Here is a 72,089-nt window from a genome sequence, read left to right on the forward strand (position 1 = left end):
TGTGTGTGGACTTGTTGAAAATGTGATAAAATGTATATTATGCAAACAAGTCTGAATATTGAAACAGCACAGTAAAAAAATAGCTTGTTTTTCCCTTTCCTTTTGACCTAAACTGAACATCTCAGGTCAAAAGTCAAACTCCAAACCCAAAGCAAAGATGATCTCTAGCCCTAAGCTCAATCCTAAAAGTAACCCCTAGGTTGACCCCTAAACATTCATCTAATTTTGTAACCTATAACCCTAATCTCTATAATAATTAACACACTCAGTATTTAAAAATGGAATGAGTAAGAAATAGAATTCATAGCCCCGGGGATAAATATAATGCACTTGATGTGTGTGGACTTGTTTAAAATGTTACAAAATGTGTAGCATGCAAACAAGTCTTAATATTGAAGGATGAATGTATGGTTAACCGAAACCTTGTTCCAAAATAGGAGGAATTGATACAAATGCTCAATATAAGGGTTATTTATTATCTCAGCAGACTACATTGCATTTTTATTAGCAGGTTTCATCATTTATATTATGAAAAAAAAAAGATGTTTTGTCACCTTCGCTGGGTCGGAGGTCACAGAGTGGCATCTGATGTAATTTATGTGTATCTGAGTGGTTCCTGACGGACCAAGATGGCAACCATGGGTTGGCCTGCAGTGTAGGGATGGGGACCTGACAGGCCCACCCCACACACATGATGCCGGATGTGACCTGAGATCACAGCACAGTCAACTCTACAGCCTTTCACACTTTGACCTGGACAAACAGCAGACATCTTTTCAACAAGCTTAGACTGAAGAAGACTCATTTAGATTTGTAGCGTTAAGTCCGATCTATTTATAAGATCATCAAATTGACCCACCACCAAAATAATGTGTCGCCTAGAGGAGGAATCAAACACAATTCTTAAAATACAGAATCATCTCTCTACCATCATTAAACCTGCATACCCTACAGAAGACACAGAGTCTCTCCTTAAAGGTAACGCTGGTAACTGGGCGTACACCACAATGCTCATTTTGAGAGACCATTATGAGTCTAGTTTGGCAATAGAACTCGCTAAATGAATGTGTTTTATCCTGCTATGACTGGGTAGATCCATGGCTGATTGCGCTGAAATGGGCACGTCGCAGTCTTGGAAAAAGACTGCTCTCAGACACGTTAGATCATGGGGAGGGGCTCCTCCACACAAGTCTGAGAGATCCACAGGATGCCATTGCATCACAAGAGATCCAAAATAGTCCCCCAACGCCGTTAGATGGCACAGTTATAAGCACAAGTGTGCAGATCCACACAGCCGCTGATGGTGAAGGTTTCATCATTTATATTATGAAAAAAAAAAGATGTTTTGTCACCTTCGCTGGGTCGGAGGTCACAGAGTGGCATCTGATGTAATTTATGTGTATCTGAGTGGTTCCTGACGGACCAAGATGGCAACCATGGGTTGGCCTGCAGTGTAGGGATGGGGACCTGACAGGCCCACCCCACACACATGATGCCGGATGTGACCTGAGATCACAGCATAGTCAACTCTACAGCCTTTCACACTTTGACCTGGAAAAACAGCAGACATCTTTTCAACAAGCTTAGACTGAAGAAGACTCATTTAGATTTGTAGCGTTAAGTCCGATCTATTTATAAGATCATCAAATTGACCCACCACCAAAATAATGTGTCGCCTAGAGGAGGAATCAAACACAATTCTGAAAATACAGAATCATCTCTCTACCATCATTAAACCTGCATACCCTACAGAAGACACAGAGTCTCTCCTTAAAGGTAACGCTGGTAACTGGGCGTACACCACAATGCTCATTTTGAGAGACCATTATGAGTCTAGTTTGGCAATAGAACTCGCTAAATGAATGTGTTTTATCCTCCTATGACTGGGTAGATCCATGGCTGATTGCGCTGAAATGGGCACGTCGCAGTCTTGGAAAAAGACTGCTCTCAGACACGTTAGATCATGGGGAGGGGCTCCTCCACACAAGTCTGAGAGATCCACAGGATGCCATTGCATCACAAGAGATCCAAAATAGTCCCCCAACGCCGTTAGATGGCACAGTTATAAGCACAAGTGTGCAGATCCACACAGCCGCTGATGGTGAATCTCAATCCAGATCACTGTCGCCCTCCGGTGGCCAGACTCAGGAACTGAACATGGAGATGGAAGAGCATGATGCTATATTCTCCACCACTCCTCCTCCTACTCTCCTGCCCAAAAAGTGGCGGGAGAGGTCAAGAACGTCTCTCCTCCCTCCTCCCCTCCTCCTCACTTAAAATGTAGATGTTTGTGTACCAGAGACACAGACTGAGGGAGTTGCAGAGACAGTAGATCTCCTGTTATTGGGAGATGAGTTAGATGTCACCCCCTCTGTTTTATCACCCCAGAGGGTGGAATAAATGCCTCCAACAAATCCTGAAGACACATTAATTTGCTGGGAGCAGCCACACACTCTATGTTTCAGACGGAGCAAACTGCTGAGCCTCTGGGTGATAGCACATTAGATGACCTTTTCCATCTGGGACATGACTTGGACATCACGACTTCCTCCTCTTCAGTGAGGAATCCAACCTTAACATCTCAGGTGAAAGGTCAAAATTTCAAACCCTAAGTAAAGATCACCTTTGACCCTTACCTTTATTCTAACCCTGACCCCTAGGGGGGCTTTTAAACGTATATCTTATTATATAATTCATAAACCTAATCTCTTTTGTAAGAAACACATTCTGTATTTAAAAAGGGATTTTAATGAATAAGAAACAGAATCCATAGCTTTGGGGATCAATGTAATGCACTTGATGTGTGTGGACTTGTTGAAAATGTGATAAAATGTATATTATGCAAACAAGTCTGAATATTGAAACAGCACAGTAAAAAAATAGCTTGTTTTTCCCTTTCCTTTTGACCTAAACTGAACATCTCAGGTCAAAAGTCAAACTCCAATCCCAAAGCAAAGATGATCTCTAACCCTAACCTCAATCCTAAAAGTAACCCCTAGGTTGACCCCTAAACATTCATCTAATTTTGTAACCTATAACCCTAATCTCTATAATAATTAACACACTCAGTATTTAAAAATGGAATGAGTAAGAAATAGAATTCATAGCCCCGGGGATAAATATTATGCACTTGATGTGTGTGGACTTGTTTAAAATGTTACAAAATGTGTAGCATGCAAACAAGTCTTAATATTGAAGGATGAATGTATGGTTAACCGAAACCTTGTTCCAAAATAGGAGGAATTGATACAAATGCTCAATATAAGGGTTATTTATTATCTCAGCAGACTACATTGCATTTTTATTAGCAGGTTTCATCATTTATATTATGAAAAAAAAAAGATGTTTTGTCACCTTCGCTGGGTCGGAGGTCACAGAGTGGCATCTGATGTAATTTATGTGTATCTGAGTGGTTCCTGACGGACCAAGATGGCAACCATGGGTTGGCCTGCAGTGTAGGGATGGGGACCTGACAGGCCCACCCCACACACATGATGCCGGATGTGACCTGAGATCACAGCATAGTCAACTCTACAGCCTTTCACACTTTGACCTGGAAAAACAGCAGACATCTTTTCAACAAGCTTAGACTGAAGAAGACTCATTTAGATTTGTAGCGTTAAGTCCGATCTATTTATAAGATCATCAAATTGACCCACCACCAAAATAATGTGTCGCCTAGAGGAGGAATCAAACACAATTCTTAAAATACAGAATCATCTCTCTACCATCATTAAACCTGCATACCCTACAGAAGACACAGAGTCTCTCCTTAAAGGTAACGCTGGTAACTGGGCGTACACCACAATGCTCATTTTGAGAGACCATTATGAGTCTAGTTTGGCAATAGAACTCGCTAAATGAATGTGTTTTATCCTCCTATGACTGGGTAGATCCATGGCTGATTGCGCTGAAATGGGCACGTCGCAGTCTTGGAAAAAGACTGCTCTCAGACACGTTAGATCATGGGGAGGGGCTCCTCCACACAAGTCTGAGAGATCCACAGGATGCCATTGCATCACAAGAGATCCAAAATAGTCCCCCAACGCCGTTAGATGGCACAGTTATAAGCACAAGTGTGCAGATCCACACAGCCGCTGATGGTGAATCTCAATCCAGATCACTGTCGCCCTCCGGTGGCCAGACTCAGGAACTGAACATGGAGATGGACGAGCATGATGCTATATTCTCCACCACTCCTCCTCCTACTCTCCTGCCCAAAAAGTGGCGGGAGAGGTCAAGAACATCTCTCCTCCCTCCTCCCCTCCTCCTCACTTAAATGGTAGATGTTTGTGTACCAGAGACACAGACTGAGGGAGTTGCAGAGACAGTAGATCTCCTGTTATTGGGAGATGAGTTAGATGTCACCCCCTCTGTTTTATCACCCCAGAGGGTGGAATAAATGCCTCCAACAAATCCTGAAGACACATTAATTTGCTGGGAGCAGCCACACACTCTATGTTTCAGACGGAGCAAACTGCTGAGCCTCTGGGTGATAGCACATTAGATGACCTTTTCCATCTGGGACATGACTTGGACATCACGACTTCCTCCTCTTCAGTGAGGAATCCAACCTTAACATCTCAGGTGAAAGGTCAAAATTTCAAACCCTAAGTAAAGATCACCTTTGACCCTTACCTTTATTCTAACCCTGACCCCTAGGGGGGCTTTTAAACGCATATCTTATTATATAATTCATAAACCTAATCTCTTTTGTAAGAAACACATTCTGTATTCAAAAAGGGATTTTAATGAATAAGAAACAGAATCCATAGCTTTGGGGATCAATGTAATGCACTTGATGTGTGTGGACTTGTTGAAAATGTGATAAAATGTATATTATGCAAACAAGTCTGAATATTGAAACAGCACAGTAAAAAAATAGCTTGTTTTTCCCTTTCCTTTTGACCTAAACTGAACATCTCAGGTCAAAAGTCAAACTCCAAACCCAAAGCAAAGATGATCTCTAGCCCTAAGCTCAATCCTAAAAGTAACCCCTAGGTTGACCCCTAAACATTCATCTAATTTTGTAACCTATAACCCTAATCTCTATAATAATTAACACACTCAGTATTTAAAAATGGAATGAGTAAGAAATAGAATTCATAGCCCCGGGGATAAATATAATGCACTTGATGTGTGTGGACTTGTTTAAAATGTTACAAAATGTGTAGCATGCAAACAAGTCTTAATATTGAAGGATGAATGTATGGTTAACCGAAACCTTGTTCCAAAATAGGAGGAATTGATACAAATGCTCAATATAAGGGTTATTTATTATCTCAGCAGACTACATTGCATTTTTATTAGCAGGTTTCATCATTTATATTATGAAAAAAAAAAGATGTTTTGTCACCTTCGCTGGGTCGGAGGTCACAGAGTGGCATCTGATGTAATTTATGTGTATCTGAGTGGTTCCTGACGGACCAAGATGGCAACCATGGGTTGGCCTGCAGTGTAGGGATGGGGACCTGACAGGCCCACCCCACACACATGATGCCGGATGTGACCTGAGATCACAGCACAGTCAACTCTACAGCCTTTCACACTTTGACCTGGACAAACAGCAGACATCTTTTCAACAAGCTTAGACTGAAGAAGACTCATTTAGATTTGTAGCGTTAAGTCCGATCTATTTATAAGATCATCAAATTGACCCACCACCAAAATAATGTGTCGCCTAGAGGAGGAATCAAACACAATTCTTAAAATACAGAATCATCTCTCTACCATCATTAAACCTGCATACCCTACAGAAGACACAGAGTCTCTCCTTAAAGGTAACGCTGGTAACTGGGCGTACACCACAATGCTCATTTTGAGAGACCATTATGAGTCTAGTTTGGCAATAGAACTCGCTAAATGAATGTGTTTTATCCTGCTATGACTGGGTAGATCCATGGCTGATTGCGCTGAAATGGGCACGTCGCAGTCTTGGAAAAAGACTGCTCTCAGACACGTTAGATCATGGGGAGGGGCTCCTCCACACAAGTCTGAGAGATCCACAGGATGCCATTGCATCACAAGAGATCCAAAATAGTCCCCCAACGCCGTTAGATGGCACAGTTATAAGCACAAGTGTGCAGATCCACACAGCCACTGATGGTGAATCTCAATCCAGATCACTGTCGCCCTCCGGTGGCCAGACTCAGGAACTGAACATGGAGATGGACGAGCATGATGCTATATTCTCCACCACTCCTCCTCCTACTCTCCTGCCCAAAAAGTGTCGGGAGAGGTCAAGAACGTCTCTCCTCCCTCCTCCCCTCCTCCTCACTTAAAATGTAGATGTTTGTGTACCAGAGACACAGACTGAGGGAGTTGCAGAGACAGTAGATCTCCTGTTATTGGGAGATGAGTTAGATGTCACCCCCTCTGTTTTATCACCCCAGAGGGTGGAATAAATGCCTCCAACAAATCCTGAAGACACATTAATTAGGCTGGGAGCAGCCACACACTCTATGTTTCAGACGGAGCAAACTGCTGAGCCTCTGGGTGATAGCACATTAGATGACCTTTTCCATCTGGGACATGACTTGGACATCACGACTTCCTCCTCTTCAGTGAGGAATCCAACCTTAACATCTCAGGTGAAAGGTCAAAATTTCAAACCCTAAGTAAAGATCACCTTTGACCCTTACCTTTATTCTAACCCTGACCCCTAGGGGGGCTTTTAAACGTATATCTTATTATATAATTCATAAACCTAATCTCTTTTGTAAGAAACACATTCTGTATTTAAAAAGGGATTTTAATGAATAAGAAACAGAATCCATAGCTTTGGGGATCAATGTAATGCACTTGATGTGTGTGGACTTGTTGAAAATGTGATAAAATGTATATTATGCAAACAAGTCTGAATATTGAAACAGCACAGTAAAAAAATAGCTTGTTTTTCCCTTTCCTTTTGACCTAAACTGAACATCTCAGGTCAAAAGTCAAACTCCAAACCCAAAGCAAAGATGATCTCTAACCCTAACCTCAATCCTAAAAGTAACCCCTAGGTTGACCCCTAAACATTCATCTAATTTTGTAACCTATAACCCTAATCTCTATAATAATTAACACACTCAGTATTTAAAAATGGAATGAGTAAGAAATAGAATTCATAGCCCCGGGGATAAATATAATGCACTTGATGTGTGTGGACTTGTTTAAAATGTTACAAAATGTGTAGCATGCAAACAAGTCTTAATATTGAAGGATGAATGTATGGTTAACCGAAACCTTGTTCCAAAATAGGAGGAATTGATACAAATGCTCAATATAAGGGTTATTTATTATCTCAGCAGACTACATTGCATTTTTATTAGCAGGTTTCCTCATTTATATTATGAAAAAAAAAGATGTTTTGTCACCTTCGCTGGGTCGGAGGTCACAGAGTGGCATCTGATGTAATTTATGTGTATCTGAGTGGTTCCTGACGGACCAAGATGGCAACCATGGGTTGGCCTGCAGTGTAGGGATGGGGACCTGACAGGCCCACCCCACACACATGATGCCGGATGTGACCTGAGATCACAGCATAGTCAACTCTACAGCCTTTCACACTTTGACCTGGAAAAACAGCAGACATCTTTTCAACAAGCTTAGACTGAAGAAGACTCATTTAGATTTGTAGCGTTAAGTCCGATCTATTTATAAGATCATCAAATTGACCCACCACCAAAATAATGTGTCGCCTAGAGGAGGAATCAAACACAATTCTTAAAATACAGAATCATCTCTCTACCATCATTAAACCTGCATACCCTACAGAAGACACAGAGTCTCTCCTTAAAGGTAACGCTGGTAACTGGGCGTACACCACAATGCTCATTTTGAGAGACCATTATGAGTCTAGTTTGGCAATAGAACTTGCTAAATGAATGTGTTTTGTCCTCCTATGACTGGGTAGATCCATGGCTGATTGCGCTGAAATGGGCACGTCGCAGTCTTGGAAAAAGACTGCTCTCAGACACGTTAGATCATGGGGAGGGGCTCCTCCACACAAGTCTGAGAGATCCACAGGATGCCATTGCATCACAAGAGATCCAAAATAGTCCCCCAAAGCCGTTAGATGGCACAGTTATAAGCACAAGTGTGCAGATCCACACAGCCACTGATGGTGAATCTCAATCCAGATCACTGTCGCCCTCCGGTGGCCAGACTCAGGAACTGAACATGGAGATGGACGAGCATGATGCTATATTCTCCACCACTCCTCCTCCTACTCTCCTGCCCAAAAAGTGGCGGGAGAGGTCAAGAACGTCTCTCCTCCCTCCTCCCCTCCTCCTCACTTAAATGGTAGATGTTTGTGTACCAGAGACACAGACTGAGGGAGTTGCAGAGACAGTAGATCTCCTGTTATTGGGAGATGAGTTAGATGTCACCCCCTCTGTTTTATCACCCCAGAGGGTGGAATAAATGCCTCCAACAAATCCTGAAGACACATTAATTAGGCTGGGAGCAGCCACACACTCTATGTTTCAGACGGAGCAAACTGCTGAGCCTCTGGGTGATAGCACATTAGATGACCTTTTCCATCTGGGACATGACTTGGACATCACGACTTCCTCCTCTTCAGTGAGGAATCCAACCTTAACATCTCAGGTGAAAGGTCAAAATTTCAAACCCTAAGTAAAGATCACCTTTGACCCTTACCTTTATTCTAACCCTGACCCCTAGGGGGGCTTTTAAACGTATATCTTATTATATAATTCATAAACCTAATCTCTTTTGTAAGAAACACATTCTGTATTTAAAAAGGGATTTTAATGAATAAGAAACAGAATCCATAGCTTTGGGGATCAATGTAATGCACTTGATGTGTGTGGACTTGTTGAAAATGTGATAAAATGTATATTATGCAAACAAGTCTGAATATTGAAACAGCACAGTAAAAAAATAGCTTGTTTTTCCCTTTCCTTTTGACCTAAACTGAACATCTCAGGTCAAAAGTCAAACTCCAAACCCAAAGCAAAGATGATCTCTAACCCTAAGCTCAATCCTAAAAGTAACCCCTAGGTTGACCCCTAAACATTCATCTAATTTTGTAACCTATAACCCTAATCTCTATAATAATTAACACACTCAGTATTTAAAAATGGAATGAGTAAGAAATAGAATTCATAGCCCCGGGGATAAATATAATGCACTTGATGTGTGTGGACTTGTTTAAAATGTTACAAAATGTGTAGCATGCAAACAAGTCTTAATATTGAAGGATGAATGTATGGTTAACCGAAACCTCGTTCCAAAATAGGAGGAATTGATACAAATGCTCAATATAAGGGTTATTTATTATCTCAGCAGACTACATTGCATTTTTATTAGCAGGTTTAATCATTTATATTATGAAAAAAAAAAGATGTTTTGTCACCTTCGCTGGGTCGGAGGTCACAGAGTGGCATCTGATGTAATTTATGTGTATCTGAGTGGTTCCTGACGGACCAAGATGGCAACCATGGGTTGGCCTGCAGTGTAGGGATGGGGACCTGACAGGCCCACCCCACACACATGATGCCGGATGTGACCTGAGATCACAGCATAGTCAACTCTACAGCCTTTCACACTTTGACCTGGAAAAACAGCAGACATCTTTTCAACAAGCTTAGACTGAAGAAGACTCATTTAGATTTGTAGCGTTAAGTCCGATCTATTTATAAGATCATCAAATTGACCCACCACCAAAATAATGTGTCGCCTAGAGGAGGAATCAAACACAATTCTTAAAATACAGAATCATCTCTCTACCATCATTAAACCTGCATACCCTACAGAAGACACAGAGTCTCTCCTTAAAGGTAACGCTGGTAACTGGGCGTACACCACAATGCTCATTTTGAGAGACCATTATGAGTCTAGTTTGGCAATAGAACTCGCTAAATGAATGTGTTTTATCCTCCTATGACTGGGTAGATCCATGGCTGATTGCGCTGAAATGGGCACGTCGCAGTCTTGGAAAAAGACTGCTCTCAGACACGTTAGATCATGGGGAGGGGCTCCTCCACACAAGTCTGAGAGATCCACAGGATGCCATTGCATCACAAAAGATCCAAAATAGTCCCCCAACGCCATTAGATGGCACAGTTATAAGCACAAGTGTGCAGATCCACACAGCCGCTGATGGTGAATCTCAATCCAGATCACTGTCGCCCTCCGGTGGCCAGACTCAGGAACTGAACAGGGAGATGGACGAGCATGATGCTATATTCTCCACCACTCCTCCTCCTACTCTCCTGCCAAAAAAGTGGCGGGAGAGGTCAAGAACGTCTCTCCTCCCTCCTCCCCTCCTCCTCACTTAAATGGTAGATGTTTGTGTACCAGAGACACAGACTGAGGGAGTTGCAGAGACAGTAGATCTCCTGTTATTGGGAGATGAGTTAGATGTCACCCCCTCTGTTTTATCACCCCAGAGGGTGGAATAAATGCCTCCAACAAATCCTGAAGACACATTAATTAGGCTGGGAGCAGCCACACACTCTATGTTTCAGACGGAGCAAACTGCTGAGCCTCTGGGTGATAGCACATTAGATGACCTTTTCCATCTGGGACATGACTTGGACATCACGACTTCCTCCTCTTCAGTGAGGAATCCAACCTTAACATCTCAGGTGAAAGGTCAAAATTTCAAACCCTAAGTAAAGATCACCTTTGACCCTTACCTTTATTCTAACCCTGACCCCTAGGGGGGCTTTTAAACGTATATCTTATTATATTATTCATAAACCTAATCTCTTTTGTAAGAAACACATTCTGTATTTAAAAAGGGATTTTAATGAATAAGAAACAGAATCCATAGCTTTGGGGATCAATGTAATGCACTTGATGTGTGTGGACTTGTTGAAAATGTGATAAAATGTATATTATGCAAAAAAGTCTGAATATTGAAACAGCACAGTAAAAAAATAGCTTGTTTTTCCCTTTCCTTTTGACCTAAACTGAACATCTCAGGTCAAAAGTCAAACTCCAAACCCAAAGCAAAGATGATCTCTAACCCTAACCGCAATCCTAAAAGTAACCCCTAGGTTGACCCCTAAACATTCATCTAATTTTGTAACCTATAACCCTAATCTCTATGATAATTAACACACTCAGTATTTAAAAATGGAATGAGTAAGAAATAGAATTCATAGCCCCGGGGATAAATATAATGCACTTGATGTGTGTGGACTTGTTTAAAATGTTACAAAATGTGTAGCATGCAAACAAGTCTTAATATTGAAGGATGAATGTATGGTTAACCGAAACCTTGTTCCAAAATAGGAGGAATTGATACAAATGCTCAATATAAGGGTTATTTATTATCTCAGCAGACTACATTGCATTTTTATTAGCAGGTTTCATCATTTATATTATGAAAAAAAAAAATGTTTTGTCACCTTCGCTGGGTCGGAGGTCACAGAGTGGCATCTGATGTAATTTATGTGTATCTGAGTGGTTCCTGACGGACCAAGATGGCAACCATGGGTTGGCCTGCAGTGTAGGGATGGGGACCTGACAGGCCCACCCCACACACATGATGCCGGATGTGACCTGAGATCACAGCATAGTCAACTCTACAGCCTTTCACACTTTGACCTGGAAAAACAGCAGACATCTTTTCAACAAGCTTAGACTGAAGAAGACTCATTTAGATTTGTAGCGTTAAGTCCGATCTATTTATAAGATCATCAAATTGACCCACCACCAAAATAATGTGTCGCCTAGAGGAGGAATCAAACACAATTCTTAAAATACAGAATCATCTCTCTACCATCATTAAACCTGCATACCCTACAGAAGACACAGAGTCTCTCCTTAAAGGTAACGCTGGTAACTGGGCGTACACCACAATGCTCATTTTGAGAGACCATTATGAGTCTAGTTTGGCAATACAACTCGCTAAATGAATGTGTTTTATCCTCCTATGACTGGGTAGATCCATGGCTGATTGCGCTGAAATGGGCACGTCGCAGTCTTGGAAAAAGACTGCTCTCAGACACGTTAGATCATGGGGAGGGGCTCCTCCACACAAGTCTGAGAGATCCACAGGATGCCATTGCATCACAAGAGATCCAAAATAGTCCCCCAACGCCGTTAGATGGCACAGTTATAAGCACAAGTGTGCAGATCCACACAGCCGCTGATGGTGAATCTCAATCCAGATCACTGTCGCCCTCCGGTGGCCAGACTCAGGAACTGAACATGGAGATGGACGAGCATGATGCTATATTCTCCACCACTCCTCCTCCTACTCTCCTGCCCAAAAAGTGGCGGGAGAGGTCAAGAATGTCTCTCCTCCCTCCTCCCCTCCTCCTCACTTAAATGGTAGATGTTTGTGTACCAGAGACACAGACTGAGGGAGTTGCAGAGACAGTAGATCTCCTGTTATTGGGAGATGAGTTAGATGTCACCCCCTCTGTTTTATCACCGCAGAGGGTGGAATAAATGCCTCCAACAAATCCTGAAGACACATTAATTAGGCTGGGAGCAGCCACACACTCTATGTTTCAGACGGAGCAAACTGCTGAGCCTCTGGGTGATAGCACATTAGATGACCTTTTCCATCTGGGACATGACTTGGACATCACGACTTCCTCCTCTTCAGTGAGGAATCCAACCTTAACATCTCAGGTGAAAGGTCAAAATTTCAAACCCTAAGTAAAGATCACCTTTGACCCTTACCTTTATTCTAACCCTGACCCCTAGGGGGGCTTTTAAACGTATATCTTATTATATAATTCATAAACCTAATCTCTTTTGTAAGAAACACATTCTGTATTTAAAAAGGGATTTTAATGAATAAGAAACAGAATCCATAGCCGTGGGGATCAATGTAATGCACTTGATGTGTGTGGACTTGTTGAAAATGTGATAAAATGTATATTATGCAAACAAGTCTGAATATTGAAACAGCACAGTAAAAAAATAGCTTGTTTTTCCCTTTCTTTTTAACCTAAACTGAACATCTCAGGTCAAAAGTCAAACTCCAAACCCAAAGCAAAGATGATCTCTAACCCTAACCTCAATCCTAAAAGTAACCCCTAGGTTGACCCCTAAACATTCATCTAATTTTGTAACCTATAACCCTAATCTCTATAATAATTAACACACTCAGTATTTAAAAATGGAATGAGTAAGAAATAGAATTCATAGCCCCGGGGATAAATATAATGCACTTGATGTGTGTGGACTTGTTTAAAATGTTACAAAATGTGTAGCATGCAAACAAGTCTTAATATTGAAGGATGAATGTATGGTTAACCGAAACCTTGTTCCAAAATAGGAGGAATTGATACAAATGCTCAATATAAGGGTTATTTATTATCTCAGCAGACTACATTGCATTTTTATTAGCAGGTTTCATCATTTATATTATGAAAAAAAAAGATGTTTTGTCACCTTCGCTGGGTCGGAGGTCACAGAGTGGCATCTGATGTAATTTATGTGTATCTGAGTGGTTCCTGACGGACCAAGATGGCAACCATGGGTTGGCCTGCAGTGTAGGGATGGGGACCTGACAGGCCCACCCCACACACATGATGCCGGATGTGACCTGAGATCACAGCATAGTCAACTCTACAGCCTTTCACACTTTGACCTGGACAAACAGCAGACATCTTTTCAACAAGCTTAGACTGAAGAAGACTCATTTAGATTTGTAGCGTTAAGTCCGATCTATTTATAAGATCATCAAATTGACCCACCACCAAAATAATGTGTCGCCTAGAGGAGGAATCAAACACAATTCTTAAAATACAGAATCATCTCTCTACCATCATTAAACCTGCATACCCTACAGAAGACACAGAGTCTCTCCTTAAAGGTAACGCTGGTAACTGGGCGTACACCACAATGCTCATTTTGAGAGACCATTATGAGTCTAGTTTGGCAATAGAACTCGCTAAATGAATGTGTTTTATCCTCCTATGACTGGGTAGATCCATGGCTGATTGCGCTGAAATGGGCACGTCGCAGTCTTGGAAAAAGACTGCTCTCAGACACGTTAGATCATGGGGAGGGGCTCCTCCACACAAGTCTGAGAGATCCACAGGATGCCATTGCATCACAAGAGATCCAAAATAGTCCCCCAACGCCGTTAGATGGCACAGTTATAAGCACAAGTGTGCAGATCCACACAGCCACTGATGGTGAATCTCAATCCAGATCACTGTCGCCCTCCGGTGGCCAGACTCAGGAACTGAACATGGAGATGGACGAGCATGATGCTATATTCTCCACCACTCCTCCTCCTACTCTCCTGCCCCAAAAGTGTCGGGAGAGGTCAAGAACGTCTCTCCTCCCTCCTCCCCTCCTCCTCACTTAAAATGTAGATGTTTGTTTACCAGAGACACAGACTGAGGGAGTTGCAGAGACAGTAGATCTCCTGTTATTGGGAGATGAGTTAGATGTCACCCCCTCTGTTTCATCACCCCAGAGGGTGGAATAAATGCCTCCAACAAATCCTGAAGACACATTAATTAGGCTGGGAGCAGCCACACACTCTATGTTTCAGACGGAGCAAACTGCTGAGCCTCTGGGTGATAGCACATTAGATGACCTTTTCCATCTGGGACATGACTTGGACATTACGACTTCCTCCTCTTCAGTGAGGAATCCAACCTTAACATCTCAGGTGAAAGGTCAAAATTTCAAACCCTAAGTAAAGATCACCTTTGACCCTTACCTTTATTCTAACCCTGACCCCTAGGGGGGCTTTTAAACGTATATCTTATTATATAATTCATAAACCTAATCTCTTTTGTAAGAAACACATTCTGTATTTAAAAAGGGATTTTAATGAATAAGAAACAGAATCCATAGCTTTGGGGATCAATGTAATGCACTTGATGTGTGTGGACTTGTTGAAAATGTGATAAAATGTATATTATGCAAACAAGTCTGAATATTGAAACAGCACAGTAAAAAAATAGCTTGTTTTTCCCTTTCCTTTTGACCTAAACTGAACATCTCAGGTCAAAAGTCAAACTCCAAACCCAAAGCAAAGATGATCTCTAACCCTAACCTCAATCCTAAAAGTAACCCCTAGGTTGACCCCTAAACATTCATCTAATTTTGTAACCTATAACCCTAATCTCTATAATAATTAACACACTCAGTATTTAAAAATGGAATGAGTAAGAAATAGAATTCATAGCCCCGGGGATAAATATAATGCACTTGATGTGTGTGGACTTGTTTAAAATGTTACAAAATGTGTAGCATGCAAACAAGTCTTAATATTGAGGGATGAATGTATGGTTAATTGAAACCTTGTTCCAAAATAGGAGGAATTGATACAAATGCTCAATATAAGGGTTATTTATTATCTCAGCAGACTACATTGCATTTTTATTAGCAGGTTTCATCATTTATATTATGAAAAAAAAAGATGTTTTGTCACCTTCGCTGGGTCGGAGGTCACAGAGTGGCATCTGATGTAATTTATGTGTATCTGAGTGGTTCCTGACGGACCAAGATGGCAACCATGGGTTGGCCTGCAGTGTAGGGATGGGGACCTGACAGGCCCACCCCAAACACATGATGCCGGATGTGACCTGAGATCACAGCATAGTCAACTCTACAGCCTTTCACACTTTGACCTGGACAAACAGCAGACATCTTTTCAACAAGCTTAGACTGAAGAAGACTCATTTAGATTTGTAGCGTTAAGTCCGATCTATTTATAAGATCATCAAATTGACCCACCACCAAAATAATGTGTCGCCTAGAGAAGGAATCAAACACAATTCTTTAAATACAGAATCATCTCTCTACCATCATTAAACCTGCATACCCTACAGAAGACACAGAGTCTCTCCTTAAAGGTAACGCTGGTAACTGGGCGTACACCACAATGCTCATTTTGAGAGACCATTATGAGTCTAGTTTGGCAATAGAACTCGCTAAATGAATGTGTTTTATCCTGCTATGACTGGGTAGATCCATGGCTGATTGCGCTGAAATGGGCACGTCGCAGTCTTGGAAAAAGACTGCTCTCAGACACGTTAGATCATGGGGAGGGGCTCCTCCACACAAGTCTGAGAGATCCACAGGATGCCATTGCATCACAAAAGATCCAAAATAGTCCCCCAACGCCGTTAGATGGCACAGTTATAAGCACAAGTGTGCAGATCCACACAGCCGCTGATGGTGAATCTCAATCCAGATCACTGTCGCCCTCCGGTGGCCAGACTCAGGAACTGAACATGGAGATGGATGAGCATGATGCTATATTCTCCACCACTCCTCCTCCTACTCTCCTGCCCAAAAAGTGGCGGGAGAGGTCAAGAACGTCTCTCCTCCCTCCTCCCCTCCTCCTCACTTAAATGGTAGATGTTTGTGTACCAGAGACACAGACTGAGGGAGTTGCAGAGACAGTAGATCTCCTGTTATTGGGAGATGAGTTAGATGTCACCCCCTCTGTTTTATCACCCCAGAGGGTGGAATAAATGCCTCCAACAAATCCTGAAGACACATTAATTAGGCTGGGAGCAGCCACACACTCTATGTTTCAGACGGAGCAAACTGCTGAGCCTCTGGGTGATAGCACATTAGATGACCTTTTCCATCTGGGACATGACTTGGACATCACGACTTCCTCCTCTTCAGTGAGGAATCCAACCTTAACATCTCAGGTGAAAGGTCAAAATTTCAAACCCTAAGTAAAGATCACCTTTGACCCTTACCTTTATTCTAACCCTGACCCCTAGGGGGGCTTTTAAACGTATATCTTATTATATAATTCATAAACCTAATCTCTTTTGTAAGAAACACATTCTGTATTTAAAAAGGGATTTTAATGAATAAGAAACAGAATCCATAGCTTTGGGGATCAATGTAATGCACTTGATGTGTGTGGACTTGTTGAAAATGTGATAAAATGTATACTATGCAAACAAGTCTGAATATTGAAACAGCACAGTAAAAAAATAGCTTGTTTTTCCCTTTCCTTTTGACCTAAACTGAACATCTCAGGTCAAAAGTCAAACTCCAAACCCAAAGCAAAGATGATCTCTAACCCTAAGCTCAATCCTAAAAGTAACCCCTAGGTTGACCCCTAAACATTCATCTAATTTTGTAACCTATAACCCTAATCTCTATAATAATTAACACACTCAGTATTTAAAAATGGAATGAGTAAGAAATAGAATTCATAGCCCCGGGGATAAATATAATGCACTTGATGTGTGTGGACTTGTTTAAAATGTTACAAAATGTGTAGCATGCAAACAAGTCTTAATATTGAAGGATGAATGTATGGTTAACCGAAACCTTGTTCCAAAATAGGAGGAATTGATACAAATGCTCAATATAAGGGTTATTTATTATCTCAGCAGACTACATTGCATTTTTATTAGCAGGTTTCATCATTTATATTATGAAAAAAAAAGATGTTTTGTCACCTTTGCTGGGTCGGAGGTCACAGAGTGGCATCTGATGTAATTTATGTGTATCTGAGTGGTTCCTGACGGACCAAGATGGCAACCATGGGTTGGCCTGCAGTGTAGGGATGGGGACCTGACAGGCCCACCCCACACACATGATGCCGGATGTGACCTGAGATCACAGCATAGTCAACTCTACAGCCTTTCACACTTTGACCTGGACAAACAGCAGACATCTTTTCAACAAGCTTAGACTTGAAGAAGACTCATTTAGATTTGTAGCGTTAAGTCCGATCTATTTATAAGATCATCAAATTGACCCACCACCAAAATAATGTGTCGCCTAGAGAAGGAATCAAACACAATTCTTTAAATACAGAATCATCTCTCTACCATCATTAAACCTGCATACCCTACAGAAGACACAGAGTCTCTCCTTAAAGGTAACGCTGGTAACTGGGCGTACACCACAATGCTCATTTTGAGAGACCATTATGAGTCTAGTTTGGCAATAGAACTCGCTAAATGAATGTGTTTTATCCTCCTATGACTGGGTAGATCCATGGCTGATTGCGCTGAAATGGGCACGTCGCAGTCTTGGAAAAAGACTGCTCTCAGACACGTTAGATCATGGGGAGGGGCTCCTCCACACAAGTCTGAGAGATCCACAGGATGCCATTGCATCACAAAAGATCCAAAATAGTCCCCCAACGCCGTTAGATGGCACAGTTATAAGCACAAGTGTGCAGATCCACACAGCCGCTGATGGTGAATCTCAATCCAGATCACTGTCGCCCTCCGGTGGCCAGACTCAGGAACTGAACATGGAGATGGATGAGCATGATGCTATATTCTCCACCACTCCTCCTCCTACTCTCCTGCCCAAAAAGTGGCGGGAGAGGTCAAGAACGTCTCTCCTCCCTCCTCCCCTCCTCCTCACTTAAATGGTAGATGTTTGTGTACCAGAGACACAGACTGAGGGAGTTGCAGAGACAGTAGATCTCCTGTTATTGGGAGATGAGTTAGATGTCACCCCCTCTGTTTTATCACCCCAGAGGGTGGAATAAATGCCTCCAACAAATCCTGAAGACACATTAATTAGGCTGGGAGCAGCCACACACTCTATGTTTCAGACGGAGCAAACTGCTGAGCCTCTGGGTGATAGCACATTAGATGACCTTTTCCATCTGGGACATGACTTGGACATCACGACTTCCTCCTCTTCAGTGAGGAATCCAACCTTAACATCTCAGGTGAAAGGTCAAAATTTCAAACCCTAAGTAAAGATCACCTTTGACCCTTACCTTTATTCTAACCCTGACCCCTAGGGGGGCTTTTAAACGTATATCTTATTATATAATTCATAAACCTAATCTCTTTTGTAAGAAACACATTCTGTATTTAAAAAGGGATTTTAATGAATAAGAAACAGAATCCATAGCTTTGGGGATCAATGTAATGCACTTGATGTGTGTGGACTTGTTGAAAATGTGATAAAATGTATACTATGCAAACAAGTCTGAATATTGAAACAGCACAGTAAAAAAATTGCTTGTTTTTCCCTTTCCTTTTGACCTAAACTGAACATCTCAGGTCAAAAGTCAAACTCCAAACCCAAAGCAAAGATGATCTCTAACCCTAAACTCAATCCTAAAAGTAACCCCTAGGTTGACCCCTAAACATTCATCTAATTTTGTAACCTATAACCCTAATCTCTATAATAATTAACACACTCAGTATTTAAAAATGGAATGAGTAAGAAATAGAATTCATAGCCCCGGGGATAAATATAATGCACTTGATGTGTGTGGACTTGTTTAAAATGTTACAAAATGTGTAGCATGCAAACAAGTCTTAATATTGAAGGATGAATGTATGGTTAACCGAAACCTTGTTCCAAAATAGGAGGAATTGATACAAATGCTCAATATAAGGGTTATTTATTATCTCAGCAGACTACATTGCATTTTTATTAGCAGGTTTCATCATTTATATTATGAAAAAAAAAGATGTTTTGTCACCTTCGCTGGGTCGGAGGTCACAGAGTGGCATCTGATGTAATTTATGTGTATCTGAGTGGTTCCTGACGGACCAAGATGGCAACCATGGGTTGGCCTGCAGTGTAGGGATGGGGACCTGACAGGCCCACCCCACACACATGATGCTGGATGTGACCTGAGATCACAGCATAGTCAACTCTACAGCCTTTCACACTTTGACCTGGAAAAACAGCAGACATCTTTTCAACAAGCTTAGACTTGAAGAAGACTCATTTAGATTTGTAGCGTTAAGTCCGATCTATTTATAAGATCATCAAATTGACCCACCACCAAAATAATGTGTCGCCTAGAGGAGGAATCAAACACAATTCTTAAAATACAGAATCATCTCTCTACCATCATTAAACCTGCATACCCTACAGAAGACACAGAGTCTCTCCTTAAAGGTAACGCTGGTAACTGGGCGTACACCACAATGCTCATTTTGAGAGACCATTATGAGTCTAGTTTGGCAATAGAACACGCTAAATGAATGTGTTTTATCCTCCTATGACTGGGTAGATCCATGGCTGATTGCGCTGAAATGGGCACGTCGCAGTCTTGGAAAAAGTCTGCTCTCAGACACGTTAGATCATGGGGAGGGGCTCCTCCACACAAGTCTGAGAGATCCACAGGATGCCATTGCATCACAAGAGATCCAAAATAGTCCCCCAACGCCGTTAGATGGCACAGTTATAAGCACAAGTGTGCAGATCCACACAGCCGCTGATGGTGAATCTCAATCCAGATCACTGTCGCCCTCCGGTGGCCAGACTCAGGAACTGAACATGGAGATGGATGAGCATGATGCTATATTCTCCACCACTCCTCCTCCTACTCTCCTGCCCAAAAAGTGGCGGGAGAGGTCAAGAACGTCTCTCCTCCCTCCTCCCCTCCTCCTCACTTAAATGGTAGATGTTTGTGTACCAGAGACACAGACTGAGGGAGTTGCAGAGACAGTAGATCTCCTGTTATTGGGAGATGAGTTAGATGTCACCCCCTCTGTTTTATCACCCCAGAGGGTGGAATAAATGCCTCCAACAAATCCTGAAGACACATTAATTAGGCTGGGAGCAGCCACACACTCTATGTTTCAGACGGAGCAAACTGCTGAGCCTCTGGGTGATAGCACATTAGATGACCTTTTCCATCTGGGACATGACTTGGACATCACGACTTCCTCCTCTTCAGTGAGGAATCCAACCTTAACATCTCAGGTGAAAGGTCAAAATTTCAAACCCTAAGTAAAGATCACCTTTGACCCTTACCTTTATTCTAACCCTGACCCCTAGGGGGGCTTTTAAACGTATATCTTATTATATAATTCATAAACCTAATCTCTTTTGTAAGAAACACATTCTGTATTTAAAAAGGGATTTTAATGAATAAGAAACAGAATCCATAGCTTTGGGGATCAATGTAATGCACTTGATGTGTGTGGACTTGTTGAAAATGTGATAAAATGTATATTATGCAAAAAAGTCTGAATATTGAAACAGCACAGTAAAAAAATAGCTTGTTTTTCCCTTTCCTTTTGACCTAAACTGAACATCTCAGGTCAAAAGTCAAACTCCAAACCCAAAGCAAAGATGATCTCTAACCCTAACCGCAATCCTAAAAGTAACCCCTAGGTTGACCCCTAAACATTCATCTAATTTTGTAACCTATAACCCTAATCTCTATGATAATTAACACACTCAGTATTTAAAAATGGAATGAGTAAGAAATAGAATTCATAGCCCCGGGGATAAATATAATGCACTTGATGTGTGTGGACTTGTTTAAAATGTTACAAAATGTGTAGCATGCAAACAAGTCTTAATATTGAAGGATGAATGTATGGTTAACCGAAACCTTGTTCCAAAATAGGAGGAATTGATACAAATGCTCAATATAAGGGTTATTTATTATCTCAGCAGACTACATTGCATTTTTATGAGCAGGTTTCATCATTTATATTATGAAAAAAAAAAATGTTTTGTCACCTTCGCTGGGTCGGAGGTCACAGAGTGGCATCTGATGTAATTTATGTGTATCTGAGTGGTTCCTGACGGACCAAGATGGCAACCATGGGTTGGCCTGCAGTGTAGGGATGGGGACCTGACAGGCCCACCCCACACACATGATGCCGGATGTGACCTGAGATCACAGCATAGTCAACTCTACAGCCTTTCACACTTTGACCTGGAAAAACAGCAGACATCTTTTCAACAAGCTTAGACTGAAGAAGACTCATTTAGATTTGTAGCGTTAAGTCCGATCTATTTATAAGATCATCAAATTGACCCACCACCAAAATAATGTGTCGCCTAGAGGAGGAATCAAACACAATTCTTAAAATACAGAATCATCTCTCTACCATCATTAAACCTGCATACCCTACAGAAGACACAGAGTCTCTCCTTAAAGGTAACGCTGGTAACTGGGCGTACACCACAATGCTCATTTTGAGAGACCATTATGAGTCTAGTTTGGCAATAGAACTCGCTAAATGAATGTGTTTTATCCTCCTATGACTGGGTAGATCCATGGCTGATTGCGCTGAAATGGGCACGTCGCAGTCTTGGAAAAAGACTGCTCTCAGACACGTTAGATCATGGGGAGGGGCTCCTCCACACAAGTCTGAGAGATCCACAGGATGCCATTGCATCACAAGAGATCCAAAATAGTCCCCCAACGCCGTTAGATGGCACAGTTATAAGCACAAGTGTGCAGATCCACACAGCCGCTGATGGTGAATCTCAATCCAGATCACTGTCGCCCTCCGGTGGCCAGACTCAGGAACTGAACATGGAGATGGACGAGCATGATGCTATATTCTCCACCACTCCTCCTCCTACTCTCCTGCCCAAAAAGTGGCGGGAGAGGTCAAGAACGTCTCTCCTCCCTCCTCCCCTCCTCCTCACTTAAATGGTAGATGTTTGTGTACCAGAGACACAGACTGAGGGAGTTGCAGAGACAGTAGATCTCCTGTTATTGGGAGATGAGTTAGATGTCACCCCCTCTGTTTTATCACCGCAGAGGGTGGAATAAATGCCTCCAACAAATCCTGAAGACACATTAATTAGGCTGGGAGCAGCCACACACTCTATGTTTCAGACGGAGCAAACTGCTGAGCCTCTGGGTGATAGCACATTAGATGACCTTTTCCATCTGGGACACGACTTGGACATCACGACTTCCTCCTCTTCAGTGAGGAATCCAACCTTAACATCTCAGGTGAAAGGTCAAAATTTCAAACCCTAAGTAAAGATCACCTTTGACCCTTACCTTTATTCTAACCCTGACCCCTAGGGGGGCTTTTAAACGTATATCTTATTATATAATTCATAAACCTAATCTCTTTTGTAAGAAACACATTCTGTATTTAAAAAGGGATTTTAATGAATAAGGAACAGAATCCATAGCCGTGGGGATCAATGTAATGCACTTGATGTGTGTGGACTTGTTGAAAATGTGATAAAATGTATATTATGCAAACAAGTCTGAATATTGAAACAGCACAGTAAAAAAATAGCTTGTTTTTCCCTTTCCTTTTGACCTAAACTGAACATCTCAGGTCAAAAGTCAAACTCCAAACCCAAAGCAAAGATGATCTCTAACCCTAACCTCAATCCTAAAAGTAACCCCTAGGTTGACCCCTAAACATTCATCTAATTTTGTAACCTATAACCCTAATCTCTATAATAATTAACACACTCAGTATTTAAAAATGGAATGAGTAAGAAATAGAATTCATAGCCCCGGGGATAAATATAATGCACTTGATGTGTGTGGACTTGTTTAAAATGTTACAAAATGTGTAGCATGCAAACAAGTCTTAATATTGAAGGATGAATGTATGGTTAACCGAAACCTTGTTCCAAAATAGGAGGAATTGATACAAATGCTCAATATAAGGGTTATTTATTATCTCAGCAGACTACATTGCATTTTTATGAGCAGGTTTCATCATTTATATTATGAAAAAAAAAAATGTTTTGTCACCTTCGCTGGGTCGGAGGTCACAGAGTGGCATCTGATGTAATTTATGTGTATCTGAGTGGTTCCTGACGGACCAAGATGGCAACCATGGGTTGGCCTGCAGTGTAGGGATGGGGACCTGACAGGCCCACCCCACACACATGATGCCGGATGTGACCTGAGATCACAGCATAGTCAACTCTACAGCCTTTCACACTTTGACCTGGAAAAACAGCAGACATCTTTTCAACAAGCTTAGACTGAAGAAGACTCATTTAGATTTGTAGCGTTAAGTCCGATCTATTTATAAGATCATCAAATTGACCCACCACCAAAATAATGTGTCGCCTAGAGGAGGAATCAAACACAATTCTTAAAATACAGAATCATCTCTCTACCATCATTAAACCTGCATACCCTACAGAAGACACAGAGTCTCTCCTTAAAGGTAACGCTGGTAACTGGGCGTACACCACAATGCTCATTTTGAGAGACCATTATGAGTCTAGTTTGGCAATAGAACTCGCTAAATGAATGTGTTTTATCCTCCTATGACTGGGTAGATCCATGGCTGATTGCGCTGAAATGGGCACGTCGCAGTCTTGGAAAAAGACTGCTCTCAGACACGTTAGATCATGGGGAGGGGCTCCTCCACACAAGTCTGAGAGATCCACAGGATGCCATTGCATCACAAGAGATCCAAAATAGTCCCCCAACGCCGTTAGATGGCACAGTTATAAGCACAAGTGTGCAGATCCACACAGCCGCTGATGGTGAATCTCAATCCAGATCACTGTCGCCCTCCGGTGGCCAGACTCAGGAACTGAACATGGAGATGGACGAGCATGATGCTATATTCTCCACCACTCCTCCTCCTACTCTCCTGCCCAAAAAGTGGCGGGAGAGGTCAAGAACGTCTCTCCTCCCTCCTCCCCTCCTCCTCACTTAAATGGTAGATGTTTGTGTACCAGAGACACAGACTGAGGGAGTTGCAGAGACAGTAGATCTCCTGTTATTGGGAGATGAGTTAGATGTCACCCCCTCTGTTTTATCACCGCAGAGGGTGGAATAAATGCCTCCAACAAATCCTGAAGACACATTAATTAGGCTGGGAGCAGCCACACACTCTATGTTTCAGACGGAGCAAACTGCTGAGCCTCTGGGTGATAGCACATTAGATGACCTTTTCCATCTGGGACACGACTTGGACATCACGACTTCCTCCTCTTCAGTGAGGAATCCAACCTTAACATCTCAGGTGAAAGGTCAAAATTTCAAACCCTAAGTAAAGATCACCTTTGACCCTTACCTTTATTCTAACCCTGACCCCTAGGGGGGCTTTTAAACGTATATCTTATTATATAATTCATAAACCTAATCTCTTTTGTAAGAAACACATTCTGTATTTAAAAAGGGATTTTAATGAATAAGGAACAGAATCCATAGCCGTGGGGATCAATGTAATGCACTTGATGTGTGTGGACTTGTTGAAAATGTGATAAAATGTATATTATGCAAACAAGTCTGAATATTGAAACAGCACAGTAAAAAAATAGCTTGTTTTTCCCTTTCCTTTTGACCTAAACTGAACATCTCAGGTCAAAAGTCAAACTCCAAACCCAAAGCAAAGATGATCTCTAACCCTAACCTCAATCCTAAAAGTAACCCCTAGGTTGACCCCTAAACATTCATCTAATTTTGTAACCTATAACCCTAATCTCTATAATAATTAACACACTCAGTATTTAAAAATGGAATGAGTAAGAAATAGAATTCATAGCCCCGGGGATAAATATAATGCACTTGATGTGTGTGGACTTGTTTAAAATGTTACAAAATGTGTAGCATGCAAACAAGTCTTAATATTGAAGGATGAATGTATGGTTAACCGAAACCTTGTTCCAAAATAGGAGGAATTGATACAAATGCTCAATATAAGGGTTATTTATTATCTCAGCAGACTACATTGCATTTTTATGAGCAGGTTTCATCATTTATATTATGAAAAAAAAAAATGTTTTGTCACCTTCGCTGGGTCGGAGGTCACAGAGTGGCATCTGATGTAATTTATGTGTATCTGAGTGGTTCCTGACGGACCAAGATGGCAACCATGGGTTGGCCTGCAGTGTAGGGATGGGGACCTGACAGGCCCACCCCACACACATGATGCCGGATGTGACCTGAGATCACAGCATAGTCAACTCTACAGCCTTTCACACTTTGACCTGGACAAACAGCAGACATCTTTTCAACAAGCTTAGACTGAAGAAGACTCATTTAGATTTGTAGCGTTAAGTCCGATCTATTTATAAGATCATCAAATTGACCCACCACCAAAATAATGTGTCGCCTAGAGGAGGAATCAAACACAATTCTTAAAATACAGAATCATCTCTCTACCATCATTAAACCTGCATACCCTACAGAAGACACAGAGTCTCTCCTTAAAGGTAACGCTGGTAACTGGGCGTACACCACAATGCTCATTTTGAGAGACCATTATGAGTCTAGTTTGGCAATACAACTCGCTAAATGAATGTGTTTTATCCTCCTATGACTGGGTAGATCCATGGCTGATTGCGCTGAAATGGGCACGTCGCAGTCTTGGAAAAAGACTGCTCTCAGACACGTTAGATCATGGGGAGGGGCTCCTCCACACAAGTCTGAGAGATCCACAGGATGCCATTGCATCACAAGAGATCCAAAATAGTCCCCCAACGCCGTTAGATGGCACAGTTATAAGCACAAGTGTGCAGATCCACACAGCCGCTGATGGTGAATCTCAATCCAGATCACTGTCGCCCTCCGGTGGCCAGACTCAGGAACTGAACATGGAGATGGACGAGCATGATGCTATATTCTCCACCACTCCTCCTCCTACTCTCCTGCCCAAAAAGTGGCGGGAGAGGTCAAGAATGTCTCTCCTCCCTCCTCCCCTCCTCCTCACTTAAATGGTAGATGTTTGTGTACCAGAGACACAGACTGAGGGAGTTGCAGAGACAGTAGATCTCCTGTTATTGGGAGATGAGTTAGATGTCACCCCCTCTGTTTTATCACCCCAGAGGGTGGAATAAATGCCTCCAACAAATCCTGAAGACACATTAATTAGGCTGGGAGCAGCCACACACTCTATGTTTCAGACGGAGCAAACTGCTGAGCCTCTGGGTGATAGCACATTAGATGACCTTTTCCATCTGGGACATGACTTGGACATCACGACTTCCTCCTCTTCAGTGAGGAATCCAACCTTAACATCTCAGGTGAAAGGTCAAAATTTCAAACCCTAAGTAAAGATCACCTTTGACCCTTACCTTTATTCTAACCCTGACCCCTAGGGGGGCTTTTAAACGTATATCTTATTATATAATTCATAAACCTAATCTCTTTTGTAAGAAACACATTCTGTATTTAAAAAGGGATTTTAATGAATAAGAAACAGAATCCATAGCCGTGGGGATCAATGTAATGCACTTGATGTGTGTGGACTTGTTGAAAATGTGATAAAATGTATATTATGCAAACAAGTCTGAATATTGAAACAGCACAGTAAAAAAATAGCTTGTTTTTCCCTTTCTTTTTAACCTAAACTGAACATCTCAGGTCAAAAGTCAAACTCCAAACCCAAAGCAAAGATGATCTCTAACCCTAACCTCAATCCTAAAAGTAACCCCTAGGTTGACCCCTAAACATTCATCTAATTTTGTAACCTATAACCCTAATCTCTATAATAATTAACACACTCAGTATTTAAAAATGGAATGAGTAAGAAATAGAATTCATAGCCCCGGGGATAAATATAATGCACTTGATGTGTGTGGACTTGTTTAAAATGTTACAAAATGTGTAGCATGCAAACAAGTCTTAATATTGAAGGATGAATGTATGGTTAACCGAAACCTTGTTCCAAAATAGGAGGAATTGATACAAATGCTCAATATAAGGGTTATTTATTATCTCAGCAGACTACATTGCATTTTTATTAGCAGGTTTCATCATTTATATTATGAAAAAAAAAGATGTTTTGTCACCTTCGCTGGGTCGGAGGTCACAGAGTGGCATCTGATGTAATTTATGTGTATCTGAGTGGTTCCTGACGGACCAAGATGGCAACCATGGGTTGGCCTGCAGTGTAGGGATGGGGACCTGACAGGCCCACCCCACACACATGATGCCGGATGTGACCTGAGATCACAGCATAGTCAACTCTACAGCCTTTCACACTTTGACCTGGACAAACAGCAGACATCTTTTCAACAAGCTTAGACTGAAGAAGACTCATTTAGATTTGTAGCGTTAAGTCCGATCTATTTATAAGATCATCAAATTGACCCACCACCAAAATAATGTGTCGCCTAGAGGAGGAATCAAACACAATTCTTAAAATACAGAATCATCTCTCTACCATCATTAAACCTGCATACCCTACAGAAGACACAGAGTCTCTCCTTAAAGGTAACGCTGGTAACTGGGCGTACACCACAATGCTCATTTTGAGAGACCATTATGAGTCTAGTTTGGCAATAGAACACGCTAAATGAATGTGTTTTATCCTCCTATGACTGGGTAGATCCATGGCTGATTGCGCTGAAATGGGCACGTCGCAGTCTTGGAAAAAGACTGCTCTCAGACACGTTAGATCATGGGGAGGGGCTCCTCCACACAAGTCTGAGAGATCCACAGGATGCCATTGCATCACAAGAGATCCAAAATAGTCCCCCAACGCCGTTAGATGGCACAGTTATAAGCACAAGTGTGCAGATCCACACAGCCGCTGATGGTGAATCTCAATCCAGATCACTGTCGCCCTCCGGTGGCCAGACTCAGGAACTGAACATGGAGATGGACGAGCATGATGCTATATTCTCCACCACTCCTCCTCCTACTCTCCTGCCCAAAAAGTGGCGGGAGAGGTCAAGAACGTCTCTCCTCCCTCCTCCCCTCCTCCTCACTTAAATGGTAGATGTTTGTGTACCAGAGACACAGACTGAGGGAGTTGCAGAGACAGTAGATCTCCTGTTATTGGGAGATGAGTTAGATGTCACCCCCTCTGTTTTATCACCGCAGAGGGTGGAATAAATGCCTCCAACAAATCCTGAAGACACATTAATTAGGCTGGGAGCAGCCACACACTCTATGTTTCAGACGGAGCAAACTGCTGAGCCTCTGGGTGATAGCACATTAGATGACCTTTTCCATCTGGGACACGACTTGGACATCACGACTTCCTCCTCTTCAGTGAGGAATCCAACCTTAACATCTCAGGTGAAAGGTCAAAATTTCAAACCCTAAGTAAAGATCACCTTTGACCCTTACCTTTATTCTAACCCTGACCCCTAGGGGGGCTTTTAAACGTATATCTTATTATATAATTCATAAACCTAATCTCTTTTGTAAGAAACACATTCTGTATTTAAAAAGGGATTTTAATGAATAAGGAACAGAATCCATAGCCGTGGGGATCAATGTAATGCACTTGATGTGTGTGGACTTGTTGAAAATGTGATAAAATGTATATTATGCAAACAAGTCTGAATATTGAAACAGCACAGTAAAAAAATAGCTTGTTTTTCCCTTTCCTTTTGACCTAAACTGAACATCTCAGGTCAAAAGTCAAACTCCAAACCCAAAGCAAAGATGATCTCTAACCCTAACCTCAATCCTAAAAGTAACCCCTAGGTTGACCCCTAAACATTCATCTAATTTTGTAACCTATAACCCTAATCTCTATAATAATTAACACACTCAGTATTTAAAAATGGAATGAGTAAGAAATAGAATTCATAGCCCCGGGGATAAATATAATGCACTTGATGTGTGTGGACTTGTTTAAAATGTTACAAAATGTGTAGCATGCAAACAAGTCTTAATATTGAAGGATGAATGTATGGTTAACCGAAACCTTGTTCCAAAATAGGAGGAATTGATACAAATGCTCAATATAAGGGTTATTTATTATCTCAGCAGACTACATTGCATTTTTATGAGCAGGTTTCATCATTTATATTATGAAAAAAAAAAATGTTTTGTCACCTTCGCTGGGTCGGAGGTCACAGAGTGGCATCTGATGTAATTTATGTGTATCTGAGTGGTTCCTGACGGACCAAGATGGCAACCATGGGTTGGCCTGCAGTGTAGGGATGGGGACCTGACAGGCCCACCCCACACACATGATGCCGGATGTGACCTGAGATCACAGCATAGTCAACTCTACAGCCTTTCACACTTTGACCTGGACAAACAGCAGACATCTTTTCAACAAGCTTAGACTGAAGAAGACTCATTTAGATTTGTAGCGTTAAGTCCGATCTATTTATAAGATCATCAAATTGACCCACCACCAAAATAATGTGTCGCCTAGAGGAGGAATCAAACACAATTCTTAAAATACAGAATCATCTCTCTACCATCATTAAACCTGCATACCCTACAGAAGACACAGAGTCTCTCCTTAAAGGTAACGCTGGTAACTGGGCGTACACCACAATGCTCATTTTGAGAGACCATTATGAGTCTAGTTTGGCAATACAACTCGCTAAATGAATGTGTTTTATCCTCCTATGACTGGGTAGATCCATGGCTGATTGCGCTGAAATGGGCACGTCGCAGTCTTGGAAAAAGACTGCTCTCAGACACGTTAGATCATGGGGAGGGGCTCCTCCACACAAGTCTGAGAGATCCACAGGATGCCATTGCATCACAAGAGATCCAAAATAGTCCCCCAACGCCGTTAGATGGCACAGTTATAAGCACAAGTGTGCAGATCCACACAGCCGCTGATGGTGAATCTCAATCCAGATCACTGTCGCCCTCCGGTGGCCAGACTCAGGAACTGAACATGGAGATGGACGAGCATGATGCTATATTCTCCACCACTCCTCCTCCTACTCTCCTGCCCAAAAAGTGTCGGGAGAGGTCAAGAATGTCTCTCCTCCCTCCTCCCCTCCTCCTCACTTAAATGGTAGATGTTTGTGTACCAGAGACACAGACTGAGGGAGTTGCAGAGACAGTAGATCTCCTGTTATTGGGAGATGAGTTAGATGTCACCCCCTCTGTTTTATCACCGCAGAGGGTGGAATAAATGCCTCCAACAAATCCTGAAGACACATTAATTAGGCTGGGAGCAGCCACACACTCTATGTTTCAGACGGAGCAAACTGCTGAGCCTCTGGGTGATAGCACATTAGATGACCTTTTCCATCTGGGACATGACTTGGACATCACGACTTCCTCCTCTTCAGTGAGGAATCCAACCTTAACATCTCAGGTGAAAGGTCAAAATTTCAAACCCTAAGTAAAGATCACCTTTGACCCTTACCTTTATTCTAACCCTGACCCCTAGGGGGGCTTTTAAACGTATATCTTATTATATAATTCATAAACCTAATCTCTTTTGTAAGAAACACATTCTGTATTTAAAAAGGGATTTTAATGAATAAGAAACAGAATCCATAGCCGTGGGGATCAATGTAATGCACTTGATGTGTGTGGACTTGTTGAAAATGTGATAAAATGTATATTATGCAAACAAGTCTGAATATTGAAACAGCACAGTAAAAAAATAGCTTGTTTTTCCCTTTCTTTTTAACCTAAACTGAACATCTCAGGTCAAAAGTCAAACTCCAAACCCAAAGCAAAGATGATCTCTAACCCTAACCTCAATCCTAAAAGTAACCCCTAGGTTGACCCCTAAACATTCATCTAATTTTGTAACCTATAACCCTAATCTCTATAATAATTAACACACTCAGTATTTAAAAATGGAATGAGTAAGAAATAGAATTCATAGCCCCGGGGATAAATATAATGCACTTGATGTGTGTGGACTTGTTTAAAATGTTACAAAATGTGTAGCATGCAAACAAGTCTTAATATTGAGGGATGAATGTATGGTTAATTGAAACCTTGTTCCAAAATAGGAGGAATTGATACAAATGCTCAATATAAGGGTTATTTATTATCTCAGCAGACTACATTGCATTTTTATTAGCAGGTTTCATCATTTATATTATGAAAAAAAAAGATGTTTTGTCACCTTCGCTGGGTCGGAGGTCACAGAGTGGCATCTGATGTAATTTATGTGTATCTGAGTGGTTCCTGACGGACCAAGATGGCAACCATGGGTTGGCCTGCAGTGTAGGGATGGGGACCTGACAGGCCCACCCCAAACACATGATGCCGGATGTGACCTGAGATCACAGCATAGTCAACTCTACAGCCTTTCACACTTTGACCTGGACAAACAGCAGACATCTTTTCAACAAGCTTAGACTGAAGAAGACTCATTTAGATTTGTAGCGTTAAGTCCGATCTATTTATAAGATCATCAAATTGACCCACCACCAAAATAATGTGTCGCCTAGAGAAGGAATCAAACACAATTCTTTAAATACAGAATCATCTCTCTACCATCATTAAACCTGCATACCCTACAGAAGACACAGAGTCTCTCCTTAAAGGTAACGCTGGTAACTGGGCGTACACCACAATGCTCATTTTGAGAGACCATTATGAGTCTAGTTTGGCAATAGAACTCGCTAAATGAATGTGTTTTATCCTCCTATGACTGGGTAGATCCATGGCTGATTGCGCTGAAATGGGCACGTCGCAGTCTTGGAAAAAGACTGCTCTCAGACACGTTAGATCATGGGGAGGGGCTCCTCCACACAAGTCTGAGAGATCCACAGGATGCCATTGCATCACAAAAGATCCAAAATAGTCCCCCAACGCCGTTAGATGGCACAGTTATAAGCACAAGTGTGCAGATCCACACAGCCGCTGATGGTGAATCTCAATCCAGATCACTGTCGCCCTCCGGTGGCCAGACTCAGGAACTGAACATGGAGATGGATGAGCATGATGCTATATTCTCCACCACTCCTCCTCCTACTCTCCTGCCCAAAAAGTGGCGGGAGAGGTCAAGAACGTCTCTCCTCCCTCCTCCCCTCCTCCTCACTTAAATGGTAGATGTTTGTGTACCAGAGACACAGACTGAGGGAGTTGCAGAGACAGTAGATCTCCTGTTATTGGGAGATGAGTTGATGTCACCCCCTCTGTTTTATCACCCCAGAGGGTGGAATAAATGCCTCCAACAAATCCTGAAGACACATTAATTAGGCTGGGAGCAGCCACACACTCTATGTTTCAGACGGAGCAAACTGCTGAGCCTCTGGGTGATAGCACATTAGATGACCTTTTCCATCTGGGACATGACTTGGACATCACGACTTCCTCCTCTTCAGTGAGGAATCCAACCTTAACATCTCAGGTGAAAGGTCAAAATTTCAAACCCTAAGTAAAGATCACCTTTGACCCTTACCTTTATTCTAACCCTGACCCCTAGGGGGGCTTTTAAACGTATATCTTATTATATAATTCATAAACCTAATCTCTTTTGTAAGAAACACATTCTGTATTTAAAAAGGGATTTTAATGAATAAGAAACAGAATCCATAGCTTTGGGGATCAATGTAATGCACTTGATGTGTGTGGACTTGTTGAAAATGTGATAAAATGTATACTATGCAAACAAGTCTGAATATTGAAACAGCACAGTAAAAAAATAGCTTGTTTTTCCCTTTCCTCTTGACCTAAACTGAACATCTCAGGTCAAAAGTCAAACTCCAAACCCAAAGCAAAGATGATCTCTAACCCTAAGCTCAATCCTAAAAGTAACCCCTAGGTTGACCCCTAAACATTCATCTAATTTTGTAACCTATAACCCTAATCTCTATAATAATTAACACACTCAGTATTTAAAAATGGAATGAGTAAGAAATAGAATTCATAGCCCCGGGGATAAATATAATGCACTTGATGTGTGTGGACTTGTTTAAAATGTTACAAAATGTGTAGCATGCAAACAAGTCTTAATATTGAAGGATGAATGTATGGTTAACCGAAACCTTGTTCCAAAATAGGAGGAATTGATACAAATGCTCAATATAAGGGTTATTTATTATCTCAGCAGACTACATTGCATTTTTATTAGCAGGTTTCATCATTTATATTATGAAAAAAAAAGATGTTTTGTCACCTTTGCTGGGTCGGAGGTCACAGAGTGGCATCTGATGTAATTTATGTGTATCTGAGTGGTTCCTGACGGACCAAGATGGCAACCATGGGTTGGCCTGCAGTGTAGGGATGGGGACCTGACAGGCCCACCCCACACACATGATGCCGGATGTGACCTGAGATCACAGCATAGTCAACTCTACAGCCTTTCACACTTTGACCTGGACAAACAGCAGACATCTTTTCAACAAGCTTAGACTTGAAGAAGACTCATTTAGATTTGTAGCGTTAAGTCCGATCTATTTATAAGATCATCAAATTGACCCACCACCAAAATAATGTGTCGCCTAGAGAAGGAATCAAACACAATTCTTTAAATACAGAATCATCTCTCTACCATCATTAAACCTGCATACCCTACAGAAGACACAGAGTCTCTCCTTAAAGGTAACGCTGGTAACTGGGCGTACACCACAATGCTCATTTTGAGAGACCATTATGAGTCTAGTTTGGCAATAGAACTCGCTAAATGAATGTGTTTTATCCTCCTATGACTGGGTAGATCCATGGCTGATTGCGCTGAAATGGGCACGTCGCAGTCTTGGAAAAAGACTGCTCTCAGACACGTTAGATCATGGGGAGGGGCTCCTCCACACAAGTCTGAGAGATCCACAGGATGCCATTGCATCACAAAAGATCCAAAATAGTCCCCCAACGCCGTTAGATGGCACAGTTATAAGCACAAGTGTGCAGATCCACACAGCCGCTGATGGTGAATCTCAATCCAGATCACTGTCGCCCTCCGGTGGCCAGACTCAGGAACTGAACATGGAGATGGATGAGCATGATGCTATATTCTCCACCACTCCTCCTCCTACTCTCCTGCCCAAAAAGTGGCGGGAGAGGTCAAGAACGTCTCTCCTCCCTCCTCCCCTCCTCCTCACTTAAATGGTAGATGTTTGTGTACCAGAGACACAGACTGAGGGAGTTGCAGAGACAGTAGATCTCCTGTTATTGGGAGATGAGTTAGATGTCACCCCCTCTGTTTTATCACCCCAGAGGGTGGAATAAATGCCTCCAACAAATCCTGAAGACACATTAATTAGGCTGGGAGCAGCCACACACTCTATGTTTCAGACGGAGCAAACTGCTGAGCCTCTGGGTGATAGCACATTAGATGACCTTTTCCATCTGGGACATGACTTGGACATCACGACTTCCTCCTCTTCAGTGAGGAATCCAACCTTAACATCTCAGGTGAAAGGTCAAAATTTCAAACCCTAAGTAAAGATCACCTTTGACCCTTACCTTTATTCTAACCCTGACCCCTAGGGGGGCTTTTAAACGTATATCTTATTATATAATTCATAAACCTAATCTCTTTTGTAAGAAACACATTCTGTATTTAAAAAGGGATTTTAATGAATAAGAAACAGAATCCATAGCTTTGGGGATCAATGTAATGCACTTGATGTGTGTGGACTTGTTGAAAATGTGATAAAATGTATACTATGCAAACAAGTCTGAATATTGAAACAGCACAGTAAAAAAATAGCTTGTTTTTCCCTTTCCTTTTGACCTAAACTGAACATCTCAGGTCAAAAGTCAAACTCCAAACCCAAAGCAAAGATGATCTCTAACCCTAAGCTCAATCCTAAAAGTAACCCCTAGGTTGACCCCTAAACATTCATCTAATTTTGTAACCTATAACCCTAATCTCTATAATAATTAACACACTCAGTATTTAAAAATGGAATGAGTAAGAAATAGAATTCATAGCCCCGGGGATAAATATAATGCACTTGATGTGTGTGGACTTGTTTAAAATGTTACAAAATGTGTAGCATGCAAACAAGTCTTAATATTGAAGGATGAATGTATGGTTAACCGAAACCTTGTTCCAAAATAGGAGGAATTGATACAAATGCTCAATATAAGGGTTATTTATTATCTCAGCAGACTACATTGCATTTTTATTAGCAGGTTTCATCATTTATATTATGAAAAAAAAAGATGTTTTGTCACCTTTGCTGGGTCGGAGGTCACAGAGTGGCATCTGATGTAATTTATGTGTATCTGAGTGGTTCCTGACGGACCAAGATGGCAACCATGGGTTGGCCTGCAGTGTAGGGATGGGGACCTGACAGGCCCACCCCACACACATGATGCCGGATGTGACCTGAGATCACAGCATAGTCAACTCTACAGCCTTTCACACTTTGACCTGGACAAACAGCAGACATCTTTTCAACAAGCTTAGACTGAAGAAGACTCATTTAGATTTGTAGCGTTAAGTCCGATCTATTTATAAGATCATCAAATTGACCCACCACCAAAATAATGTGTCGCCTAGAGAAGGAATCAAACACAATTCTTTAAATACAGAATCATCTCTCTACCATCATTAAACCTGCATACCCTACAGAAGACACAGAGTCTCTCCTTAAAGGTAACGCTGGTAACTGGGCGTACACCACAATGCTCATTTTGAGAGACCATTATGAGTCTAGTTTGGCAATAGAACTCGCTAAATGAATGTGTTTTATCCTCCTATGACTGGGTAGATCCATGGCTGATTGCGCTGAAATGGGCACGTCGCAGTCTTGGAAAAAGACTGCTCTCAGACACGTTAGATCATGGGGAGGGGCTCCTCCACACAAGTCTGAGAGATCCACAGGATGCCATTGCATCACAAAAGATCCAAAATAGTCCCCCAACGCCGTTAGATGGCACAGTTATAAGCACAAGTGTGCAGATCCACACAGCCGCTGATGGTGAATCTCAATCCAGATCACTGTCGCCCTCCGGTGGCCAGACTCAGGAACTGAACATGGAGATGGATGAGCATGATGCTATATTCTCCACCACTCCTCCTCCTACTCTCCTGCCCAAAAAGTGGCGGGAGAGGTCAAGAACGTCTCTCCTCCCTCCTCCCCTCCTCCTCACTTAAATGGTAGATGTTTGTGTACCAGAGACACAGACTGAGGGAGTTGCAGAGACAGTAGATCTCCTGTTATTGGGAGATGAGTTAGATGTCACCCCCTCTGTTTTATCACCCCAGAGGGTGGAATAAATGCCTCCAACAAATCCTGAAGACACATTAATTAGGCTGGGAGCAGCCACACACTCTATGTTTCAGACGGAGCAAACTGCTGAGCCTCTGGGTGATAGCACATTAGATGACCTTTTCCATCTGGGACATGACTTGGACATCACGACTTCCTCCTCTTCAGTGAGGAATCCAACCTTAACATCTCAGGTGAAAGGTCAAAATTTCAAACCCTAAGTAAAGATCACCTTTGACCCTTACCTTTATTCTAACCCTGACCCCTAGGGGGGCTTTTAAACGTATATCTTATTATATAATTCATAAACCTAATCTCTTTTGTAAGAAACACATTCTGTATTTAAAAAGGGATTTTAATGAATAAGAAACAGAATCCATAGCTTTGGGGATCAATGTAATGCACTTGATGTGTGTGGACTTGTTGAAAATGTGATAAAATGTATACTATGCAAACAAGTCTGAATATTGAAACAGCACAGTAAAAAAATTGCTTGTTTTTCCCTTTCCTTTTGACCTAAACTGAACATCTCAGGTCAAAAGTCAAACTCCAAACCCAAAGCAAAGATGATCTCTAACCCTAAACTCAATCCTAAAAGTAACCCCTAGGTTGACCCCTAAACATTCATCTAATTTTGTAACCTATAACCCTAATCTCTATAATAATTAACACACTCAGTATTTAAAAATGGAATGAGTAAGAAATAGAATTCATAGCCCCGGGGATAAATATAATGCACTTGATGTGTGTGGACTTGTTTAAAATGTTACAAAATGTGTAGCATGCAAACAAGTCTTAATATTGAAGGATGAATGTATGGTTAACCGAAACCTTGTTCCAAAATAGGAGGAATTGATACAAATGCTCAATATAAGGGTTATTTATTATCTCAGCAGACTACATTGCATTTTTATTAGCAGGTTTCATCATTTATATTATGAAAAAAAAAGATGTTTTGTCACCTTCGCTGGGTCGGAGGTCACAGAGTGGCATCTGATGTAATTTATGTGTATCTGAGTGGTTCCTGACGGACCAAGATGGCAACCATGGGTTGGCCTGCAGTGTAGGGATGGGGACCTGACAGGCCCACCCCACACACATGATGCTGGATGTGACCTGAGATCACAGCATAGTCAACTCTACAGCCTTTCACACTTTGACCTGGAAAAACAGCAGACATCTTTTCAACAAGCTTAGACTTGAAGAAGACTCATTTAGATTTGTAGCGTTAAGTCCGATCTATTTATAAGATCATCAAATTGACCCACCACCAAAATAATGTGTCGCCTAGAGGAGGAATCAAACACAATTCTTAAAATACAGAATCATCTCTCTACCATCATTAAACCTGCATACCCTACAGAAGACACAGAGTCTCTCCTTAAAGGTAACGCTGGTAACTGGGCGTACACCACAATGCTCATTTTGAGAGACCATTATGAGTCTAGTTTGGCAATAGAACACGCTAAATGAATGTGTTTTATCCTCCTATGACTGGGTAGATCCATGGCTGATTGCGCTGAAATGGGCACGTCGCAGTCTTGGAAAAAGTCTGCTCTCAGACACGTTAGATCATGGGGAGGGGCTCCTCCACACAAGTCTGAGAGATCCACAGGATGCCATTGCATCACAAGAGATCCAAAATAGTCCCCCAACGCCGTTAGATGGCACAGTTATAAGCACAAGTGTGCAGATCCACACAGCCGCTGATGGTGAATCTCAATCCAGATCACTGTCGCCCTCCGGTGGCCAGACTCAGGAACTGAACATGGAGATGGATGAGCATGATGCTATATTCTCCACCACTCCTCCTCCTACTCTCCTGCCCAAAAAGTGGCGGGAGAGGTCAAGAACATCTCTCCTCCCTCCTCCCCTCCTCCTCACTTAAATGGTAGATGTTTGTGTACCAGAGACACAGACTGAGGGAGTTGCAGAGACAGTAGATCTCCTGTTATTGGGAGATGAGTTAGATGTCACCCCCTCTGTTTTATCACCCCAGAGGGTGGAATAAATGCCTCCAACAAATCCTGAAGACACATTAATTTGCTGGGAGCAGCCACACACTCTATGTTTCAGACGGAGCAAACTGCTGAGCCTCTGGGTGATAGCACATTAGATGACCTTTTCCATCTGGGACATGACTTGGACATCACGACTTCCTCCTCTTCAGTGAGGAATCCAACCTTAACATCTCAGGTGAAAGGTCAAAATTTCAAACCCTAAGTAAAGATCACCTTTGACCCTTACCTTTATTCTAACCCTGACCCCTAGGGGGGCTTTTAAACGCATATCTTATTATATAATTCATAAACCTAATCTCTTTTGTAAGAAACACATTCTGTATTCAAAAAGGGATTTTAATGAATAAGAAACAGAATCCATAGCTTTGGGGATCAATGTAATGCACTTGATGTGTGTGGACTTGTTGAAAATGTGATAAAATGTATATTATGCAAACAAGTCTGAATATTGAAACAGCACAGTAAAAAAATAGCTTGTTTTTCCCTTTCCTTTTGACCTAAACTGAACATCTCAGGTCAAAAGTCAAACTCCAAACCCAAAGCAAAGATGATCTCTAGCCCTAAGCTCAATCCTAAAAGTAACCCCTAGGTTGACCCCTAAACATTCATCTAATTTTGTAACCTATAACCCTAATCTCTATAATAATTAACACACTCAGTATTTAAAAATGGAATGAGTAAGAAATAGAATTCATAGCCCCGGGGATAAATATAATGCACTTGATGTGTGTGGACTTGTTTAAAATGTTACAAAATGTGTAGCATGCAAACAAGTCTTAATATTGAAGGATGAATGTATGGTTAACCGAAACCTTGTTCCAAAATAGGAGGAATTGATACAAATGCTCAATATAAGGGTTATTTATTATCTCAGCAGACTACATTGCATTTTTATTAGCAGGTTTCATCATTTATATTATGAAAAAAAAAAGATGTTTTGTCACCTTCGCTGGGTCGGAGGTCACAGAGTGGCATCTGATGTAATTTATGTGTATCTGAGTGGTTCCTGACGGACCAAGATGGCAACCATGGGTTGGCCTGCAGTGTAGGGATGGGGACCTGACAGGCCCACCCCACACACATGATGCCGGATGTGACCTGAGATCACAGCACAGTCAACTCTACAGCCTTTCACACTTTGACCTGGACAAACAGCAGACATCTTTTCAACAAGCTTAGACTGAAGAAGACTCATTTAGATTTGTAGCGTTAAGTCCGATCTATTTATAAGATCATCAAATTGACCCACCACCAAAATAATGTGTCGCCTAGAGGAGGAATCAAACACAATTCTTAAAATACAGAATCATCTCTCTACCATCATTAAACCTGCATACCCTACAGAAGACACAGAGTCTCTCCTTAAAGGTAACGCTGGTAACTGGGCGTACACCACAATGCTCATTTTGAGAGACCATTATGAGTCTAGTTTGGCAATAGAACTCGCTAAATGAATGTGTTTTATCCTGCTATGACTGGGTAGATCCATGGCTGATTGCGCTGAAATGGGCACGTCGCAGTCTTGGAAAAAGACTGCTCTCAGACACGTTAGATCATGGGGAGGGGCTCCTCCACACAAGTCTGAGAGATCCACAGGATGCCATTGCATCACAAGAGATCCAAAATAGTCCCCCAACGCCGTTAGATGGCACAGTTATAAGCACAAGTGTGCAGATCCACACAGCCACTGATGGTGAATCTCAATCCAGATCACTGTCGCCCTCCGGTGGCCAGACTCAGGAACTGAACATGGAGATGGACGAGCATGATGCTATATTCTCCACCACTCCTCCTCCTACTCTCCTGCCCAAAAAGTGTCGGGAGAGGTCAAGAACGTCTCTCCTCCCTCCTCCCCTCCTCCTCACTTAAAATGTAGATGTTTGTGTACCAGAGACACAGACTGAGGGAGTTGCAGAGACAGTAGATCTCCTGTTATTGGGAGATGAGTTAGATGTCACCCCCTCTGTTTTATCACCCCAGAGGGTGGAATAAATGCCTCCAACAAATCCTGAAGACACATTAATTAGGCTGGGAGCAGCCACACACTCTATGTTTCAGACGGAGCAAACTGCTGAGCCTCTGGGTGATAGCACATTAGATGACCTTTTCCATCTGGGACATGACTTGGACATCACGACTTCCTCCTCTTCAGTGAGGAATCCAACCTTAACATCTCAGGTGAAAGGTCAAAATTTCAAACCCTAAGTAAAGATCACCTTTGACCCTTACCTTTATTCTAACCCTGACCCCTAGGGGGGCTTTTAAACGTATATCTTATTATATAATTCATAAACCTAATCTCTTTTGTAAGAAACACATTCTGTATTTAAAAAGGGATTTTAATGAATAAGAAACAGAATCCATAGCTTTGGGGATCAATGTAATGCACTTGATGTGTGTGGACTTGTTGAAAATGTGATAAAATGTATATTATGCAAACAAGTCTGAATATTGAAACAGCACAGTAAAAAAATAGCTTGTTTTTCCCTTTCCTTTTGACCTAAACTGAACATCTCAGGTCAAAAGTCAAACTCCAAACCCAAAGCAAAGATGATCTCTAACCCTAACCTCAATCCTAAAAGTAACCCCTAGGTTGACCCCTAAACATTCATCTAATTTTGTAACCTATAACCCTAATCTCTATAATAATTAACACACTCAGTATTTAAAAATGGAATGAGTAAGAAATAGAATTCATAGCCCCGGGGATAAATATAATGCACTTGATGTGTGTGGACTTGTTTAAAATGTTACAAAATGTGTAGCATGCAAACAAGTCTTAATATTGAAGGATGAATGTATGGTTAACCGAAACCTTGTTCCAAAATAGGAGGAATTGATACAAATGCTCAATATAAGGGTTATTTATTATCTCAGCAGACTACATTGCATTTTTATTAGCAGGTTTCCTCATTTATATTATGAAAAAAAAAGATGTTTTGTCACCTTCGCTGGGTCGGAGGTCACAGAGTGGCATCTGATGTAATTTATGTGTATCTGAGTGGTTCCTGACGGACCAAGATGGCAACCATGGGTTGGCCTGCAGTGTAGGGATGGGGACCTGACAGGCCCACCCCACACACATGATGCCGGATGTGACCTGAGATCACAGCATAGTCAACTCTACAGCCTTTCACACTTTGACCTGGAAAAACAGCAGACATCTTTTCAACAAGCTTAGACTGAAGAAGACTCATTTAGATTTGTAGCGTTAAGTCCGATCTATTTATAAGATCATCAAATTGACCCACCACCAAAATAATGTGTCGCCTAGAGGAGGAATCAAACACAATTCTTAAAATACAGAATCATCTCTCTACCATCATTAAACCTGCATACCCTACAGAAGACACAGAGTCTCTCCTTAAAGGTAACGCTGGTAACTGGGCGTACACCACAATGCTCATTTTGAGAGACCATTATGAGTCTAGTTTGGCAATAGAACTTGCTAAATGAATGTGTTTTGTCCTCCTATGACTGGGTAGATCCATGGCTGATTGCGCTGAAATGGGCACGTCGCAGTCTTGGAAAAAGACTGCTCTCAGACACGTTAGATCATGGGGAGGGGCTCCTCCACACAAGTCTGAGAGATCCACAGGATGCCATTGCATCACAAGAGATCCAAAATAGTCCCCCAAAGCCGTTAGATGGCACAGTTATAAGCACAAGTGTGCAGATCCACACAGCCACTGATGGTGAATCTCAATCCAGATCACTGTCGCCCTCCGGTGGCCAGACTCAGGAACTGAACATGGAGATGGACGAGCATGATGCTATATTCTCCACCACTCCTCCTCCTACTCTCCTGCCCAAAAAGTGGCGGGAGAGGTCAAGAACGTCTCTCCTCCCTCCTCCCCTCCTCCTCACTTAAATGGTAGATGTTTGTGTACCAGAGACACAGACTGAGGGAGTTGCAGAGACAGTAGATCTCCTGTTATTGGGAGATGAGTTAGATGTCACCCCCTCTGTTTTATCACCCCAGAGGGTGGAATAAATGCCTCCAACAAATCCTGAAGACACATTAATTAGGCTGGGAGCAGCCACACACTCTATGTTTCAGACGGAGCAAACTGCTGAGCCTCTGGGTGATAGCACATTAGATGACCTTTTCCATCTGGGACATGACTTGGACATCACGACTTCCTCCTCTTCAGTGAGGAATCCAACCTTAACATCTCAGGTGAAAGGTCAAAATTTCAAACCCTAAGTAAAGATCACCTTTGACCCTTACCTTTATTCTAACCCTGACCCCTAGGGGGGCTTTTAAACGTATATCTTATTATATAATTCATAAACCTAATCTCTTTTGTAAGAAACACATTCTGTATTTAAAAAGGGATTTTAATGAATAAGAAACAGAATCCATAGCTTTGGGGATCAATGTAATGCACTTGATGTGTGTGGACTTGTTGAAAATGTGATAAAATGTATATTATGCAAACAAGTCTGAATATTGAAACAGCACAGTAAAAAAATAGCTTGTTTTTCCCTTTCCTTTTGACCTAAACTGAACATCTCAGGTCAAAAGTCAAACTCCAAACCCAAAGCAAAGATGATCTCTAACCCTAAGCTCAATCCTAAAAGTAACCCCTAGGTTGACCCCTAAACATTCATCTAATTTTGTAACCTATAACCCTAATCTCTATAATAATTAACACACTCAGTATTTAAAAATGGAATGAGTAAGAAATAGAATTCATAGCCCCGGGGATAAATATAATGCACTTGATGTGTGTGGACTTGTTTAAAATGTTACAAAATGTGTAGCATGCAAACAAGTCTTAATATTGAAGGATGAATGTATGGTTAACCGAAACCTCGTTCCAAAATAGGAGGAATTGATACAAATGCTCAATATAAGGGTTATTTATTATCTCAGCAGACTACATTGCATTTTTATTAGCAGGTTTAATCATTTATATTATGAAAAAAAAAAGATGTTTTGTCACCTTCGCTGGGTCGGAGGTCACAGAGTGGCATCTGATGTAATTTATGTGTATCTGAGTGGTTCCTGACGGACCAAGATGGCAACCATGGGTTGGCCTGCAGTGTAGGGATGGGGACCTGACAGGCCCACCCCACACACATGATGCCGGATGTGACCTGAGATCACAGCATAGTCAACTCTACAGCCTTTCACACTTTGACCTGGAAAAACAGCAGACATCTTTTCAACAAGCTTAGACTGAAGAAGACTCATTTAGATTTGTAGCGTTAAGTCCGATCTATTTATAAGATCATCAAATTGACCCACCACCAAAATAATGTGTCGCCTAGAGGAGGAATCAAACACAATTCTTAAAATACAGAATCATCTCTCTACCATCATTAAACCTGCATACCCTACAGAAGACACAGAGTCTCTCCTTAAAGGTAACGCTGGTAACTGGGCGTACACCACAATGCTCATTTTGAGAGACCATTATGAGTCTAGTTTGGCAATAGAACTCGCTAAATGAATGTGTTTTATCCTCCTATGACTGGGTAGATCCATGGCTGATTGCGCTGAAATGGGCACGTCGCAGTCTTGGAAAAAGACTGCTCTCAGACACGTTAGATCATGGGGAGGGGCTCCTCCACACAAGTCTGAGAGATCCACAGGATGCCATTGCATCACAAAAGATCCAAAATAGTCCCCCAACGCCATTAGATGGCACAGTTATAAGCACAAGTGTGCAGATCCACACAGCCGCTGATGGTGAATCTCAATCCAGATCACTGTCGCCCTCCGGTGGCCAGACTCAGGAACTGAACAGGGAGATGGACGAGCATGATGCTATATTCTCCACCACTCCTCCTCCTACTCTCCTGCCAAAAAAGTGGCGGGAGAGGTCAAGAACGTCTCTCCTCCCTCCTCCCCTCCTCCTCACTTAAATGGTAGATGTTTGTGTACCAGAGACACAGACTGAGGGAGTTGCAGAGACAGTAGATCTCCTGTTATTGGGAGATGAGTTAGATGTCACCCCCTCTGTTTTATCACCCCAGAGGGTGGAATAAATGCCTCCAACAAATCCTGAAGACACATTAATTAGGCTGGGAGCAGCCACACACTCTATGTTTCAGACGGAGCAAACTGCTGAGCCTCTGGGTGATAGCACATTAGATGACCTTTTCCATCTGGGACATGACTTGGACATCACGACTTCCTCCTCTTCAGTGAGGAATCCAACCTTAACATCTCAGGTGAAAGGTCAAAATTTCAAACCCTAAGTAAAGATCACCTTTGACCCTTACCTTTATTCTAACCCTGACCCCTAGGGGGGCTTTTAAACGTATATCTTATTATATTATTCATAAACCTAATCTCTTTTGTAAGAAACACATTCTGTATTTAAAAAGGGATTTTAATGAATAAGAAACAGAATCCATAGCTTTGGGGATCAATGTAATGCACTTGATGTGTGTGGACTTGTTGAAAATGTGATAAAATGTATATTATGCAAAAAAGTCTGAATATTGAAACAGCACAGTAAAAAAATAGCTTGTTTTTCCCTTTCCTTTTGACCTAAACTGAACATCTCAGGTCAAAAGTCAAACTCCAAACCCAAAGCAAAGATGATCTCTAACCCTAACCGCAATCCTAAAAGTAACCCCTAGGTTGACCCCTAAACATTCATCTAATTTTGTAACCTATAACCCTAATCTCTATGATAATTAACACACTCAGTATTTAAAAATGGAATGAGTAAGAAATAGAATTCATAGCCCCGGGGATAAATATAATGCACTTGATGTGTGTGGACTTGTTTAAAATGTTACAAAATGTGTAGCATGCAAACAAGTCTTAATATTGAAGGATGAATGTATGGTTAACCGAAACCTTGTTCCAAAATAGGAGGAATTGATACAAATGCTCAATATAAGGGTTATTTATTATCTCAGCAGACTACATTGCATTTTTATTAGCAGGTTTCATCATTTATATTATGAAAAAAAAAAATGTTTTGTCACCTTCGCTGGGTCGGAGGTCACAGAGTGGCATCTGATGTAATTTATGTGTATCTGAGTGGTTCCTGACGGACCAAGATGGCAACCATGGGTTGGCCTGCAGTGTAGGGATGGGGACCTGACAGGCCCACCCCACACACATGATGCCGGATGTGACCTGAGATCACAGCATAGTCAACTCTACAGCCTTTCACACTTTGACCTGGAAAAACAGCAGACATCTTTTCAACAAGCTTAGACTGAAGAAGACTCATTTAGATTTGTAGCGTTAAGTCCGATCTATTTATAAGATCATCAAATTGACCCACCACCAAAATAATGTGTCGCCTAGAGGAGGAATCAAACACAATTCTTAAAATACAGAATCATCTCTCTACCATCATTAAACCTGCATACCCTACAGAAGACACAGAGTCTCTCCTTAAAGGTAACGCTGGTAACTGGGCGTACACCACAATGCTCATTTTGAGAGACCATTATGAGTCTAGTTTGGCAATACAACTCGCTAAATGAATGTGTTTTATCCTCCTATGACTGGGTAGATCCATGGCTGATTGCGCTGAAATGGGCACGTCGCAGTCTTGGAAAAAGACTGCTCTCAGACACGTTAGATCATGGGGAGGGGCTCCTCCACACAAGTCTGAGAGATCCACAGGATGCCATTGCATCACAAGAGATCCAAAATAGTCCCCCAACGCCGTTAGATGGCACAGTTATAAGCACAAGTGTGCAGATCCACACAGCCGCTGATGGTGAATCTCAATCCAGATCACTGTCGCCCTCCGGTGGCCAGACTCAGGAACTGAACATGGAGATGGACGAGCATGATGCTATATTCTCCACCACTCCTCCTCCTACTCTCCTGCCCAAAAAGTGGCGGGAGAGGTCAAGAATGTCTCTCCTCCCTCCTCCCCTCCTCCTCACTTAAATGGTAGATGTTTGTGTACCAGAGACACAGACTGAGGGAGTTGCAGAGACAGTAGATCTCCTGTTATTGGGAGATGAGTTAGATGTCACCCCCTCTGTTTTATCACCGCAGAGGGTGGAATAAATGCCTCCAACAAATCCTGAAGACACATTAATTAGGCTGGGAGCAGCCACACACTCTATGTTTCAGACGGAGCAAACTGCTGAGCCTCTGGGTGATAGCACATTAGATGACCTTTTCCATCTGGGACATGACTTGGACATCACGACTTCCTCCTCTTCAGTGAGGAATCCAACCTTAACATCTCAGGTGAAAGGTCAAAATTTCAAACCCTAAGTAAAGATCACCTTTGACCCTTACCTTTATTCTAACCCTGACCCCTAGGGGGGCTTTTAAACGTATATCTTATTATATAATTCATAAACCTAATCTCTTTTGTAAGAAACACATTCTGTATTTAAAAAGGGATTTTAATGAATAAGAAACAGAATCCATAGCCGTGGGGATCAATGTAATGCACTTGATGTGTGTGGACTTGTTGAAAATGTGATAAAATGTATATTATGCAAACAAGTCTGAATATTGAAACAGCACAGTAAAAAAATAGCTTGTTTTTCCCTTTCTTTTTAACCTAAACTGAACATCTCAGGTCAAAAGTCAAACTCCAAACCCAAAGCAAAGATGATCTCTAACCCTAACCTCAATCCTAAAAGTAACCCCTAGGTTGACCCCTAAACATTCATCTAATTTTGTAACCTATAACCCTAATCTCTATAATAATTAACACACTCAGTATTTAAAAATGGAATGAGTAAGAAATAGAATTCATAGCCCCGGGGATAAATATAATGCACTTGATGTGTGTGGACTTGTTTAAAATGTTACAAAATGTGTAGCATGCAAACAAGTCTTAATATTGAAGGATGAATGTATGGTTAACCGAAACCTTGTTCCAAAATAGGAGGAATTGATACAAATGCTCAATATAAGGGTTATTTATTATCTCAGCAGACTACATTGCATTTTTATTAGCAGGTTTCATCATTTATATTATGAAAAAAAAAGATGTTTTGTCACCTTCGCTGGGTCGGAGGTCACAGAGTGGCATCTGATGTAATTTATGTGTATCTGAGTGGTTCCTGACGGACCAAGATGGCAACCATGGGTTGGCCTGCAGTGTAGGGATGGGGACCTGACAGGCCCACCCCACACACATGATGCCGGATGTGACCTGAGATCACAGCATAGTCAACTCTACAGCCTTTCACACTTTGACCTGGACAAACAGCAGACATCTTTTCAACAAGCTTAGACTGAAGAAGACTCATTTAGATTTGTAGCGTTAAGTCCGATCTATTTATAAGATCATCAAATTGACCCACCACCAAAATAATGTGTCGCCTAGAGGAGGAATCAAACACAATTCTTAAAATACAGAATCATCTCTCTACCATCATTAAACCTGCATACCCTACAGAAGACACAGAGTCTCTCCTTAAAGGTAACGCTGGTAACTGGGCGTACACCACAATGCTCATTTTGAGAGACCATTATGAGTCTAGTTTGGCAATAGAACTCGCTAAATGAATGTGTTTTATCCTCCTATGACTGGGTAGATCCATGGCTGATTGCGCTGAAATGGGCACGTCGCAGTCTTGGAAAAAGACTGCTCTCAGACACGTTAGATCATGGGGAGGGGCTCCTCCACACAAGTCTGAGAGATCCACAGGATGCCATTGCATCACAAGAGATCCAAAATAGTCCCCCAACGCCGTTAGATGGCACAGTTATAAGCACAAGTGTGCAGATCCACACAGCCACTGATGGTGAATCTCAATCCAGATCACTGTCGCCCTCCGGTGGCCAGACTCAGGAACTGAACATGGAGATGGACGAGCATGATGCTATATTCTCCACCACTCCTCCTCCTACTCTCCTGCCCCAAAAGTGTCGGGAGAGGTCAAGAACGTCTCTCCTCCCTCCTCCCCTCCTCCTCACTTAAAATGTAGATGTTTGTTTACCAGAGACACAGACTGAGGGAGTTGCAGAGACAGTAGATCTCCTGTTATTGGGAGATGAGTTAGATGTCACCCCCTCTGTTTCATCACCCCAGAGGGTGGAATAAATGCCTCCAACAAATCCTGAAGACACATTAATTAGGCTGGGAGCAGCCACACACTCTATGTTTCAGACGGAGCAAACTGCTGAGCCTCTGGGTGATAGCACATTAGATGACCTTTTCCATCTGGGACATGACTTGGACATTACGACTTCCTCCTCTTCAGTGAGGAATCCAACCTTAACATCTCAGGTGAAAGGTCAAAATTTCAAACCCTAAGTAAAGATCACCTTTGACCCTTACCTTTATTCTAACCCTGACCCCTAGGGGGGCTTTTAAACGTATATCTTATTATATAATTCATAAACCTAATCTCTTTTGTAAGAAACACATTCTGTATTTAAAAAGGGATTTTAATGAATAAGAAACAGAATCCATAGCTTTGGGGATCAATGTAATGCACTTGATGTGTGTGGACTTGTTGAAAATGTGATAAAATGTATATTATGCAAACAAGTCTGAATATTGAAACAGCACAGTAAAAAAATAGCTTGTTTTTCCCTTTCCTTTTGACCTAAACTGAACATCTCAGGTCAAAAGTCAAACTCCAAACCCAAAGCAAAGATGATCTCTAACCCTAACCTCAATCCTAAAAGTAACCCCTAGGTTGACCCCTAAACATTCATCTAATTTTGTAACCTATAACCCTAATCTCTATAATAATTAACACACTCAGTATTTAAAAATGGAATGAGTAAGAAATAGAATTCATAGCCCCGGGGATAAATATAATGCACTTGATGTGTGTGGACTTGTTTAAAATGTTACAAAATGTGTAGCATGCAAACAAGTCTTAATATTGAGGGATGAATGTATGGTTAATTGAAACCTTGTTCCAAAATAGGAGGAATTGATACAAATGCTCAATATAAGGGTTATTTATTATCTCAGCAGACTACATTGCATTTTTATTAGCAGGTTTCATCATTTATATTATGAAAAAAAAAGATGTTTTGTCACCTTCGCTGGGTCGGAGGTCACAGAGTGGCATCTGATGTAATTTATGTGTATCTGAGTGGTTCCTGACGGACCAAGATGGCAACCATGGGTTGGCCTGCAGTGTAGGGATGGGGACCTGACAGGCCCACCCCAAACACATGATGCCGGATGTGACCTGAGATCACAGCATAGTCAACTCTACAGCCTTTCACACTTTGACCTGGACAAACAGCAGACATCTTTTCAACAAGCTTAGACTGAAGAAGACTCATTTAGATTTGTAGCGTTAAGTCCGATCTATTTATAAGATCATCAAATTGACCCACCACCAAAATAATGTGTCGCCTAGAGAAGGAATCAAACACAATTCTTTAAATACAGAATCATCTCTCTACCATCATTAAACCTGCATACCCTACAGAAGACACAGAGTCTCTCCTTAAAGGTAACGCTGGTAACTGGGCGTACACCACAATGCTCATTTTGAGAGACCATTATGAGTCTAGTTTGGCAATAGAACTCGCTAAATGAATGTGTTTTATCCTGCTATGACTGGGTAGATCCATGGCTGATTGCGCTGAAATGGGCACGTCGCAGTCTTGGAAAAAGACTGCTCTCAGACACGTTAGATCATGGGGAGGGGCTCCTCCACACAAGTCTGAGAGATCCACAGGATGCCATTGCATCACAAAAGATCCAAAATAGTCCCCCAACGCCGTTAGATGGCACAGTTATAAGCACAAGTGTGCAGATCCACACAGCCGCTGATGGTGAATCTCAATCCAGATCACTGTCGCCCTCCGGTGGCCAGACTCAGGAACTGAACATGGAGATGGATGAGCATGATGCTATATTCTCCACCACTCCTCCTCCTACTCTCCTGCCCAAAAAGTGGCGGGAGAGGTCAAGAACGTCTCTCCTCCCTCCTCCCCTCCTCCTCACTTAAATGGTAGATGTTTGTGTACCAGAGACACAGACTGAGGGAGTTGCAGAGACAGTAGATCTCCTGTTATTGGGAGATGAGTTAGATGTCACCCCCTCTGTTTTATCACCCCAGAGGGTGGAATAAATGCCTCCAACAAATCCTGAAGACACATTAATTAGGCTGGGAGCAGCCACACACTCTATGTTTCAGACGGAGCAAACTGCTGAGCCTCTGGGTGATAGCACATTAGATGACCTTTTCCATCTGGGACATGACTTGGACATCACGACTTCCTCCTCTTCAGTGAGGAATCCAACCTTAACATCTCAGGTGAAAGGTCAAAATTTCAAACCCTAAGTAAAGATCACCTTTGACCCTTACCTTTATTCTAACCCTGACCCCTAGGGGGGCTTTTAAACGTATATCTTATTATATAATTCATAAACCTAATCTCTTTTGTAAGAAACACATTCTGTATTTAAAAAGGGATTTTAATGAATAAGAAACAGAATCCATAGCTTTGGGGATCAATGTAATGCACTTGATGTGTGTGGACTTGTTGAAAATGTGATAAAATGTATACTATGCAAACAAGTCTGAATATTGAAACAGCACAGTAAAAAAATAGCTTGTTTTTCCCTTTCCTTTTGACCTAAACTGAACATCTCAGGTCAAAAGTCAAACTCCAAACCCAAAGCAAAGATGATCTCTAACCCTAAGCTCAATCCTAAAAGTAACCCCTAGGTTGACCCCTAAACATTCATCTAATTTTGTAACCTATAACCCTAATCTCTATAATAATTAACACACTCAGTATTTAAAAATGGAATGAGTAAGAAATAGAATTCATAGCCCCGGGGATAAATATAATGCACTTGATGTGTGTGGACTTGTTTAAAATGTTACAAAATGTGTAGCATGCAAACAAGTCTTAATATTGAAGGATGAATGTATGGTTAACCGAAACCTTGTTCCAAAATAGGAGGAATTGATACAAATGCTCAATATAAGGGTTATTTATTATCTCAGCAGACTACATTGCATTTTTATTAGCAGGTTTCATCATTTATATTATGAAAAAAAAAGATGTTTTGTCACCTTTGCTGGGTCGGAGGTCACAGAGTGGCATCTGATGTAATTTATGTGTATCTGAGTGGTTCCTGACGGACCAAGATGGCAACCATGGGTTGGCCTGCAGTGTAGGGATGGGGACCTGACAGGCCCACCCCACACACATGATGCCGGATGTGACCTGAGATCACAGCATAGTCAACTCTACAGCCTTTCACACTTTGACCTGGACAAACAGCAGACATCTTTTCAACAAGCTTAGACTTGAAGAAGACTCATTTAGATTTGTAGCGTTAAGTCCGATCTATTTATAAGATCATCAAATTGACCCACCACCAAAATAATGTGTCGCCTAGAGAAGGAATCAAACACAATTCTTTAAATACAGAATCATCTCTCTACCATCATTAAACCTGCATACCCTACAGAAGACACAGAGTCTCTCCTTAAAGGTAACGCTGGTAACTGGGCGTACACCACAATGCTCATTTTGAGAGACCATTATGAGTCTAGTTTGGCAATAGAACTCGCTAAATGAATGTGTTTTATCCTCCTATGACTGGGTAGATCCATGGCTGATTGCGCTGAAATGGGCACGTCGCAGTCTTGGAAAAAGACTGCTCTCAGACACGTTAGATCATGGGGAGGGGCTCCTCCACACAAGTCTGAGAGATCCACAGGATGCCATTGCATCACAAAAGATCCAAAATAGTCCCCCAACGCCGTTAGATGGCACAGTTATAAGCACAAGTGTGCAGATCCACACAGCCGCTGATGGTGAATCTCAATCCAGATCACTGTCGCCCTCCGGTGGCCAGACTCAGGAACTGAACATGGAGATGGATGAGCATGATGCTATATTCTCCACCACTCCTCCTCCTACTCTCCTGCCCAAAAAGTGGCGGGAGAGGTCAAGAACGTCTCTCCTCCCTCCTCCCCTCCTCCTCACTTAAATGGTAGATGTTTGTGTACCAGAGACACAGACTGAGGGAGTTGCAGAGACAGTAGATCTCCTGTTATTGGGAGATGAGTTAGATGTCACCCCCTCTGTTTTATCACCCCAGAGGGTGGAATAAATGCCTCCAACAAATCCTGAAGACACATTAATTAGGCTGGGAGCAGCCACACACTCTATGTTTCAGACGGAGCAAACTGCTGAGCCTCTGGGTGATAGCACATTAGATGACCTTTTCCATCTGGGACATGACTTGGACATCACGACTTCCTCCTCTTCAGTGAGGAATCCAACCTTAACATCTCAGGTGAAAGGTCAAAATTTCAAACCCTAAGTAAAGATCACCTTTGACCCTTACCTTTATTCTAACCCTGACCCCTAGGGGGGCTTTTAAACGTATATCTTATTATATAATTCATAAACCTAATCTCTTTTGTAAGAAACACATTCTGTATTTAAAAAGGGATTTTAATGAATAAGAAACAGAATCCATAGCTTTGGGGATCAATGTAATGCACTTGATGTGTGTGGACTTGTTGAAAATGTGATAAAATGTATACTATGCAAACAAGTCTGAATATTGAAACAGCACAGTAAAAAAATTGCTTGTTTTTCCCTTTCCTTTTGACCTAAACTGAACATCTCAGGTCAAAAGTCAAACTCCAAACCCAAAGCAAAGATGATCTCTAACCCTAAACTCAATCCTAAAAGTAACCCCTAGGTTGACCCCTAAACATTCATCTAATTTTGTAACCTATAACCCTAATCTCTATAATAATTAACACACTCAGTATTTAAAAATGGAATGAGTAAGAAATAGAATTCATAGCCCCGGGGATAAATATAATGCACTTGATGTGTGTGGACTTGTTTAAAATGTTACAAAATGTGTAGCATGCAAACAAGTCTTAATATTGAAGGATGAATGTATGGTTAACCGAAACCTTGTTCCAAAATAGGAGGAATTGATACAAATGCTCAATATAAGGGTTATTTATTATCTCAGCAGACTACATTGCATTTTTATTAGCAGGTTTCATCATTTATATTATGAAAAAAAAAGATGTTTTGTCACCTTCGCTGGGTCGGAGGTCACAGAGTGGCATCTGATGTAATTTATGTGTATCTGAGTGGTTCCTGACGGACCAAGATGGCAACCATGGGTTGGCCTGCAGTGTAGGGATGGGGACCTGACAGGCCCACCCCACACACATGATGCTGGATGTGACCTGAGATCACAGCATAGTCAACTCTACAGCCTTTCACACTTTGACCTGGAAAAACAGCAGACATCTTTTCAACAAGCTTAGACTTGAAGAAGACTCATTTAGATTTGTAGCGTTAAGTCCGATCTATTTATAAGATCATCAAATTGACCCACCACCAAAATAATGTGTCGCCTAGAGGAGGAATCAAACACAATTCTTAAAATACAGAATCATCTCTCTACCATCATTAAACCTGCATACCCTACAGAAGACACAGAGTCTCTCCTTAAAGGTAACGCTGGTAACTGGGCGTACACCACAATGCTCATTTTGAGAGACCATTATGAGTCTAGTTTGGCAATAGAACACGCTAAATGAATGTGTTTTATCCTCCTATGACTGGGTAGATCCATGGCTGATTGCGCTGAAATGGGCACGTCGCAGTCTTGGAAAAAGTCTGCTCTCAGACACGTTAGATCATGGGGAGGGGCTCCTCCACACAAGTCTGAGAGATCCACAGGATGCCATTGCATCACAAGAGATCCAAAATAGTCCCCCAACGCCGTTAGATGGCACAGTTATAAGCACAAGTGTGCAGATCCACACAGCCGCTGATGGTGAATCTCAATCCAGATCACTGTCGCCCTCCGGTGGCCAGACTCAGGAACTGAACATGGAGATGGATGAGCATGATGCTATATTCTCCACCACTCCTCCTCCTACTCTCCTGCCCAAAAAGTGGCGGGAGAGGTCAAGAACGTCTCTCCTCCCTCCTCCCCTCCTCCTCACTTAAATGGTAGATGTTTGTGTACCAGAGACACAGACTGAGGGAGTTGCAGAGACAGTAGATCTCCTGTTATTGGGAGATGAGTTAGATGTCACCCCCTCTGTTTTATCACCCCAGAGGGTGGAATAAATGCCTCCAACAAATCCTGAAGACACATTAATTAGGCTGGGAGCAGCCACACACTCTATGTTTCAGACGGAGCAAACTGCTGAGCCTCTGGGTGATAGCACATTAGATGACCTTTTCCATCTGGGACATGACTTGGACATCACGACTTCCTCCTCTTCAGTGAGGAATCCAACCTTAACATCTCAGGTGAAAGGTCAAAATTTCAAACCCTAAGTAAAGATCACCTTTGACCCTTACCTTTATTCTAACCCTGACCCCTAGGGGGGCTTTTAAACGTATATCTTATTATATAATTCATAAACCTAATCTCTTTTGTAAGAAACACATTCTGTATTTAAAAAGGGATTTTAATGAATAAGAAACAGAATCCATAGCTTTGGGGATCAATGTAATGCACTTGATGTGTGTGGACTTGTTGAAAATGTGATAAAATGTATATTATGCAAAAAAGTCTGAATATTGAAACAGCACAGTAAAAAAATAGCTTGTTTTTCCCTTTCCTTTTGACCTAAACTGAACATCTCAGGTCAAAAGTCAAACTCCAAACCCAAAGCAAAGATGATCTCTAACCCTAACCGCAATCCTAAAAGTAACCCCTAGGTTGACCCCTAAACATTCATCTAATTTTGTAACCTATAACCCTAATCTCTATGATAATTAACACACTCAGTATTTAAAAATGGAATGAGTAAGAAATAGAATTCATAGCCCCGGGGATAAATATAATGCACTTGATGTGTGTGGACTTGTTTAAAATGTTACAAAATGTGTAGCATGCAAACAAGTCTTAATATTGAAGGATGAATGTATGGTTAACCGAAACCTTGTTCCAAAATAGGAGGAATTGATACAAATGCTCAATATAAGGGTTATTTATTATCTCAGCAGACTACATTGCATTTTTATGAGCAGGTTTCATCATTTATATTATGAAAAAAAAAAATGTTTTGTCACCTTCGCTGGGTCGGAGGTCACAGAGTGGCATCTGATGTAATTTATGTGTATCTGAGTGGTTCCTGACGGACCAAGATGGCAACCATGGGTTGGCCTGCAGTGTAGGGATGGGGACCTGACAGGCCCACCCCACACACATGATGCCGGATGTGACCTGAGATCACAGCATAGTCAACTCTACAGCCTTTCACACTTTGACCTGGAAAAACAGCAGACATCTTTTCAACAAGCTTAGACTGAAGAAGACTCATTTAGATTTGTAGCGTTAAGTCCGATCTATTTATAAGATCATCAAATTGACCCACCACCAAAATAATGTGTCGCCTAGAGGAGGAATCAAACACAATTCTTAAAATACAGAATCATCTCTCTACCATCATTAAACCTGCATACCCTACAGAAGACACAGAGTCTCTCCTTAAAGGTAACGCTGGTAACTGGGCGTACACCACAATGCTCATTTTGAGAGACCATTATGAGTCTAGTTTGGCAATAGAACTCGCTAAATGAATGTGTTTTATCCTCCTATGACTGGGTAGATCCATGGCTGATTGCGCTGAAATGGGCACGTCGCAGTCTTGGAAAAAGACTGCTCTCAGACACGTTAGATCATGGGGAGGGGCTCCTCCACACAAGTCTGAGAGATCCACAGGATGCCATTGCATCACAAGAGATCCAAAATAGTCCCCCAACGCCGTTAGATGGCACAGTTATAAGCACAAGTGTGCAGATCCACACAGCCGCTGATGGTGAATCTCAATCCAGATCACTGTCGCCCTCCGGTGGCCAGACTCAGGAACTGAACATGGAGATGGACGAGCATGATGCTATATTCTCCACCACTCCTCCTCCTACTCTCCTGCCCAAAAAGTGGCGGGAGAGGTCAAGAACGTCTCTCCTCCCTCCTCCCCTCCTCCTCACTTAAATGGTAGATGTTTGTGTACCAGAGACACAGACTGAGGGAGTTGCAGAGACAGTAGATCTCCTGTTATTGGGAGATGAGTTAGATGTCACCCCCTCTGTTTTATCACCGCAGAGGGTGGAATAAATGCCTCCAACAAATCCTGAAGACACATTAATTAGGCTGGGAGCAGCCACACACTCTATGTTTCAGACGGAGCAAACTGCTGAGCCTCTGGGTGATAGCACATTAGATGACCTTTTCCATCTGGGACACGACTTGGACATCACGACTTCCTCCTCTTCAGTGAGGAATCCAACCTTAACATCTCAGGTGAAAGGTCAAAATTTCAAACCCTAAGTAAAGATCACCTTTGACCCTTACCTTTATTCTAACCCTGACCCCTAGGGGGGCTTTTAAACGTATATCTTATTATATAATTCATAAACCTAATCTCTTTTGTAAGAAACACATTCTGTATTTAAAAAGGGATTTTAATGAATAAGGAACAGAATCCATAGCCGTGGGGATCAATGTAATGCACTTGATGTGTGTGGACTTGTTGAAAATGTGATAAAATGTATATTATGCAAACAAGTCTGAATATTGAAACAGCACAGTAAAAAAATAGCTTGTTTTTCCCTTTCCTTTTGACCTAAACTGAACATCTCAGGTCAAAAGTCAAACTCCAAACCCAAAGCAAAGATGATCTCTAACCCTAACCTCAATCCTAAAAGTAACCCCTAGGTTGACCCCTAAACATTCATCTAATTTTGTAACCTATAACCCTAATCTCTATAATAATTAACACACTCAGTATTTAAAAATGGAATGAGTAAGAAATAGAATTCATAGCCCCGGGGATAAATATAATGCACTTGATGTGTGTGGACTTGTTTAAAATGTTACAAAATGTGTAGCATGCAAACAAGTCTTAATATTGAAGGATGAATGTATGGTTAACCGAAACCTTGTTCCAAAATAGGAGGAATTGATACAAATGCTCAATATAAGGGTTATTTATTATCTCAGCAGACTACATTGCATTTTTATGAGCAGGTTTCATCATTTATATTATGAAAAAAAAAAATGTTTTGTCACCTTCGCTGGGTCGGAGGTCACAGAGTGGCATCTGATGTAATTTATGTGTATCTGAGTGGTTCCTGACGGACCAAGATGGCAACCATGGGTTGGCCTGCAGTGTAGGGATGGGGACCTGACAGGCCCACCCCACACACATGATGCCGGATGTGACCTGAGATCACAGCATAGTCAACTCTACAGCCTTTCACACTTTGACCTGGAAAAACAGCAGACATCTTTTCAACAAGCTTAGACTGAAGAAGACTCATTTAGATTTGTAGCGTTAAGTCCGATCTATTTATAAGATCATCAAATTGACCCACCACCAAAATAATGTGTCGCCTAGAGGAGGAATCAAACACAATTCTTAAAATACAGAATCATCTCTCTACCATCATTAAACCTGCATACCCTACAGAAGACACAGAGTCTCTCCTTAAAGGTAACGCTGGTAACTGGGCGTACACCACAATGCTCATTTTGAGAGACCATTATGAGTCTAGTTTGGCAATAGAACTCGCTAAATGAATGTGTTTTATCCTCCTATGACTGGGTAGATCCATGGCTGATTGCGCTGAAATGGGCACGTCGCAGTCTTGGAAAAAGACTGCTCTCAGACACGTTAGATCATGGGGAGGGGCTCCTCCACACAAGTCTGAGAGATCCACAGGATGCCATTGCATCACAAGAGATCCAAAATAGTCCCCCAACGCCGTTAGATGGCACAGTTATAAGCACAAGTGTGCAGATCCACACAGCCGCTGATGGTGAATCTCAATCCAGATCACTGTCGCCCTCCGGTGGCCAGACTCAGGAACTGAACATGGAGATGGACGAGCATGATGCTATATTCTCCACCACTCCTCCTCCTACTCTCCTGCCCAAAAAGTGGCGGGAGAGGTCAAGAACGTCTCTCCTCCCTCCTCCCCTCCTCCTCACTTAAATGGTAGATGTTTGTGTACCAGAGACACAGACTGAGGGAGTTGCAGAGACAGTAGATCTCCTGTTATTGGGAGATGAGTTAGATGTCACCCCCTCTGTTTTATCACCGCAGAGGGTGGAATAAATGCCTCCAACAAATCCTGAAGACACATTAATTAGGCTGGGAGCAGCCACACACTCTATGTTTCAGACGGAGCAAACTGCTGAGCCTCTGGGTGATAGCACATTAGATGACCTTTTCCATCTGGGACACGACTTGGACATCACGACTTCCTCCTCTTCAGTGAGGAATCCAACCTTAACATCTCAGGTGAAAGGTCAAAATTTCAAACCCTAAGTAAAGATCACCTTTGACCCTTACCTTTATTCTAACCCTGACCCCTAGGGGGGCTTTTAAACGTATATCTTATTATATAATTCATAAACCTAATCTCTTTTGTAAGAAACACATTCTGTATTTAAAAAGGGATTTTAATGAATAAGGAACAGAATCCATAGCCGTGGGGATCAATGTAATGCACTTGATGTGTGTGGACTTGTTGAAAATGTGATAAAATGTATATTATGCAAACAAGTCTGAATATTGAAACAGCACAGTAAAAAAATAGCTTGTTTTTCCCTTTCCTTTTGACCTAAACTGAACATCTCAGGTCAAAAGTCAAACTCCAAACCCAAAGCAAAGATGATCTCTAACCCTAACCTCAATCCTAAAAGTAACCCCTAGGTTGACCCCTAAACATTCATCTAATTTTGTAACCTATAACCCTAATCTCTATAATAATTAACACACTCAGTATTTAAAAATGGAATGAGTAAGAAATAGAATTCATAGCCCCGGGGATAAATATAATGCACTTGATGTGTGTGGACTTGTTTAAAATGTTACAAAATGTGTAGCATGCAAACAAGTCTTAATATTGAAGGATGAATGTATGGTTAACCGAAACCTTGTTCCAAAATAGGAGGAATTGATACAAATGCTCAATATAAGGGTTATTTATTATCTCAGCAGACTACATTGCATTTTTATGAGCAGGTTTCATCATTTATATTATGAAAAAAAAAAATGTTTTGTCACCTTCGCTGGGTCGGAGGTCACAGAGTGGCATCTGATGTAATTTATGTGTATCTGAGTGGTTCCTGACGGACCAAGATGGCAACCATGGGTTGGCCTGCAGTGTAGGGATGGGGACCTGACAGGCCCACCCCACACACATGATGCCGGATGTGACCTGAGATCACAGCATAGTCAACTCTACAGCCTTTCACACTTTGACCTGGACAAACAGCAGACATCTTTTCAACAAGCTTAGACTGAAGAAGACTCATTTAGATTTGTAGCGTTAAGTCCGATCTATTTATAAGATCATCAAATTGACCCACCACCAAAATAATGTGTCGCCTAGAGGAGGAATCAAACACAATTCTTAAAATACAGAATCATCTCTCTACCATCATTAAACCTGCATACCCTACAGAAGACACAGAGTCTCTCCTTAAAGGTAACGCTGGTAACTGGGCGTACACCACAATGCTCATTTTGAGAGACCATTATGAGTCTAGTTTGGCAATACAACTCGCTAAATGAATGTGTTTTATCCTCCTATGACTGGGTAGATCCATGGCTGATTGCGCTGAAATGGGCACGTCGCAGTCTTGGAAAAAGACTGCTCTCAGACACGTTAGATCATGGGGAGGGGCTCCTCCACACAAGTCTGAGAGATCCACAGGATGCCATTGCATCACAAGAGATCCAAAATAGTCCCCCAACGCCGTTAGATGGCACAGTTATAAGCACAAGTGTGCAGATCCACACAGCCGCTGATGGTGAATCTCAATCCAGATCACTGTCGCCCTCCGGTGGCCAGACTCAGGAACTGAACATGGAGATGGACGAGCATGATGCTATATTCTCCACCACTCCTCCTCCTACTCTCCTGCCCAAAAAGTGGCGGGAGAGGTCAAGAATGTCTCTCCTCCCTCCTCCCCTCCTCCTCACTTAAATGGTAGATGTTTGTGTACCAGAGACACAGACTGAGGGAGTTGCAGAGACAGTAGATCTCCTGTTATTGGGAGATGAGTTAGATGTCACCCCCTCTGTTTTATCACCCCAGAGGGTGGAATAAATGCCTCCAACAAATCCTGAAGACACATTAATTAGGCTGGGAGCAGCCACACACTCTATGTTTCAGACGGAGCAAACTGCTGAGCCTCTGGGTGATAGCACATTAGATGACCTTTTCCATCTGGGACATGACTTGGACATCACGACTTCCTCCTCTTCAGTGAGGAATCCAACCTTAACATCTCAGGTGAAAGGTCAAAATTTCAAACCCTAAGTAAAGATCACCTTTGACCCTTACCTTTATTCTAACCCTGACCCCTAGGGGGGCTTTTAAACGTATATCTTATTATATAATTCATAAACCTAATCTCTTTTGTAAGAAACACATTCTGTATTTAAAAAGGGATTTTAATGAATAAGAAACAGAATCCATAGCCGTGGGGATCAATGTAATGCACTTGATGTGTGTGGACTTGTTGAAAATGTGATAAAATGTATATTATGCAAACAAGTCTGAATATTGAAACAGCACAGTAAAAAAATAGCTTGTTTTTCCCTTTCTTTTTAACCTAAACTGAACATCTCAGGTCAAAAGTCAAACTCCAAACCCAAAGCAAAGATGATCTCTAACCCTAACCTCAATCCTAAAAGTAACCCCTAGGTTGACCCCTAAACATTCATCTAATTTTGTAACCTATAACCCTAATCTCTATAATAATTAACACACTCAGTATTTAAAAATGGAATGAGTAAGAAATAGAATTCATAGCCCCGGGGATAAATATAATGCACTTGATGTGTGTGGACTTGTTTAAAATGTTACAAAATGTGTAGCATGCAAACAAGTCTTAATATTGAAGGATGAATGTATGGTTAACCGAAACCTTGTTCCAAAATAGGAGGAATTGATACAAATGCTCAATATAAGGGTTATTTATTATCTCAGCAGACTACATTGCATTTTTATTAGCAGGTTTCATCATTTATATTATGAAAAAAAAAGATGTTTTGTCACCTTCGCTGGGTCGGAGGTCACAGAGTGGCATCTGATGTAATTTATGTGTATCTGAGTGGTTCCTGACGGACCAAGATGGCAACCATGGGTTGGCCTGCAGTGTAGGGATGGGGACCTGACAGGCCCACCCCACACACATGATGCCGGATGTGACCTGAGATCACAGCATAGTCAACTCTACAGCCTTTCACACTTTGACCTGGACAAACAGCAGACATCTTTTCAACAAGCTTAGACTGAAGAAGACTCATTTAGATTTGTAGCGTTAAGTCCGATCTATTTATAAGATCATCAAATTGACCCACCACCAAAATAATGTGTCGCCTAGAGGAGGAATCAAACACAATTCTTAAAATACAGAATCATCTCTCTACCATCATTAAACCTGCATACCCTACAGAAGACACAGAGTCTCTCCTTAAAGGTAACGCTGGTAACTGGGCGTACACCACAATGCTCATTTTGAGAGACCATTATGAGTCTAGTTTGGCAATAGAACACGCTAAATGAATGTGTTTTATCCTCCTATGACTGGGTAGATCCATGGCTGATTGCGCTGAAATGGGCACGTCGCAGTCTTGGAAAAAGACTGCTCTCAGACACGTTAGATCATGGGGAGGGGCTCCTCCACACAAGTCTGAGAGATCCACAGGATGCCATTGCATCACAAGAGATCCAAAATAGTCCCCCAACGCCGTTAGATGGCACAGTTATAAGCACAAGTGTGCAGATCCACACAGCCGCTGATGGTGAATCTCAATCCAGATCACTGTCGCCCTCCGGTGGCCAGACTCAGGAACTGAACATGGAGATGGACGAGCATGATGCTATATTCTCCACCACTCCTCCTCCTACTCTCCTGCCCAAAAAGTGGCGGGAGAGGTCAAGAACGTCTCTCCTCCCTCCTCCCCTCCTCCTCACTTAAATGGTAGATGTTTGTGTACCAGAGACACAGACTGAGGGAGTTGCAGAGACAGTAGATCTCCTGTTATTGGGAGATGAGTTAGATGTCACCCCCTCTGTTTTATCACCGCAGAGGGTGGAATAAATGCCTCCAACAAATCCTGAAGACACATTAATTAGGCTGGGAGCAGCCACACACTCTATGTTTCAGACGGAGCAAACTGCTGAGCCTCTGGGTGATAGCACATTAGATGACCTTTTCCATCTGGGACACGACTTGGACATCACGACTTCCTCCTCTTCAGTGAGGAATCCAACCTTAACATCTCAGGTGAAAGGTCAAAATTTCAAACCCTAAGTAAAGATCACCTTTGACCCTTACCTTTATTCTAACCCTGACCCCTAGGGGGGCTTTTAAACGTATATCTTATTATATAATTCATAAACCTAATCTCTTTTGTAAGAAACACATTCTGTATTTAAAAAGGGATTTTAATGAATAAGGAACAGAATCCATAGCCGTGGGGATCAATGTAATGCACTTGATGTGTGTGGACTTGTTGAAAATGTGATAAAATGTATATTATGCAAACAAGTCTGAATATTGAAACAGCACAGTAAAAAAATAGCTTGTTTTTCCCTTTCCTTTTGACCTAAACTGAACATCTCAGGTCAAAAGTCAAACTCCAAACCCAAAGCAAAGATGATCTCTAACCCTAACCTCAATCCTAAAAGTAACCCCTAGGTTGACCCCTAAACATTCATCTAATTTTGTAACCTATAACCCTAATCTCTATAATAATTAACACACTCAGTATTTAAAAATGGAATGAGTAAGAAATAGAATTCATAGCCCCGGGGATAAATATAATGCACTTGATGTGTGTGGACTTGTTTAAAATGTTACAAAATGTGTAGCATGCAAACAAGTCTTAATATTGAAGGATGAATGTATGGTTAACCGAAACCTTGTTCCAAAATAGGAGGAATTGATACAAATGCTCAATATAAGGGTTATTTATTATCTCAGCAGACTACATTGCATTTTTATGAGCAGGTTTCATCATTTATATTATGAAAAAAAAAAATGTTTTGTCACCTTCGCTGGGTCGGAGGTCACAGAGTGGCATCTGATGTAATTTATGTGTATCTGAGTGGTTCCTGACGGACCAAGATGGCAACCATGGGTTGGCCTGCAGTGTAGGGATGGGGACCTGACAGGCCCACCCCACACACATGATGCCGGATGTGACCTGAGATCACAGCATAGTCAACTCTACAGCCTTTCACACTTTGACCTGGACAAACAGCAGACATCTTTTCAACAAGCTTAGACTGAAGAAGACTCATTTAGATTTGTAGCGTTAAGTCCGATCTATTTATAAGATCATCAAATTGACCCACCACCAAAATAATGTGTCGCCTAGAGGAGGAATCAAACACAATTCTTAAAATACAGAATCATCTCTCTACCATCATTAAACCTGCATACCCTACAGAAGACACAGAGTCTCTCCTTAAAGGTAACGCTGGTAACTGGGCGTACACCACAATGCTCATTTTGAGAGACCATTATGAGTCTAGTTTGGCAATACAACTCGCTAAATGAATGTGTTTTATCCTCCTATGACTGGGTAGATCCATGGCTGATTGCGCTGAAATGGGCACGTCGCAGTCTTGGAAAAAGACTGCTCTCAGACACGTTAGATCATGGGGAGGGGCTCCTCCACACAAGTCTGAGAGATCCACAGGATGCCATTGCATCACAAGAGATCCAAAATAGTCCCCCAACGCCGTTAGATGGCACAGTTATAAGCACAAGTGTGCAGATCCACACAGCCGCTGATGGTGAATCTCAATCCAGATCACTGTCGCCCTCCGGTGGCCAGACTCAGGAACTGAACATGGAGATGGACGAGCATGATGCTATATTCTCCACCACTCCTCCTCCTACTCTCCTGCCCAAAAAGTGTCGGGAGAGGTCAAGAATGTCTCTCCTCCCTCCTCCCCTCCTCCTCACTTAAATGGTAGATGTTTGTGTACCAGAGACACAGACTGAGGGAGTTGCAGAGACAGTAGATCTCCTGTTATTGGGAGATGAGTTAGATGTCACCCCCTCTGTTTTATCACCGCAGAGGGTGGAATAAATGCCTCCAACAAATCCTGAAGACACATTAATTAGGCTGGGAGCAGCCACACACTCTATGTTTCAGACGGAGCAAACTGCTGAGCCTCTGGGTGATAGCACATTAGATGACCTTTTCCATCTGGGACATGACTTGGACATCACGACTTCCTCCTCTTCAGTGAGGAATCCAACCTTAACATCTCAGGTGAAAGGTCAAAATTTCAAACCCTAAGTAAAGATCACCTTTGACCCTTACCTTTATTCTAACCCTGACCCCTAGGGGGGCTTTTAAACGTATATCTTATTATATAATTCATAAACCTAATCTCTTTTGTAAGAAACACATTCTGTATTTAAAAAGGGATTTTAATGAATAAGAAACAGAATCCATAGCCGTGGGGATCAATGTAATGCACTTGATGTGTGTGGACTTGTTGAAAATGTGATAAAATGTATATTATGCAAACAAGTCTGAATATTGAAACAGCACAGTAAAAAAATAGCTTGTTTTTCCCTTTCTTTTTAACCTAAACTGAACATCTCAGGTCAAAAGTCAAACTCCAAACCCAAAGCAAAGATGATCTCTAACCCTAACCTCAATCCTAAAAGTAACCCCTAGGTTGACCCCTAAACATTCATCTAATTTTGTAACCTATAACCCTAATCTCTATAATAATTAACACACTCAGTATTTAAAAATGGAATGAGTAAGAAATAGAATTCATAGCCCCGGGGATAAATATAATGCACTTGATGTGTGTGGACTTGTTTAAAATGTTACAAAATGTGTAGCATGCAAACAAGTCTTAATATTGAGGGATGAATGTATGGTTAATTGAAACCTTGTTCCAAAATAGGAGGAATTGATACAAATGCTCAATATAAGGGTTATTTATTATCTCAGCAGACTACATTGCATTTTTATTAGCAGGTTTCATCATTTATATTATGAAAAAAAAAGATGTTTTGTCACCTTCGCTGGGTCGGAGGTCACAGAGTGGCATCTGATGTAATTTATGTGTATCTGAGTGGTTCCTGACGGACCAAGATGGCAACCATGGGTTGGCCTGCAGTGTAGGGATGGGGACCTGACAGGCCCACCCCAAACACATGATGCCGGATGTGACCTGAGATCACAGCATAGTCAACTCTACAGCCTTTCACACTTTGACCTGGACAAACAGCAGACATCTTTTCAACAAGCTTAGACTGAAGAAGACTCATTTAGATTTGTAGCGTTAAGTCCGATCTATTTATAAGATCATCAAATTGACCCACCACCAAAATAATGTGTCGCCTAGAGAAGGAATCAAACACAATTCTTTAAATACAGAATCATCTCTCTACCATCATTAAACCTGCATACCCTACAGAAGACACAGAGTCTCTCCTTAAAGGTAACGCTGGTAACTGGGCGTACACCACAATGCTCATTTTGAGAGACCATTATGAGTCTAGTTTGGCAATAGAACTCGCTAAATGAATGTGTTTTATCCTCCTATGACTGGGTAGATCCATGGCTGATTGCGCTGAAATGGGCACGTCGCAGTCTTGGAAAAAGACTGCTCTCAGACACGTTAGATCATGGGGAGGGGCTCCTCCACACAAGTCTGAGAGATCCACAGGATGCCATTGCATCACAAAAGATCCAAAATAGTCCCCCAACGCCGTTAGATGGCACAGTTATAAGCACAAGTGTGCAGATCCACACAGCCGCTGATGGTGAATCTCAATCCAGATCACTGTCGCCCTCCGGTGGCCAGACTCAGGAACTGAACATGGAGATGGATGAGCATGATGCTATATTCTCCACCACTCCTCCTCCTACTCTCCTGCCCAAAAAGTGGCGGGAGAGGTCAAGAACGTCTCTCCTCCCTCCTCCCCTCCTCCTCACTTAAATGGTAGATGTTTGTGTACCAGAGACACAGACTGAGGGAGTTGCAGAGACAGTAGATCTCCTGTTATTGGGAGATGAGTTGATGTCACCCCCTCTGTTTTATCACCCCAGAGGGTGGAATAAATGCCTCCAACAAATCCTGAAGACACATTAATTAGGCTGGGAGCAGCCACACACTCTATGTTTCAGACGGAGCAAACTGCTGAGCCTCTGGGTGATAGCACATTAGATGACCTTTTCCATCTGGGACATGACTTGGACATCACGACTTCCTCCTCTTCAGTGAGGAATCCAACCTTAACATCTCAGGTGAAAGGTCAAAATTTCAAACCCTAAGTAAAGATCACCTTTGACCCTTACCTTTATTCTAACCCTGACCCCTAGGGGGGCTTTTAAACGTATATCTTATTATATAATTCATAAACCTAATCTCTTTTGTAAGAAACACATTCTGTATTTAAAAAGGGATTTTAATGAATAAGAAACAGAATCCATAGCTTTGGGGATCAATGTAATGCACTTGATGTGTGTGGACTTGTTGAAAATGTGATAAAATGTATACTATGCAAACAAGTCTGAATATTGAAACAGCACAGTAAAAAAATAGCTTGTTTTTCCCTTTCCTCTTGACCTAAACTGAACATCTCAGGTCAAAAGTCAAACTCCAAACCCAAAGCAAAGATGATCTCTAACCCTAAGCTCAATCCTAAAAGTAACCCCTAGGTTGACCCCTAAACATTCATCTAATTTTGTAACCTATAACCCTAATCTCTATAATAATTAACACACTCAGTATTTAAAAATGGAATGAGTAAGAAATAGAATTCATAGCCCCGGGGATAAATATAATGCACTTGATGTGTGTGGACTTGTTTAAAATGTTACAAAATGTGTAGCATGCAAACAAGTCTTAATATTGAAGGATGAATGTATGGTTAACCGAAACCTTGTTCCAAAATAGGAGGAATTGATACAAATGCTCAATATAAGGGTTATTTATTATCTCAGCAGACTACATTGCATTTTTATTAGCAGGTTTCATCATTTATATTATGAAAAAAAAAGATGTTTTGTCACCTTTGCTGGGTCGGAGGTCACAGAGTGGCATCTGATGTAATTTATGTGTATCTGAGTGGTTCCTGACGGACCAAGATGGCAACCATGGGTTGGCCTGCAGTGTAGGGATGGGGACCTGACAGGCCCACCCCACACACATGATGCCGGATGTGACCTGAGATCACAGCATAGTCAACTCTACAGCCTTTCACACTTTGACCTGGACAAACAGCAGACATCTTTTCAACAAGCTTAGACTTGAAGAAGACTCATTTAGATTTGTAGCGTTAAGTCCGATCTATTTATAAGATCATCAAATTGACCCACCACCAAAATAATGTGTCGCCTAGAGAAGGAATCAAACACAATTCTTTAAATACAGAATCATCTCTCTACCATCATTAAACCTGCATACCCTACAGAAGACACAGAGTCTCTCCTTAAAGGTAACGCTGGTAACTGGGCGTACACCACAATGCTCATTTTGAGAGACCATTATGAGTCTAGTTTGGCAATAGAACTCGCTAAATGAATGTGTTTTATCCTCCTATGACTGGGTAGATCCATGGCTGATTGCGCTGAAATGGGCACGTCGCAGTCTTGGAAAAAGACTGCTCTCAGACACGTTAGATCATGGGGAGGGGCTCCTCCACACAAGTCTGAGAGATCCACAGGATGCCATTGCATCACAAAAGATCCAAAATAGTCCCCCAACGCCGTTAGATGGCACAGTTATAAGCACAAGTGTGCAGATCCACACAGCCGCTGATGGTGAATCTCAATCCAGATCACTGTCGCCCTCCGGTGGCCAGACTCAGGAACTGAACATGGAGATGGATGAGCATGATGCTATATTCTCCACCACTCCTCCTCCTACTCTCCTGCCCAAAAAGTGGCGGGAGAGGTCAAGAACGTCTCTCCTCCCTCCTCCCCTCCTCCTCACTTAAATGGTAGATGTTTGTGTACCAGAGACACAGACTGAGGGAGTTGCAGAGACAGTAGATCTCCTGTTATTGGGAGATGAGTTAGATGTCACCCCCTCTGTTTTATCACCCCAGAGGGTGGAATAAATGCCTCCAACAAATCCTGAAGACACATTAATTAGGCTGGGAGCAGCCACACACTCTATGTTTCAGACGGAGCAAACTGCTGAGCCTCTGGGTGATAGCACATTAGATGACCTTTTCCATCTGGGACATGACTTGGACATCACGACTTCCTCCTCTTCAGTGAGGAATCCAACCTTAACATCTCAGGTGAAAGGTCAAAATTTCAAACCCTAAGTAAAGATCACCTTTGACCCTTACCTTTATTCTAACCCTGACCCCTAGGGGGGCTTTTAAACGTATATCTTATTATATAATTCATAAACCTAATCTCTTTTGTAAGAAACACATTCTGTATTTAAAAAGGGATTTTAATGAATAAGAAACAGAATCCATAGCTTTGGGGATCAATGTAATGCACTTGATGTGTGTGGACTTGTTGAAAATGTGATAAAATGTATACTATGCAAACAAGTCTGAATATTGAAACAGCACAGTAAAAAAATAGCTTGTTTTTCCCTTTCCTTTTGACCTAAACTGAACATCTCAGGTCAAAAGTCAAACTCCAAACCCAAAGCAAAGATGATCTCTAACCCTAAGCTCAATCCTAAAAGTAACCCCTAGGTTGACCCCTAAACATTCATCTAATTTTGTAACCTATAACCCTAATCTCTATAATAATTAACACACTCAGTATTTAAAAATGGAATGAGTAAGAAATAGAATTCATAGCCCCGGGGATAAATATAATGCACTTGATGTGTGTGGACTTGTTTAAAATGTTACAAAATGTGTAGCATGCAAACAAGTCTTAATATTGAAGGATGAATGTATGGTTAACCGAAACCTTGTTCCAAAATAGGAGGAATTGATACAAATGCTCAATATAAGGGTTATTTATTATCTCAGCAGACTACATTGCATTTTTATTAGCAGGTTTCATCATTTATATTATGAAAAAAAAAGATGTTTTGTCACCTTTGCTGGGTCGGAGGTCACAGAGTGGCATCTGATGTAATTTATGTGTATCTGAGTGGTTCCTGACGGACCAAGATGGCAACCATGGGTTGGCCTGCAGTGTAGGGATGGGGACCTGACAGGCCCACCCCACACACATGATGCCGGATGTGACCTGAGATCACAGCATAGTCAACTCTACAGCCTTTCACACTTTGACCTGGACAAACAGCAGACATCTTTTCAACAAGCTTAGACTTGAAGAAGACTCATTTAGATTTGTAGCGTTAAGTCCGATCTATTTATAAGATCATCAAATTGACCCACCACCAAAATAATGTGTCGCCTAGAGAAGGAATCAAACACAATTCTTTAAATACAGAATCATCTCTCTACCATCATTAAACCTGCATACCCTACAGAAGACACAGAGTCTCTCCTTAAAGGTAACGCTGGTAACTGGGCGTACACCACAATGCTCATTTTGAGAGACCATTATGAGTCTAGTTTGGCAATAGAACTCGCTAAATGAATGTGTTTTATCCTCCTATGACTGGGTAGATCCATGGCTGATTGCGCTGAAATGGGCACGTCGCAGTCTTGGAAAAAGACTGCTCTCAGACACGTTAGATCATGGGGAGGGGCTCCTCCACACAAGTCTGAGAGATCCACAGGATGCCATTGCATCACAAAAGATCCAAAATAGTCCCCCAACGCCGTTAGATGGCACAGTTATAAGCACAAGTGTGCAGATCCACACAGCCGCTGATGGTGAATCTCAATCCAGATCACTGTCGCCCTCCGGTGGCCAGACTCAGGAACTGAACATGGAGATGGATGAGCATGATGCTATATTCTCCACCACTCCTCCTCCTACTCTCCTGCCCAAAAAGTGGCGGGAGAGGTCAAGAACGTCTCTCCTCCCTCCTCCCCTCCTCCTCACTTAAATGGTAGATGTTTGTGTACCAGAGACACAGACTGAGGGAGTTGCAGAGACAGTAGATCTCCTGTTATTGGGAGATGAGTTAGATGTCACCCCCTCTGTTTTATCACCCCAGAGGGTGGAATAAATGCCTCCAACAAATCCTGAAGACACATTAATTAGGCTGGGAGCAGCCACACACTCTATGTTTCAGACGGAGCAAACTGCTGAGCCTCTGGGTGATAGCACATTAGATGACCTTTTCCATCTGGGACATGACTTGGACATCACGACTTCCTCCTCTTCAGTGAGGAATCCAACCTTAACATCTCAGGTGAAAGGTCAAAATTTCAAACCCTAAGTAAAGATCACCTTTGACCCTTACCTTTATTCTAACCCTGACCCCTAGGGGGGCTTTTAAACGTATATCTTATTATATAATTCATAAACCTAATCTCTTTTGTAAGAAACACATTCTGTATTTAAAAAGGGATTTTAATGAATAAGAAACAGAATCCATAGCTTTGGGGATCAATGTAATGCACTTGATGTGTGTGGACTTGTTGAAAATGTGATAAAATGTATACTATGCAAACAAGTCTGAATATTGAAACAGCACAGTAAAAAAATAGCTTGTTTTTCCCTTTCCTTTTGACCTAAACTGAACATCTCAGGTCAAAAGTCAAACTCCAAACCCAAAGCAAAGATGATCTCTAACCCTAAGCTCAATCCTAAAAGTAACCCCTAGGTTGACCCCTAAACATTCATCTAATTTTGTAACCTATAACCCTAATCTCTATAATAATTAACACACTCAGTATTTAAAAATGGAATGAGTAAGAAATAGAATTCATAGCCCCGGGGATAAATATAATGCACTTGATGTGTGTGGACTTGTTTAAAATGTTACAAAATGTGTAGCATGCAAACAAGTCTTAATATTGAAGGATGAATGTATGGTTAACCGAAACCTTGTTCCAAAATAGGAGGAATTGATACAAATGCTCAATATAAGGGTTATTTATTATCTCAGCAGACTACATTGCATTTTTATTAGCAGGTTTCATCATTTATATTATGAAAAAAAAAGATGTTTTGTCACCTTTGCTGGGTCGGAGGTCACAGAGTGGCATCTGATGTAATTTATGTGTATCTGAGTGGTTCCTGACGGACCAAGATGGCAACCATGGGTTGGCCTGCAGTGTAGGGATGGGGACCTGACAGGCCCACCCCACACACATGATGCCGGATGTGACCTGAGATCACAGCATAGTCAACTCTACAGCCTTTCACACTTTGACCTGGACAAACAGCAGACATCTTTTCAACAAGCTTAGACTGAAGAAGACTCATTTAGATTTGTAGCGTTAAGTCCGATCTATTTATAAGATCATCAAATTGACCCACCACCAAAATAATGTGTCGCCTAGAGAAGGAATCAAACACAATTCTTTAAATACAGAATCATCTCTCTACCATCATTAAACCTGCATACCCTACAGAAGACACAGAGTCTCTCCTTAAAGGTAACGCTGGTAACTGGGCGTACACCACAATGCTCATTTTGAGAGACCATTATGAGTCTAGTTTGGCAATAGAACTCGCTAAATGAATGTGTTTTATCCTCCTATGACTGGGTAGATCCATGGCTGATTGCGCTGAAATGGGCACGTCGCAGTCTTGGAAAAAGACTGCTCTCAGACACGTTAGATCATGGGGAGGGGCTCCTCCACACAAGTCTGAGAGATCCACAGGATGCCA

The sequence above is a fragment of the Genypterus blacodes genome, unplaced genomic scaffold (genome assembly GCF_046128005.1).
Source record: "Genypterus blacodes isolate CSIRO-AG114 ecotype Tasmania unplaced genomic scaffold, CSIRO-AGI_Gbla_v1 ptg000008l_1, whole genome shotgun sequence".
In the NCBI taxonomy this organism is placed as follows: Eukaryota; Metazoa; Chordata; class Actinopteri; order Ophidiiformes; family Ophidiidae; genus Genypterus; species Genypterus blacodes.